At 39.3% G+C, this 60,948-nt stretch overlaps 2 protein-coding genes across 2 annotated transcripts; one reads left to right on the forward strand and one right to left on the reverse strand.

Moving 5' to 3' along the window:
- Positions 1 to 11,772: 11,772 nt before the first annotated feature.
- On the forward strand, positions 11,773 to 51,373 carry TARBP1 (TAR (HIV-1) RNA binding protein 1). The gene is made up of 32 exons (XM_059835084.1): positions 11,773 to 12,613; positions 12,850 to 12,947; positions 13,827 to 13,896; positions 14,774 to 14,922; positions 16,045 to 16,097; positions 17,926 to 18,023; positions 19,283 to 19,418; positions 20,511 to 20,607; positions 21,471 to 21,560; positions 23,246 to 23,384; positions 23,461 to 23,463; positions 25,108 to 25,204; positions 25,498 to 25,673; positions 28,867 to 28,964; positions 31,016 to 31,177; positions 32,766 to 32,982; positions 33,481 to 33,493; positions 33,644 to 33,899; positions 33,984 to 34,172; positions 37,393 to 37,601; positions 37,740 to 37,811; positions 38,899 to 39,019; positions 40,419 to 40,529; positions 41,074 to 41,223; positions 43,134 to 43,220; positions 44,067 to 44,263; positions 45,303 to 45,384; positions 46,729 to 46,900; positions 47,114 to 47,305; positions 48,277 to 48,401; positions 49,565 to 49,701; positions 50,989 to 51,373. The coding sequence occupies exons 1-32, from the start codon at positions 11,773 to 11,775 to the stop codon at positions 51,152 to 51,154; spliced, it is 4,803 nt and encodes a 1,600-aa protein (XP_059691067.1). The 3' UTR covers positions 51,155 to 51,373.
- Positions 51,374 to 51,871: 498 nt separating this feature from the next.
- On the reverse strand, positions 51,872 to 53,921 carry LOC104260743 (cytochrome c oxidase assembly factor 6 homolog). Its single transcript, XM_059835660.1, has 3 exons — positions 53,896 to 53,921; positions 53,529 to 53,685; positions 51,872 to 52,286 (listed from the first exon to the last, which is right to left on the reverse strand). Exons 2-3 carry the CDS (start codon positions 53,670 to 53,672, stop codon positions 52,191 to 52,193), a joined length of 240 nt encoding a protein of 79 aa, XP_059691643.1. The 5' UTR covers positions 53,673 to 53,685; positions 53,896 to 53,921; the 3' UTR covers positions 51,872 to 52,190.
- Positions 53,922 to 60,948: the final 7,027 nt, after the last annotated feature.

A 60,948-nucleotide genomic window follows, 5' to 3' on the forward strand; every position in this document is an offset into this window, starting at 1 on the left:
CTCTGCTTTCAGCTGCACCGTGAATTCGTCATCACACAGGGGCTCTAAGTTTGAAGCAAACAATTCATGCAGGCAACGCAAGCAGAACAAATTAAAAAAAAAATTAAATGCGCTGAGCTGGCAATATTTGCTAGCATCCCTGCAATGAACCTGTTAGGAGGCATATCAAGAAGTGTTTGAAGGGGAGGATGTCTTCCAGGCATACGATTGCCTTCATCTATTTCCATCTTTACAACTTGTGCCTCCAGGAGTGACTACAGCATAAAAGGAAAAAATAATTGGAGCAGTAGAGGGAAGGGAAAAGGAAGACATCTTTAATGACAGGGTCTACCACTAGTCCCATAAGCAGTATGGATGCTGAGAAGCCAGACATCTACCCCTTTCTGAAGGCTGAATTAACTTCAAAAAGCACTAAAAGAGTGTTCAGCTGAATGGCTACAAGTGAGGAAATATGCAGCCTGGCGAGAACAAACATATTCATGGTACATGGGATATCGACAAGAACTGTTGGATAAGGAAAGAAACTACCTCACCACATCCAGGAAAAGAGCAGATGCAAATGGCTGAGAGCACTACTGGGATCAGATGTGAGGTGGGAGAGTATCAGCACTGTCAGCAAGATGTATTAAAAGGACTCTGAGGGATCAGTGTAATGGCTGCTGATGTTCTGGGGATGGAGGCAGAGATCGTGTGGCAAAAGCTGTGATACATCATGATCCCATCTTCATCTGTCAGTTAGAAAGAGTCAGGGAATAGATCTAGAGCTGAATAAAACCATAATGGTGTTGGGATTGTTTGCAGTATCCTGCATGAGACATCTGTTGATCTCCCAAGGGCCGGGACTGACCTCAGCAATCTAGAGCAATACAACAGCTTCCTACTCTCAAATTCCCAGACTCCATCCAGAGTCTGTTGGGATTTGTAACCTGTCTGACAACTTTTCTTCCACAGTTTTCACATACATGCAAATCATTGATACAGCTCCTGAATAAAGATGCAAAATGGACAACTGGTATCGTCACAGGATGCAACTATCACACGTGTGAGAGAGCAGACAATTATCCCACCTTTAATAAAGAGGCAGATATATAACATATTGCTAATGAGAAGTGCTACCCCTTAGAAAAAGACATGTTCCACTTGCTAACCTATAGCTCGATTTTAGTATCTCCAGCAGAACAGAGAGAGACATCCAAACAGAAAAGCTAAATCTTTCAGTAATAACTACAAGCAGAAGGTGTTGTCAGTGTAACCGTGAATAGGAAACCACTTGAGCAGAGAGTGACCATAAACTATTGGCGAGCATTTTAGATTGCTGCTGGCAGCCCCACATCACCTTCAGCACATGCCTCTAAAGCATTCATGCTAAGTTTTAGGCATCCAAAATGAAGAAAAAGGCTGACATGGTTATAGCTGCCACTGTTCACAGCCCAAAAATACAGCAGCTGAATGTGAATCTGACAGAAACAATGTAAAGACACAGAAAGTCTCAGTCAGGCCAAGTTTACCACTTAAAGGATTTGGAAGAAATCCAACATGAAATCATATGGTGACCTCCATTTTTTCTATTGGAAAGGCCAGAAAGTATTTCACCATTTTCAAGAGTACTGGATCTACTGAGACAGGTTGAATGTACAGGAAATCACAATACCCAGATTGCGGGGAATGGGCACTTTCTTTGGGAATTGCCCAGCTCTTCTCCGGAGCTGCCGTCTGTGGAGACGAAGCCAGTAATACTCTGTCTTCACCAAATATGACAGAGGCTAGCCAACATCTGACAGTCTGTTGTGGCATGTATAGGGCAACCAGCAAAGAAGTGGAAACACACTGCTCTTCCCACTGTCCATGGGGAGAACAGGAATGCACCTCCCCACCCTGAATCTGGCTATTTGGGCTGCTACTCAGACTTCTGGTCAGTGGATGAGTTTAAAGCAATGAAGTGCTTTAGCAGGCAGAATATCCCATGCAGTGCGAACACAGATGTTTGTTTGCAATCCATCCTCAAATTTACTCGCTTCCATCATCACCACAGCATCGCCACCAAATGGCAAAGCCAAATTAGCACTTAAAATGCCTGAAATTTCATTAACGCCGAAGAACATGAAGAAAATACATAGCATCTCTGTTCTTGAATGGAGAAACAATCTCACAGAAAGCCCGGTTCAATCTGCTTCCATCTTCTGATGCCTTGAGCAGTGGCATCATTAAAGTGACTAGCAGCAGTGAAAGGAATCACAGACAAACAGAAGAAATATGTGAAAGCCAAAGCCTCCCATGAGTGATGAAATAAAGACCTCCCAGAACTACCAGCAGGAAAAGGTATTCCTGTCAGACTGTTTCCTCTGGACATATCACGTTTTGGGATGCAAACTATTTTCTTGAGCAGATAAGTTCTTGCTCATGTAACATAGCATTTGTAAACACGTATTTCCATGAAACCTCAAATACATTAATCTGCTGTGCACAGAAGACATAGAGATAGCAGTGAATTACGCACTCTGCAGAGCTGATTGACAGGGCACAGATCGAAGCAGAAGAAAAAGAGCAGTAACTGTGGGAATAGATGCAATACCCCAGAAAACACATTGCCGAAGAACTCAAGCAGAATGCAGTCATCTGTGATCACAAGTGTACAATACACTGACTCCAACAACAAGCCCACTTCCAGGTGTACACACGAGGCAGTACAGTATTCTGGCATGAAAGAACAGCCCCTTCAGACACAGAGTAATAGCCTTGCTCCCAAAATAAGCGAACAGAAAAAAGAAAAAAAATGCAGTACATTATCTATAAAATGAGACAGATGTTAAGCATGTACAATGGTACATTACAGGTTCACGCAGGTTGTGCTATTCATGTTTAATGTGGTGGTCTCAAATGTGACCAAAGCTACGAAACTGAAGTGCCCAACGGGGACTTGTCATGGCCTTGGATACTCAGACAGAGGATAACGTCACCTTAGCACGCGTTGGATGAGAAGCACGGGAGGCGCAGAGAAAGGGGTAAACCCTCAGCGCTGAAACGCTGAGCTGCAGGCAGGAGGCGGCCATCAGTGCGGGTGGGAGGCAGAGGCAAGGCGGGGAGCGCAGCGCCCAGCGCGCAGAGAGCGCAGCTGAGGCGGGTGAGGTTCCCTTGCCCGCTGCAAAGGGCAGGAGGAGCCACGTACCTGGTGGCCCTGGGAGACATCGGAAGTGCACCTTCTGAATACGTCCTTTCAGGGAACTGCGCTGAGGGCAGGAATAAGCAACCACTGTTCATCTCTGAAGGCTGTAAAAGACGGCGTGCCAACGGCAAGCTTTTCAAGCTTGAGCACTGGGCGTCCACTGGCGAAGTCTGCAAGAAGTACCAACCAAAATAAGCCCACTTAGAGTCACTCAGCAGGAGATGCATGCCCCGAACAGAAAAATGATAGGACGTCCACTAATCAAAAAAGGGCCTGAGCTCCCATCAGTTTTATTTTCAGCCTGCTGTAATAAAATAAGCCTAGTTGTTCGAAAACTATTTGGAGAATGTATTTTTACAGGCCTTCTGCTGAGGTCAAAGAGTGCTTGGGGTGCTTGTGGGACAGCAGATTTAGGTGCCAAAATGATGAGTAGGAAGAGGTGTGTCATACTGACACTTCAGACCTACCTCCTGTCATCCAGTGCTTCTGCAGAGCACTGCAAAGACGGGGTCCCCATTGCCAGCATTTCTGTACTGGTATTTCTGAAGCCTATTCTAATTACTGAAAGTGCCACCAAAAATGCAGTAACACTGATACTGTTCTTTATATATATTTTTTTCACCCTTTACAGAGGAAAATCGGGGTGCCTTTCATCTGGATCATCTCTCAGGTGTTTAATGTCTCTCTTGATATGGCACAAGCCAGGCATGGAAGTTAGAGAAAGAGAATATTTAAAGAATGAACCAGATAAAACAAGATGTCAGCCCCCAGTTGTACATTTCTTAGGATTACAGCAGACATGTCTCTGGATTCCAGGTCTTCGCTGGCACTCATGACAGGAAGCTGCTGCAGATCGGGAACTCTGCATGGTCTTGTCACTCAGAGAGCAAATATGGTCTGAAAAGCGTAATGTCTTTTTCTTCTTGTTACATCTTTGGGTAATGCAGACATGATCTTCAGCTACCAGCTGAACAATGCATCAAAATGCTTGCAAAAGAAAAACACTTCCCCCCCCCCAACAAAGAAAGACAAATAAAATACACTCCCTCCCCAACAAAAATTAGACACAAAATAAAAGCAGCCACCAGCATTTTTATTAATTAAGTAATTTTCTACTGTCGTTGATGTCAATTGGCTTTAAAACAAAGCCTCAGCTCCACAGTTAAAAAGAATACATTTGCCATGTTAGTCAAAATCAGTCTTACATGTTGTCACCTAAATTTTTGGACACAAAATGCATAGTCAAAACAATTCTGGTCCTATTTTTGTTTAAAACACTTACAGTGCATTAGGAATAATAAGACAGTAACTTCCTTTAAGGACTAATGTCCATAACTGCAACAAAATGATAAGCGTACTCCTTTGGCACTGTGGTCTCCTTCCACCATCTGCTGGGTTTCCTTTGTTATTGCAGGAATTAAAAGTCTGAGGTTCTTTTTTAAGAACATGATTACTTATTTTAATCTTCTCCCTTTCCCTCATCTCTCAGGTATATTTTGTCACTTATGAAGTCCTGAATGAAGAAGTATTGCTAATCCTTCCTGAAATGTCGTATCTTACCAAATTTATTGCCAGATATGAGGGTATTTTTTAAGAGAAAGGAAAGGTTTAATTTGTTTTTGTGAGTATAAAAAAAATTCATTTTTGGTTATTTTTCTTTCTAAAGTGAAAGAACATTTTACTGACAAAAGTAGGTTGTTTCCTGTCTCTAACTGACTCTTTCTTAACTCCGTATTACTCCATAGCGGCATGAACAGGATTTTGGCTTGGACTTCATATCATAAGCTATGACTAACCAAGTATCTCTTGCAACATTCTATTAACAGTGATCCACAAATTAGAAGCTACACAAATGTTTCTTGTCTTAAGAGTCCGGGATGAATCTGCCTCAATGCTGTTTAGGTAGGGAAAGTATTTATATAATATAAACTGAGTATATTTACATAGAATTGTCAAGAGATAAGAAATGCTGAATTCCCCTTCCACACACAAGGGCAAATATGCACACACCTCAATACTATTTTTAGACCTGTTTTTCTTAGTAGCAGCACTTTTTAGGATGCCTTACAGTCCGGAGTATGGAACTAGTTAGCATTTATGCATTTAGTGTCAAAAACTATGGATTAACATGGATGTTTGGGACCTTTTTGGTATGTGACAGGATCTCATCAGAAAGGTAAAGAAGGAACATGCATTTTGGCCTTGTAATGATGCTGAATCTAGAACAGGCTTTTACAATAGTTCGTCTGAGAACTTCCTTGCAGAGTTAACCAAAAGCTGGGAGTTTTCTCTCTGGCTTTTGTTTTCCAAATGTTTTTGTGAGGAAAAATCTGCACCATGATCTGTAAACATCATTTTTTTTTAAAGCACAGATGGTCACAGATCTCTAGGGTGGGCTTACAAATCTAACAGTTTCCCGTGAAAAAGATTGCAAGATCTCCAAAGAAACAGCTTTGCTCAGCATTCATATATACAGTAATTTCAATGGAAACCAGAAGGGGTCTAGGCTAAGGTCAAATGCTTCTGGAAAATGCCATCTCTTTTTTTTTGAAGAAAGCAATTTTTTTTACAATATAGTGTTATGTCTCTACAGTGGGAAGTTTCAAGAATTATGCAACACTGAATAAAAAAAGAGAAATAATTAGCTGCAGTGACAGGAGGTGGAGGTCAAAGAAAACATCTGAATGTCAAGATTCTCAGAGATGGAGAGTTATTTTGGATGCCTCCATTTTTGGGCAGCTACTAGAAGAGTAGAGCCGTACTTTCAGAAAATGATTCAGCTTCTGAATGCTGGGTTCCATTAAACTGTTTCTATTGTCCCAAACCTGATGACTAGTTATTGTCTTCAAGTTGTGTGATTATTGTAGTACATTTTCCTGAGTGTAAAAATGTGGTAATAAATACCTCAGCAGTGTGCTTTGAGGCTTCATACATTATTGTCTATAAAATGCTTTGAATGGACTTTAATGGAAGACCTCATAAATGTGTAAAAGACTACTATTATCATTTTTTACAAGATTGAGATTTAAGGGGTGAAGCAAAAAAGAAATGTTGTGACAATATGATAAATGCTTCTCTTTTTTTTACTATTCCTGTATGGACAGCAGGAAGAGAACCCAAGGTAGACCTGCAGGGCTAGGGTAAATTAATTAATTAATAATTGAAAAATATTTTTAAAAAATACCCTCCGTCTCTATAATTAAATTGTAAAAGTGAGGTATGTCTAAAAATGAGCTGATCTGGTGGTTTGTCCTTTGATCCCACTATCTTTAAAGTACACTACAAAAGCCAAAGAGATTGTAACCTCTTGGAAAACCTTTTACAGCATCAAACAGAAGCCCTCCTCTGACTTTGAAGATATCCTGCAATCAATTAAAAAGGCCCTAAATGAGGTTGGAATGAGTCAGGAGTTTTGCAGACTAACTGGCAGGCTTCCACGTAGACAGAATCACTGGGAATATAAGAAAACAGGGAAGATTAGCCATCCCCATTAAAGACAACAGCATTAGGAGCTGTTTTCAAAACACTAGAGCTTCTTCTTGCCTAATGCTTTCAAAGCTGCTGTTCTCAGCTAAACTGATGAGTTGCTCTGTGTCTTTATTTTTAGTATGGGAAATTCAAAATAAACTTGGAAGAAGTTCTTTGAAGTCAAATGCACGAGTCAAAATGTGAAAATTACGTCTTGACACAACTGACTCCTGCTTTTTTCCTTGTGAGGTTAGTCAAACCAGCGTAACCTAAAGCACTATGGAAGATGAAGGAGAACATTTTAAACCTGTTTTCCCTTGCTTTATGTTTATGTAAAAGACTGTGAGAGATGGAAGGCAGCAGTGGTCTGGGCCTTTTATGTCCTGACTTCCCACTGAGGAAATAACCTTGCTCTCAACCAGTGCCTGACCAATTCCTCCACTGATCTGGAAGCCAAAGATAACTTCTCTGTACCTAGCAGGCTATCTCCATGCTCCCAGAAGGGACAGCAGATTAGCTTCAGCTCATCCCTGAAAAGCTACTAACTAACCTATGCTGTATTTTCTGAAGCTGAGGAGCTACAAAGTTCTTCATACCCTGCATTCTGAAAAGACACTGAGTTGCAAACCTTCACATTTGCAAAGAAAAATGCCTAGGAGTTGGAAATAAAGTGAAAGCTTCCTCCCTGCCTCCTGTCCTCTCTTCCTTCCTTCTTTCCTCCCTCCCCAAAATAAAGTGGCATTTCGCTTTATTCCCACAGAAGTAAGTGAGAACCGGATTGGTCCTTGTGGTTTGCTTTGGTTATATTTGGGATTTTTTTTTATCTGCCTTCCTGTAGGATTACTCCCAGTAATAACACCAGCGCTTTAAAAAGACTAAAGGCTCCCAGGGTTGCAGCTGGTAAATCTTCATGCAGAAGCTACAGACTGTTTTCCCCACTACAGTAGATCATCTTATCTGGTTCATTATCAGTAGAATCCCCGGTACACTAAAATCCAGAGGCAGCAAAATACTCAGGCATGTGCTTAGAGATAAACTCGTGTTTACATGATTTGCTAGATGAAGACCTATAGACAAAAGCTGTTGTGGAGAAACTGTGATACCATATGGACATTCTCTCAATTGTCACATTTCTTCCAGATCTATATATGCTTTTCAGGTGAAAACTGGAGAAGCATGGATTTTTTAACAGCCTTTTTGCTTCCCTGTAGAGCCAATGGCAAAATCTATTTAAGTTTTACCACCCGGCTCTGAGTCCTAGCGAGGAGGAGAGGTCAAAAATGAATGGTGCAGCCTACAGCTGAATGGAAAGTCCTAATTTTTTTTTAAAAAGGAAGGCAAATGGGGTCAACAAATGGGAAAGCTGACTGTTACTGGGAAGCATTTTAATTCCAGTCTCTACAGCAAATGCTCTTCAGCTACATGAAGCAGATAAAAAATGACTGCAGATTTCAGTAGTGTCCTGTCAAGCAGGTTAGCAAAATAAAGACAGATGGCAAAGGATTATATCTAATTCTTTTTCCTAATTCATCTTTTCCTGAACATTCCACTGCACTCAGCCTAACTAGAGATTTACCAGCTTAACTTCCCCTCTATAGCTCGCAGTGACAAACTACATAGTACAGATTTGCAACTTCCCATCATTAGGAATGTTTAATTGGGTACAACTGCTTTTCATCAACTGCCTTTAAATGCTGCTTCTGAATGAAGGACGTTTACAGTATTAGAACAGTAGAACTCTAGCTTCATTTTTAAAGCAAACATCCTAAAAAGCCCAGGAGTATCAGAGTGTTTCTGGTGAATGTAGCTGTCCTGCTCAGCCAAAGAAGAATTTCAGGCTGGAATCTCTTACCTAGATGTGGGTAATCTCACAGCACAATACTAACAGTACTGTCCTAAAGATACCTTACTGTTTCTTTCCTGTGCTCTTTTTTCCTGTGCAGATAAAGAAAGGAACCCATGTAGCGCAGCCCTGATAATGCTGAAAGTGTGCAGTCCATGATTCAGTGCGAGAGGGCCTGTTCTGCAGTCACAGCTTCTCATTGCCTGCCTGATTCTGTTCGTCCTCCTTCCCCACTCAATTATTTAAAGCTATTTTTTGAAAATTCCCACCATTTTTGATGTCTCTGTTTTCAAATACCTGGCTTGAGACACACTGAGCCTGATCTTCCCAGGTGTTGATGATCAATAGTAGCTCCTTACAGAGTCAATGGGGAACTGACAGTATTCAGCACCTTCCTAAGCCTAGTTTATAGTATCTTCAGGGAAATGGGGAAGCGTGCATCCCACATACGATCTGTGCTGCTGCCTCTCTGCTTCTCCTAATTGCTTTTACACCTCCCTCTGTACTAACGCCTCTTGAAAATTCCAGATCTGGATTCTCTTTTAGATAGTCCTTTTGGTTTTCTGTGCATTTTGAGTTTCTAAATTTCTCCAGTAAAAAATCCGGGAAATGGCAGTTACCTTTTGTCCTATACCTTTCCTTTTACTTTCCTTTTCTCTCTTTTTCTCCACTGTCACTTGCTTTCTTTTCACCACAAAAAAAATTGGAAGGCACATGTCAGTGACAACAGCACCATCTTCTGTTCTGCAGAGATGATGAAGGCTGCACTCTCATGTTGCTATGAGTCCTTTGGAGATGGGTCTGGTTGAAAAATTTGGAGCTAGAGCTGGATCTGAACTAACTCTTCATGAGTCTCAATATCTGAACAAGTCTGAATGTATGTGGGGAAGTATGGGTGTATGAAAGGCTACAAAAACTTCAGCTCTCATAGCACTTATCTCTGTGAGCCACCTTTACGTTTGTCTTTTATTCTCCTCCTCATAAAAGCTCAGTTCCAAATGTTGGGCTACTTTTGCTTTCCTTCCCTGTGGCTTGACACACTGCCAGTTTCTGATTTCATTTGTTTATTTGTTTATTTATCGCAATTAGTGTTGTCCTTATTCTCTACTGATAGTACTGCACTGATTGTCACTGGGGGAAATATACAGCCCAAATAGATGACAAGATATGCACAGACAGAGGATCAGTTTCTCAGTCCACATAGAAGGCCATAGACCACAGAAGGTCATAGACCATGTGCTGCCTAAAATTTGTGTCAGTGTGACAACAAAGGGATGTTTGGGGTATAAAAGAGGAAAATGCGGTGGGAGTTAGCATGAGAAAAAGCAGGAAGCATGAAGTCTTATTTGAAAGTCTAATACATGGACAATTAAGACTGGCAGCATGGGTAGGTCAGTGTGGAAGTCAATGTCTTGGTATTAGATAAAAGGGTAGGGAAGGATAGGCTAATGGGTCTGGAAAGGGAAAGGGAAAAGAAGCAGCCTGTGTTTGATGTAGCACAGAGGAGGGAGCCAGCAGAGGGACATAAAGGGAGAGGTGGCAAGGTCAAAACAGCAGGCTAAGAAACAGATCTTCACAATGACAAGATATAATTAGGGCAAGATTGCTTTTGTTAAGCCAGGGAAGAGGATGTGGATGTGTTACGATGACAGCCCAGACAATAATTTTAGGTATGTGGGTGGATAGGAATGGGCCTGTTTTGGGGAAATTCTGCAGAGAGAATTTGCAAGACACAGGGTTTGTTCATATTTCACAATGGAGTTTGGTGATAGAAACGTGGAGCTAGCCACTCAACAGGTAGCTTGTGGGCAGTGATAGCTGACATACTATAATAACAGTAGACATAATGTTAGTCAGATTGGGATATAAGAATCAAACTGGGATGCAAGTGTTGAAATTAACACTGAAATGGAACTGGAGAGGACAAACTCCAGGCTCACTGTAAGTGGGTAGTAAGTTCGGAAATTAAAAGGAGGAGAGAGGGAAAGTGATAGCTGGAGGGATGAGCTGAATATCATTGTAAAATGGTAAAGATTAAGACATGCTTGCATTGTGATGTAAAAGAGCCAGAAGAAAGGTTTAGAAGCAATGTAGGGGGGGTATTTTATATGTAACTGAACACATGGAAAGTGGTAAAGCATACGGAAACTGTGTTAGCTACCATGTTTAAAATAATTCCTTTCCACCTTCTTTTTCTAGAATATATCACATACCTAGTCACACCACAGGTCCATTTCTAAGAAGAAGCTTCAGTCAATTTGCAATCGGTAGACTTTCAGAGATAACAAATTTCTAATAAAGTTTGGGGAAAATACATAGCCAGGAAAAGGAGAGACTGTACTCATGTGATTTGGAGAGAATGATCAAGTGGGAGCTCACACTGGAAACTCTCAGTAAGTCTTTCTTCTCCATTAGACGCCTAAGCAACTACGGCTTAGCCAAGGTAACTCCCATATCCATTGGAAACCATGTTGTATCCGTGCTGCTGCGCCGGAAATTTGCTGTCGATTGCTTTCACAGGAACAGAAGGTTCCAGGTCTGCCCTCTCCTATGACCATGTCTTCTAGGAGAGTGGTTTGCCACCATTTTTGATGTGCCAATCTCTAAATTTTTTTCAAGGGAACTGTAATCTTGTATAGTGAATTGACACTTACTGGAAATAAGGTTGTTTTTCTTAGTTACACGTTGGCTGCACTAGTACATTAAACTGCTTGGGAGTTGCTCTCTGGCCCCAGTGCCAGTGGCCTGGACTGAGCATTTTATGTATTACTGCTGCTTGATCTTGCGTTGCAACGTGCATGAAGCACGAAGCGAGTTCCCAAGACACACGATGAAGGAACTTCTCCCCCTCAAGCAGGGCGCTGGCACCCAGGATGTCTCTGTTAGGCTTTCCTGTGCTCAGCCCGCGAGAACACACAAGAGGATCAAGCTTTGCTTAGCAGCCAGGACAACTGGAAACATACAGACGATACACACAGCCGTGCATGTGCGGGCCCGTGGGGGTGCACGGCCCCACCCTACCCCAGAAACCGGAGCTTTCCAGGCGCTCTCTCCCCGGCCCCTGCACGGCAGCCATAACGCTCGCGCGACTTCTCCGACCGACCCACGGGATCTGCCCGGCCCCCCGGCCGTCCCACACCCCACCGGGTGGCGGCGCCGCGCCTGAGGCGTCGGCCTCGCCTCCCGCCGCCGCCGCTCAAGGGCCCAGGCGCCGCCGTTGGCCGCCCGCGGGCCGGCCGGGCCCCGCCCGCCCCCGCCTGCGCAGGCGCGGCGCTCCCCCTCCCTCGCCCCCCGCAGGATGGAGGTGGTGCTGGCCGACGCGCTGCTGGCCCGTGGCGGGGACCCCTGCGCGCTGCTGCGGGCCTTCTGCGCGCCGCTCTCCGCCGAGCGCGCGGAGGCGCTGCGCCTCCTGCTCCAGCGCCTGGCGGCGGGCGGCCTGCCGCCGCCGGGCGAGGCCGAGGCGCTGCGGCGGGCCGCCTGGGAGGTGGCGCTGGAGCGGTGCCGGCCGCTGCTGCGCGGCGGGGAGGGGGCGGCGGCGGCGGGGTGCGGGGAGCGGCTGCGGCTGGCGCGGGCGGCGCGGGGGGCGCTGCGGCACTGCGTGCAGCTGTGCGGGGCGCCGCTGGCGGCGCGCCTGGCGCGCGACGCCCTGGCGGAGCTGGCGGCGGGCGGCGCGGCGGGCGCGGAGGCGGCGGTGGAGGCGCTGGTGGCGGCGGCGCCGCGGCTGGAGGAGCCGGCGCTGGTGGCGCGCTGCGTGGCGGCGGCGCTGGCGCTGGTGCGGGAGGAGGGCGAGGGCGAGGCGGCGGCGGCGCTGGTGGCCGGGCGGCTGCTGCCGGCGCTGGGCGGCAACGGGGCGGCCCTGCGGCGCGTCTGGGAGGGGCTGCTGGGCGCCGGCGGGCCGCCGCGGGCCGGGCGGGCGCTGCTGGCGCTGAGCGCCCTGGCCGACGCGCTGCTGCCGCGGGGCCCGCCGGGGCCGGGGCTGGACGCGCGGCTGTGCCCCCGGTTCTGGCGGGTGGTGCAGGAGGGTCTGACCGAGCGGGACGGGCTGTGCCGGAAGCGGGCCCGCTACCTGCTGAAGCGGGCCCTGGACCTCAGCGGCGGGCAGCGCGCCGAGCTGCGCTGCCCCACGGACGGCGGAGACGGTAGGGCGGGGCGGGGAGCGCAGGGGCGGGGAGCGCAGGGGCGGGGAGCGCAGGGGCGGGGAGCGCAGGGGCGGGGAGCGCAGGGGCGGGGAGCGCAGGGGCGGGGAGCGCAGGGGCGGGGAGCGCAGGGGCGGGGAGCGCAGGGGCGGGGAGCGCAGGGGCGGGGAGCGCAGGGGCGGGGAGCGCGGCTCCACCCGCGCTGGGCGGCGGGGAGAGACCTCTCCTGTTTCTGTTAGAATCCAGCCTGTTCTGGTGGTCTGCGGGGAGGAGTGAGGAACTGCTGCAGTTTTGGGAAACTTACCTTTTGATAATGGAAACTTTGGAAGGAAACCAGGTAGGAGCGCCGTAAAACCTGCGCTTGTCACAATTTCTGTGTCGTGCGTCACTTGCGGCACGTGTACTGTAAATACTTCTGTTGGGTAAAGTATTTCCAGTTTTGGTGATTGAGGGTATCTAAGTAAGCATTAACAGGAATCTTTCTAATTCTAAATGTTTAAAATACAGCATGCGTAATTCGTTTGGAATACACTCAAAACTCTGTCTTTGGAATAATTCTGGTTAAAGCAGTGGATTGAACTAAGAAAGAAAAACCGGGATTGCAGCTTATTGCAAGGCCACGGGTAACCTGTTTCCTCGTGAAAATCAGGCTGTTGCAACTTAATAACCTCTTTTCAGTAGTGGGAGGACTACATCTGTGTAGCAAAGCACTTGTGGCCTTGAATGAGAATTACTGAGTTCGACTCAGCATCCAGTGTACTTGGCAGGAAGATTCCTGTTGACTTCAGACTTCCATAGTTGTGTGGTACTGCAGTGTTAACTATTAGTCATGAGTACCTCTTTGTAGTTATTTTCTTTGTGCATAATTGCCTTGTAACTGAGAGAAATAGTATTTACCAAAATGTTTCATTTTAGAAATTTGTGCTGTTTTATTATACTTTTGATGAATAGAATGGTTGGTTATTAGGAAGTATTGTTCTTAGGATGCAGTAGCATAGAAGTACCAGGTTTTCTTCAGTGCTAACCTATGATTGAGTGTTACATACCAAGTGCCGGGATCAGTTGCGGAGGCGTTGCAGGTTTATTAAAATGCAGTTGTATTGTCAATTATTGTATTAACACTGTTGATAGTAAATTCTTACCCATGACTAAGTGCCAGTTCTTTAGGTTTGAGATAGAAACTGTTTACTTACTTTACATCTGATTTGCATTTCAGATCCATGTCATAAAGCCAGTATTACCAAAACTAAACAGTTTGTATGAGCATGCTATATCAGGGGAAAAAGGTAAGATGTAACTTTTCTGAAACATTTCATAAATATTAGGCAGTTAAGTCACACTTTTTTCTTTACTGTTTTAGTAGCAGCTTTTTGTTATGTTTTGTTTCTCAGCTGTTTTCTGGGTGGTTATTCCAGTTTTTATGGCTCTGCTGTGTGCATAGGTTGCTTGGCAAACATGCACAGGTAGTGCTGCTCTGCTCCGAGATGCAACAAGAAGAAATCCTGGCATGTGCTTATTGCTTACTATGTTATCATGAAATATTTTCTCTGTCAGCAAACCCAACTGAAATGGTCCTTTTTCACTATGTTTTGCTGTACTTAAGCTAATGTGAAAATAAAACAAAGCCAGAGATTCTTGGGGTGAGTCATATAGGCCAAGTTACCAGCACAACTCCCTCATTGGAAGTGGGGGGAGAAGAAATAAACTGAGTGCCGAAGACAGCATGGTGAAGGATGTAATGTCATCTTTTGTAGGGCAAAACAGAACACGTCTAATTAGGTAGTGCAAGATGTTAGAAGTTAAAGTTCAGAGGTTTGCGAAGTGGGAAGACTGTTCATGTGAAAGTGTTGCAGGTGAATATAATGTTGAGATGAGGAGAGTTGCAGGACAAAGGACGTGGGTTTTGCATTTGTTAGTCATTTTAATTTGTAACTACTAAAATTCAGAGGGTAGGTTTTGAAACCCATGCTAATAAATATTTCTTTTTTTCGTATTGTAGATTCAGCAGGGTACTTCTATAAATCTAATAGCTATAATCATCTTTTTGAAATGTCATGTGAATTGACTACGATGTTGTCCAGAATGTCAGTATGTTGGGTGTTAGTATGTAAATGTGTCACTGTCATTTCTGTGTCAGTTTAGAAGAATTTGCTTTTGTAACAGGCTGTTGGTTGTTTCACCCATCATGGCACATGTGCATCTATAAACGAATGTTTGAGAGCGAGAATAAAACATTGACAAAGGAAGGTATTCTTCATTTTCTGGAGCTTTATGAAACAAAGCATCTTCCAAATTCACTTGGTTTTTCAGAGGTAAGGGTGTTACTATTACTTGCCAGAACATACAGATACTCTGATTTGTAATGTATCTTAACGCTAATTGTCTCAGTAGTGTTGGACTTAAACACATTCTATAAAAGTACCCTCTTCTTTACCTGTGCAAGTGATAGCAATATTTGTAAGTGGCATCAAATACATAATTGAAAAATGGCCAGGCTAGAGGGGATGTGTTTTTGAGTGCATTCATTCCCATATTTCAAACTAATGCTCTCTAATTAGTGTTAGCTCCCAATTTATTGAAATTTGTTACCAGAAGTGGCGTTCTCAGGGGAATGATTGATGCTTCAGATTTTTCAGAGCCCCTGAACCTCTACAAAATTATTAATCAATACTAATTGATTGAACAGAGTCTTGGATAAACCTGGTCAACAGACTTCAAGTCTGTGCGTAGTGTCTCCTACTCAAGGATGGACTTTGAAGATCCATTGCTAGATAACCCTGTGAGGAGGCGAATGTCTCTGTAGTATAATCAGTGTATTACTGTAGCCTATTAAAAGCCACACTTCAAAATACTCCATATGTGGGAAGAAATATTCTAAGTTTAAAGTTCTTAATTTTTTAAATTTATTGGTATCGTATGTAGATTGACACCCCAACCAGCCTATGCCTTAGTAAGGAATGATCTATTTTATACTATTATTTCTTCCTTCTCTCCTTTATAGGAGCGTTGTCCTCAGAGGTTAACATTTCTGATTTATACAAATTAAGTCAGCCTCTTGATGACTAACTTGAAATCCAGTCAACCTTAAAACACACCCCAAACCTTCCTCCTTGTGTTGGCCCCTAGTCTTTCTTTTATTTCATGTTTAAATATCTTTTCTCCAGCCATCTCCTGAAAGGATTTCATATTTGCCTGCACCTTTCACAATGCTCTGTGAAATGTACCTAGTGAAAAAATGGCTTTCCTTGTTTATTCTCCTGCTTCCCCTTCTCTTTAGTTTCTGCCTCTTTTTGCTCCTACTAGTTACTACTAGCATGAGTGTGTTCTAATTTCTGACTCTGTCCTTTTAAAGTCTGGTGAAATAATGCTAGTTAGCCTTTATGTAACAGCGCCTTGCAAGTGTACATTTAGTCATTCTTGTTTCCTTTTATCAGTTCATTATTGGACCGTTAATGGATGCCCTCTCAGAAAGTTCTCTCTATAGCAGGTAAGCCACTGATTTTTTTTTTTTTTTTAATGTATCGATTATGGGAAATGTATTCTAATAATACTGGTTAGAGTATGTGGGTAAAATCTTGGATAAAGGAAAACAAAAAAACGGTGTTGCTAAACTCTGACACGTAAAGAGTTTTTCAGGAAAGGTGGGTGGCTGTGAGTAAGATGAAGTGGGTTCAATTTTACCCTAGTAATAGCAACATAGGGATGCCTCAAGGTCCTATTTAACGCCTGGTGTTGAAATATTAATTTGGAAATGAAATGAGATATGATAAATTCATAAGTCGGTGAAGTATTTTTTTTATCTTCTCATTTTCTTACCACAAAGAAAGAAGGGGCTGCTTGAATTGTTGCCACGTCATAACTGATAGAAGTGGTTTTTTGGCAGTACCTGATTATCTTTTGGGAAATTAATACTTTTTCACAGGAGACTATTTGAGGTCGACAGATGACAGTGGCTTCCCTTGATGTAAATATATAAAGAATAGATAAAAGTTTGAGGAGTTGCCAGTTGCTGTACATTCAGTGTACTGATGGCATTCAGTCCTTTGTGATAGTTGCATGGAGAGTATGAATGCGCTTTACGTGCTCAGCATTACTCCAGATGAAATGGCTTGGATGCTTCAGCTAGCAATCTCAAACTCTGTTCAGAACAATGCTCGAGTAGCCTTGACTGGCTGACCTTGTTAGGCAGCTAGAAAAGTTGACACTAGCTATTTATGCACTTTTAGGGAGGGGAATGTGACTATCACTCACCAAACTGGTGGTAAGTTTGGATTTGGTGGCTCTGGATAGCTGGATAAAGCATAGTCAAAAATAGGTTGTTTCATCTAAACATGACGGGACAAATGTGAGCTCTTTGGGCTCCTGCAGCTGTTACGTGTTTCTCATCTCAGCTGGCTGCAGTATGATTTGCATGGGCATGTGCTGATAGGAAGTCAGAAGTTGAAGCAGGTGCTGAGTGTTTTGGTGTGGATGTTAGAGCTCTGTTGGGTTGATGCTTCATAATCATCTCTCTTAGCTTCTGTATTTCTGGTGAAACATGTTGGCATATGTAGAGGAGGGTGCACGTTTTGAGTATACCAAGAATATACAAAGTTGTTGCAGTTAATGTCAAGCTATATGAGAGAAAACTAAAATCTTGTGACTGTCTGATACTAATCCTTCATAGCCAGGATCCTGAGACTTCTGGTAGGATGCAGGTTGTCTCTGTGGGTCTCATGGAGTGTTTCTTGGTGTCTTTAGTTAAAACCTTCTGTGCTGGTCAGCAGTTTTGTTTATACTGACTTTATAACCTGTTCCAGGGAGAAATCCTTGCTCCCTAGCACACTTGTGTAGGTACTTTGTCTCTGCTGTTCTTCAGATCAGACTGGTCGCATCCCCACTGCCTGCCACTGATACTGTCCTGTGGGCCTTGGCAACCCGCTCCCAGAGGCCTGTGGCATTCTGTGGGTGCGGGTACGGGGCTGAACTGGCAATGCTGTTTCCTACTGTGGGCTCAATGTAAGATGCTCTCAGTCCTGAGTATCTTGACTTGAGGCTGCACTTGAATGCCAGAGTGTGCTGCCGCCATGTCCTTGTAGGTGGCCAGGGAGAGTCATGCTGCTGTGACCGTCCCCATCTTCTGTGTGTTTTCTGGGTGCTGTTGGAATACTGGGCTAAGTGGAGGACGCAAGCTTATGCACTCCATCTCTGTGACCTGTTGGAGCAGTCTCTGCAGTGATTTAACCACTGAACTGCACTTTGTTTTTGTTTAGGGGCAATCCCACTTGTAGCTGTTAATATGCCAGTTGTGTATTTCATGTTTTAAAACCCAACAGGACACCAGGTCAGTTAATAGGAGCCTGTCCTCCTTTGGGAACGAGGCTACAGAAGTTTTTGGCTACTTATCTCATGCTTCTGCCAGAGGAAGAAAAAGGTATGTTTCACTTTCACAGTTATCTTCTTTTAAATAAAGAAACCAAATAAAAACTACGGACCCATTTTCCAAATCTCATGTAAAAATATTTACCACTATTTTTCTACATTACTTCAGAGAAAAAAGGAGTGGTTCTCCTTGTGGCAGTGGAGTTTCCAGACAAGAGAGAGGTCTTCAGAGGCTTTGAGGGATGCTGCAGTATTAAGCTACAAAATTGTTTTAGGGGCAAACTGAAGCAGACTGACTTTTTTTATTAAAAAAAACAAACTCCTAAGCTCAGAAGGTGAACAGTATTTGCAGATTCTTTTTTCTTTATTTGTCAGCGTAGATAATAACTGTGCTGTGCAAAATCTTTAGAACTATTCTTTTGTTTGTTTTTGGGGGGGGCTTTGGGGGGTCTTGGTGTAGGTTTTTTTGTTTGGGTTTGTTTTGGTTTTTTTAACCTATCTGCCAGACTTTTTTTAGTCACAACCTGTGTAGTTAGGCATTCAAAAGAGCCAGTCCAAGTGCTGAGGCAGAAGCTGAAAAAGGATACTTTTCTTGTGGGGTTGGATGGGGGAAGATTTCTGAGATTGTTCCAAATTTTGATGTTAGCGTAGGCTGAAAAGAAGGAGCAACCTTCGACAGACCAGAATTTAATATCTGGTCTAATTGGATTAAATAAGGGTAGAACCATCTCTGTTCAGTACCCTGTATCTACAGGTACATATTCTGGTAGGAAACACCTTATATGTTTGTAATGCCATAGATGCCTTGTTTCTCTGCCCTGTCCCAAGGCATATATTTTGTCACAAAATGGAGGGTCTGTGATTAGCAGCCCTGAGACTGGGTGACCTGCTTCTACAAATTGTAGCTGTGGTGTCTTGTTGAGGCTTGCTTTGGCCAGGCCAGCATCCATTAAAGTGGTTGAATGCCATCTACTTTGGTCTGCCATCACACGGGCTGAGTAGCAGCTTAAAAAAGGCATTGTCTAGTCCTCGAAATGATCAGAGTTAAAATTCCATTACTGAATATGGTGATTAGTGCAGATCACCAAAGCCAAAATTAGGCTTATTTCTGGTTATCGCCTTGTCATATTACCTTACTGACAGAATTCTTTGGAATGTACTTTTTTCATTGAAATTATTAGGAAATTATTCTGTTGTCTTTCATTTAATTTTCAGAAATTATCATAACGCTGTCCTGCTGGGGTCTGTGTCATTTAAATCTGTCGAAGAACAAGAAATGACTCTGGATTGTTTGTTTTGTTTACTTTTAAGGTAGTTTCCTGTTAAAATTTATTCAGAAGATGACAAGTAGGCATTGGTGTGCTGTTCCCATTTTGTTTCTTTCTATGGCTCTGGCATGTATCCCTGCGTGTAAAGTACTGGGGATTGAAGGGCTTCATGCTTTAAGGTAAAATGTACACTGCATTGTGTTTTTACAGACATCTTGTTCAGCACATTTCTTTATATCTGGAGAGCCAGAATTTAATTGATGTTTGTTACTTCTGGGAGGATGTGATGGTTGTGCATGGGCATGGAAGGTTCTCTCTCCCTTATGTCTAATTCAGAGAGGAAAGCAATTTAAGGACCCATGTATTTATATATCTGTGCAACTTAAGGATGAGTTTTTTGCATTTCAGTCCTTTGTCGTCGCTTCTTTTTTGGCATCATTTTTTCCCTGGTCTTCCATACTTCCTAACTGATAAATATCATATTTCCTAACTGATACATATGAAACTTCTTCCTTTACTTCTAATTACATTAAAACCTTGCTTAATGGCAGTTGAGGCTAGATCAGGGGGCAGCCCACAAAACTGAAAACTGAAAGACTTGTAAATAAAAGGCTAGGCACAAGTTCTTGGCATATGTATTGTCCTTAATCACACTGATGTTTCCTAAGTATCTGCTTTCACTTCCTAGAGCCACTAAAAATCAGTAATTATCCCAGTTTAATCAGATTTGAGCTTTGAAGTAAAATCTTACTGGTGGCTGAAGGAATATTGGATAAAAGTAATGTACAAAAAAAAAGGGGCAAAAAAAGAAAGTCAGACACACATCTGCTGATAAAAGGGCATTGAAGGTTTCTTTCAGTCTTGTGCTATAGTGAGAATTTGATGGCAACCATTTTATTTCTATATTTGTTACAGATAGAAATGCAAATATTAAATTATCAGTTTGAACTGATGTGATCATGGGGATTGTTCCTTTAGTTTTGGTTTTGTTTTGCTCCCCCCTCCCCCCCCCCCATGCTTTTTAGCTTGTCAGGTATATGCTTATCCAAGTTTTAATATCAGTTTTTGAAAGTACATATAGCAGTAGTCTTGGTTCTGGATTGTATGCTGTCTGATCAGGCAGTGATTGTGTTATACTTAGATCACATTTAACAAACATATTCTACTAATACATTGAAAATGGTTAATAATTAGCAAATACAAGAAAATGTTTAAAATTCCTAAGTGTGTGTTTTCTGCGCAGAAAAGTGTGGGTTTTTTCCTCTTTGCAGAGATGTCCTCCAGTGTACTATGATTACACATCAGATTTTGTTGCGTGGAGCTGCTCAGTGCTATCTTCTTCAGACAGCTATGCATTTGACAGATGTCGTGAGTTTGGTTTTGTTTTTTTATTTTCTGGTGTAATAGAAATACACTAACACTTTTACAGGGTAAACAATATTCAAAAAATCGCTAAATACAATGTGGAACAACTGATTTTGCTGGATTTGCAATTTTTTTAGCAACTAAAAAAAATTGTGCTGTGTAAGTATGGGTATGCTTCTGTTAACTTGTGGTTTTCATAAGATGTATTTTTTTTCATAACCTCTTACTAGTTGATGTTTTCATGTAGGGTTTTCATGCAGTAGATACGGAATAGTATCCTATTACGATATCCACTGTATAAACTCAGGTTTTAACAGATAGGTATTTCAGAAAAGTCCATTTAGTTTCTAAGAAAATAAAAGTATTCATGATACCAGAATGCTAAAACTACCATTAATGTTGAAATAGCAAGACCTTAATTATTCAGTAGTCAAAGTATTAATATTTTGGTTGTCTTATCTAGAAAGCAGGCACGTTGTAAGTAGACTGTCATCCATGTTGTGTGTTATGGCTATAAACTTGTCTGAGCAGAATTTCCTTTTGGAAATACAGAAATAGTACTTATCAGTGACTCTTACTCATTTATGCACATTCATTTAAAAGGTGTCATCAGTGAATAGCACTATTCTTCTAGACATTCATTAACTTTCAGATAGATTTTAATACTAGGGAAAATTAAATTATGGTCCTTGGTAAAGATAAGTTGGTTCCAAAGAGGCAAAAATGAGTCTGTGCCATGGAAAGGAAAAATCAGTTTCTTTTTTTTGAAACTTTGCCAGATGACAGCAAACTTCTTGAGTGGTTATATAGATGTTATCTGTTGTATATTATGTTGGTAACTATTGTATCTTGATTAATTTCTTCAGGAGAAAGTGTCCCTCCCAGAAGTTGCAAGCTTTCTTCTGTCCCTTAGACCAGAGGAGTCCCTAAGGAGAGATACTGTGTTATGGATAGAGGTGAGAACTGAAGCTGGTTTTGTGTTCATCAGAAATTTTTTAATACCTATACAGACACATGATTTATTATTGCTAATTTAATACTTAACTAGTTAGCTACTTTTGTATTGCTGCATTCTGGAATCTCTGGATGTGGAGTCCTGATGGATTTATGTTTCACTTGAAAGCTGTGATTTCAGTGCTATAGAGGCGTTAATGTTAACCCTAAACAAATTGTTCAGCAGACTCAAAATGGAAGAATTCTAAGGTGGTTGAAGGTAAGGTGGGTGGGAAGAAAAATATGACTCTTTCTTCATGCAGAAATTCTCAATTGTGCAGAAAAAGCTCTTTCTTGAGGCAGAGGGTTTTTTGAACTGCTTCAGAGCCTGTATGCCCAGTTCATTGTGTTTCCTAGAGTTCATCTTAGTATTGCAGCTGTTGGGTGTAACCATATTGAAATGCAAATCAGAATCAGGTCTTACTCAGACTTTTGGTCCCTGAATACTGGTCCTTTAAGAGACTTCTGTGTGTTTGTCACAGTCCTAGTCTTCTGCATCCTTTGCCAAGGTTGTAGGAACTAAAATCACCGTTGGTAAGCCTGTACTAGTATCTGTAATCTCTCCCATCAGGGATCCATGCTCATTCCTCTGCATGGTTGCTAACTTCATGGAGAGAGTCTGAAGCAGGGCATCTTATGGAATCAGCAGAGCCACAACTTGAGCTTCCCTCTCTACTTTTAATAAGGATACCAGGTGGATGTAACATCCTCAGCTGAAGCTGCTCTTGCTTGTTGGATTCTACAGACAGTTACTTCTGTATATGATACATACTCTCTTATTGGCTACTTCCTTCTCATTTCTCCTCAACTCTGTTGTAAAATTTCATTTGATGGAAAAAACCACTACTTCGTAAGTTTGTTCTGTCTTTAGAGGGATAATCTGCTAGTATGGTGCATGTTTCTCCTTTTTGTCCTGAAATTACTGTTCAAGATAATGTGGATCCTGAGACTCTCTGAATGGGCCAGTATATGGGCCAAAAAAATTGTGTAAGAGCTGCCTCTGATTTGCATGTTGTTTGGTTGAGCCCAGCGCTGGCAGGAAATAACAGGGTAATCTCAAAGGGAGAAGTGTGCCTACCATGTAGAATGAGATTGTAAATTTTAAATTTCCAGCGGATATATGTTTTATGTCTTTGCAAGATGCAAAATGCTACGAAAAAGCCTTAAAGAAGAAATCGTTTTATATATAGGATACACTGGAGCCAACTGATAACATAACCATAACTTTGGTTAGTTGTACAGCAGTATACTGATAAATGACTTTTTGCATAGTGTCCTCTTGCTCTGTATGCTGTTGATTTTTGGCATAAAAGTTAAAAAAAAAAATGCAGCTCTTAACTAGATAACACTTGGCTGTAGGAAGCCCCTTTTGACATAAGGGGAATTTTACCAGTCTTGCTTATTTTTAAGAGCTGGGTTTTTTCTTATATTGGTACAAGTAATCTCTTTTTGGGTGCTCTGAATTACTCTCTGGAAGAACCTTTTGCTATATTAATTAGAGGGGAATAGTCTGCTAAGCCTCAAGGCAGCTGCAGTTGATACTTCTCACAGTGTGGATTTAACAGTGCTTTAGTGAACTGTTATATTGGTAATGTCTGTACAGAACTGGCAGTTATGGTTAAATAGTAACATACTGGTTTTAATTTAGCTTTGCAGTTGGTTACGAGTGAATGACAGATGCTTCAGAAAGTCGATAACCTCTGATTTTGAACATCAAGAGACATCATCATTATGTCAATATGTACGCAGTCTTGTGGAAGAGTATCTTAAGACGCCAGCGTCTGAAAGTAAGTCAAATGTTTATTAATATAGAAAGATTTTTGAAGATAATTTCAACAAAAAATTACAAAGATTTTAGAAGAGCTGGTTGGTTTTTTATATTTTACCTATTCAAATTCTGCCTAATTAGTGGTATAGATGATTCTGAAGTTTGAACTTTATTTTCTAATTCCAGTTTTCTTTCATAAAATGCAGTCCTTCAGTATTAATTGAAGTTAAGCCTTAATATTCGATTTTAATGCTGCACTGATGCTTGTCCATTGGATTTCTTTTGTAACTTTTTTTAGTGGTACCTGAAAATACAGGAGTATGAGGGCAGAGGAGAAAGCACAGGGGCATGTAAATAGATACAGGTTCTGTGGCCTTTATTAGCAGAGGTTTGTAAAATGATGGAGTATATTTATGGAGAGAGATGCTGTATAGTTACGCAGTTCGGCAGCTCATTACACACCTTCCTGCGCAGTGATGTTCTTTTGATCTTGGACCGCTTGCAGCGGATGAGCTGCCACATGTTATAACCAAAGAAGGTTCTTTATCTACATACTGATACGGCATACAAATTCTGAAGGGACTTCTTTGTTCACTGCTACATTTTAAATGACTATAACTTCAGTGCAGAATTTTCTTTCAGATATATTGAAAGGAATGGCAAATTGACTTCTTGAATACTTTAGATTTGTGTAGAACTCATTTATTTGCTACTTAAGTACTGCAATCATAGCAAATTTTATGTAGTTTTATAATGTCAAAAGTCAAACACTTCTAAAATATTATACCTATAGGAGATATAAAAGCTAGGTCAGAATTTGCTAATGTTAAATAGCTTCAGAAGCTTCCTGCAGCCCGGGAAACTTCACTTGATTGTCTTATGGTTAGAAAAGTTTCAAGCAAATTTTGTCCATTGATATTCCAAAGTAAATGCTTTGCTAAAAATTTTGGCAGATCTTCTCTCCTTCCTGAAATGTTTGTTTAGTCCCTAGTCTATATTATCTGTAATTCCATGGCAAACATCTGTGTTTCACTTACAAAAAGTTATGTTTGTAATTTCCTGGTTTGATTTGAATCTTAGCTTATAAGCAGCTCTGTGGAGGAAAAAAAAAATCAACCATGTCCAGCTGCTTTGACCTCCAAAGTGTGGTTTGCTTTCTAAATTCCTAAAGCCAAAAGCATACCAGTCAAAAAACCCTACAACCAGCTTATGTAGTACTATTTAAGAAACAATTGTATAAGTATGATGATGTGGTCCTGCATAGAAGATTGGTGAAAAGAGAAACTTCAGTTAGTTTTTTGTTTTCTTTTGACAGAATAGTTTTAGTTCTTCATACAACTTTTAGCTGGTCAAAATCACAGCTGATGTTTCTGACTAAGCATAGTGGAATTATGTTCTTGGTTAACTTCATTTGAATATGCTAATGTATTTTTAAAAGCAATAGAAAAGCCTATTGGGAGCTGTTACATAATATATGCTACTACCTAATACAACACATTGCCTAAAATTGACTTCAGCCAATGAGATTAGCCTGTTTGAGGTGTAGAGGAACAGCAATTGTGTTTGAGTTTAGTTTGTATCTAGATAAAAGAATGCAAAAAATTAGTAGTAATATTCTTGTTAGCATTAATTGGTTTTTATACTACAAATTTATTTTAATAAGTCATAAAGATGGAAGGTTTAAAAATTAATATGAAGGTACTTTTTAAATACCATGGAAAACTTAAAATATCTTTAATCAGGAGAAAATTGCTTTATGCCTGACTGGTTTGAAGCTAAGCTTGTTGCAACAGTGGTTCTGTTGGCTGCAGACGTGGAGCAGATGAGGAATAAATACAGGTAAGTATGAAATATCTTATTTTACATTTCTCTCTTTTTCAACCCCCCTACTTCTGAAGGACCCGGTAGAAGCCTGATCAAGTCAGGAAGTTGTCCATTTTTCTCTGTAGACTTTTGGTCAGTCTGATCATTCCTTAGACCTTGTCCAACTCTTCCTGCAAATATACTGGGTAACATTTCTAAAGATACTTAAGTGACTTGGAAACGTGTCCTATTTATTTCCATAAGTGACTTCAGCACTTAAGGCAGTTACTCAGAAGAAGACTTTGTTTTTAATTTTTGTTTTTGTGTAGTGGAAAAAGCAACATAGAATGGATTGAACTAGAGGCTTTCTTGAACCCTCTTCTGGATGTCTTGATGAAACTTGGCAGTAATGCTTACATACCAACACTGAAAACAGATAAAAGCCTACAGCTTCTCTTGAAGTTATTGCAGACCCGTTCCTTAAAATGTTCCAATACACAAGATGGTTAGTGATATCTTCAGTATACTGTGTCTTATATTAATTGTAGTCTAACTAAAACTAAGGTACTTAATGTTTTAAGGCTATATTGTGAAATTATTACTAGCCTAGAAGTGGTAAATGTAAAAGTTGACAATCTGGCTTATCTGTTACGAAATTGAGCTGCGGGTCCAATCCTGCAGGGCTTTTCTGAAGGTGTCCCAAGGACTGGGAATTGAGAATGTGGAAGCCCCCTGAGAAAGCAGTTGTTACCCATTAGTAGTAGATAAGCAGTTGGTCACACTCTCCAAATTTTAACTGTATTGCAAGTATTTATAGGCGTATTCTTTTGCCAACGTATGGATTCCGTAAATTATTTAGGCACTTGAAAAAGAAGTTAGTACAGAAACTTGAGCCTAACCTGCTTAGTTGCCCCAGGTTCAGCCAGAGCCTTCCCTGAGAGCATAAAGTGATCCTGCTAGACATACTGTTTTCTGAGTTGACTGGTAGATACTTTTGTCTCAACTAATGCTGTTTAGACTGCAAAAGACAGGATGCCTCTGATTATTTCACAGTATTAGCTATGATTTCAGTAGGCATGCTTAACTGACTTGCATCAATTTGACCTTAGTTAAAAAGCAAGGCACTTAAGAGGTGTGCCCACTTAAGCACAAGCCTGATGATCTGACTGTCTGGAGTTTTGGCCTCCCACAGATTGAGCATTTTGACTTCTAGGCCTTTCAGGAGAGTCTGAACAAAAGCTACGGAGTCCTCACTACTTTTGTTACAACTTGGTCAATTTGTAACCAGAATAGATCTATAATTTTTCCTGAGAGCAAGTGAAAAATTGCATTATTTTCATGAATTACGATGCTCAAGTGGAACAAGAGGGACCTTGGCATTTGGTTTCTGCTTCCCCAGATTGTTTTGGGATTTTTTTCAGTATTTTTATAACACGAAATACAAGAGTAGTTTTGGAGCAGGAGCCACAGATCTAGGGTCAGGTTCTGCATCCAGGTTTCATAAAGATGTCTAAATGCAGCCCTGAAGTAAATGCTTAACCTAATTTTAAAAAGTGTTTCATACAATTACCCCCTCTTGAATTTTAGCTGTTTGACTGAAATACTGAGCACTAATTATGCAGACTGTCGAAGTTCATATTGTGTGGTGGTCTCTGACTGCTGGAGTGGATTCCTTCACGTGAAACTAAACTGAAAGATGTGCCCCAACTGCCAGTGTGGATTCAGTCTACAGCATCAGGCTAGGGAAAGCCTGCAGCAGAACCCTCCAAAACACATGCGAGCGCATGTTAAGTTTTTAGTATCAATCATTTAACTCTGTAAATAATTGCCTTACATGCCACTGTGCTTGCTAATGTAGATGTATAATCAATTGCTCCTGCCTTGAGAATTTTGATACCTGGCTTAACATGTTACATTCTGCTAACAGAGTTCTTGAGGCATGGCAAGGCTGAGCATCGCAGTGTCTCCGTTCTTTTGAACACCCCCATAGGTACTCCAGTACAGCTCATCATCAGTAGAGTCTTTAAAGAGGCTTTTGGAGTTGAACTTGTAGTATTATGTCTTTTTGTATTAAGTTAAACAAGGATTACTTTTCTCATACAATTTTCTACCATGTTTTTGTGCTTCTTCCTCCTGCACAGGAGAGCCAAGTAATAAATCTTGTTTCCGCAGCTGGAATTGACTGTGCTGAGGGGCGGGAAGAGTAATGCTGTAAAATACAGGCGTTTTCTTTCAGTGTTGATTAAACAGGAGGTGAAAAGTCCTGTCTGTCAAACTGAAAATGATAAAACGGGAGGGAAGAAGAAAGGAATTAAAGCTTGTAAAAACAAAAATAGTAATAATTGGGAAGTGTTTTATTTAAGAATACTTTAATGGGGATAGACATGTCTGCAATGCATGCTGAAAGCAGCAGCATTTTTCTACAGGTTTTGCTGTCTGTACTGTTGTTAGACTTCACTACTTTAAACAGTAAGTTTTTGCTTACTTTTTTATAGTATTACAGAGCCACTGTAATGCTAGTAGTGAATTGGATTGTACTGTCTTACATGTTTATCTGAAGAATTTCTGAATTTTAGTTGCAGAGGATGTTTTAGTGATTTGAGACTTATGATGAAATGTGATAAAATGACATAGTTAAACTGTTTGTTCTAAACAAATTAAGCATTAGAAATGCAGTCCAGTGAGCCATTTTAATAGAGAATATTGAAAGTAAGTACAATATAGATCTGGAACTTCTGGAAATATGTCCCTTTTATATTTCTACCTTTTGAAGGTCTTTCATTTCATGTAGTGAAATTATTATGAAATGGAACTCGGGTCAACTCCAGAAATAAAACAGCAGATAAAACCTCTGGGTTATTCTCCTAAATACTGAAACTAAAGACTGATATTTTTAGAACAAGAGGGTCACGCAGAGTATTTTAACTCCCGTTTTCATACTGGCACGTTATTTCTTTGGCTTTCAGCTAGCCCTTACCCTTGAAGCACAGATTGAAGTGTGCTTGTGGTTAAATATGTTTTACCAGGGTGACGTACTTCCCTTGTGTAATAATCTTGTGTCTTCTCATTTGTGAAATGCTATGCACATGTGGTATACTTTGTGGCCTAGCCTATTCTTAGAGAAAGTACTGCATTTTGTGTTACAATCTTGTGTTTTCGTTTACAATGTTAAGCCAGGAAGCTACTTGACTGAAATCTTGTAAGATTACTCTATATCCAAAGCTTGAATTATTTCTAAACAGCAAAAAGAACCCCAACCAAAAACCAGTTTTCACTTCTGTACATGCTAGAAATGGACAACTGCATTTTTCTCACATACAATAATTGCTGGATATGGAAACTTTTGTTCTTTATTAAAAAGTAAGTTCATTAATAAGCTGTTTGTGCAGAGGGTTGAGAATAGGATGAAAGTGTGCATTAAAAGTTGGAAAACTATGCTTTGGTCTTCTGGTTTTGTGTGGTTTTTGATTCACCAATTCATGATAGATTTCAGGAAAGAATATAATCTGGTTTGATTCTTCCAGCTTACACGGCTAAAGAGTACAGAGCTATTTTAAGGTATTCTTAGGTATTTTGAATACTTATTACTGTATAACTTTGACTCTATAACTAAAATAAATTTGCATGATATAATAAATTTATTAAGGAAAGTGTATTTCTGTATGTTAATACATGTTTGGGTTTTTTTCTTCACATAGATGGGGTATTGTTTTTTATCTGGAAGTCTCTAATGACACCTGTGGAGAGTATTCTTGAATTTGTTCTCCGACGGCTTACTACAAATGAGTTAAGCACTGTAAGTAATTATTATGAGACATACTTTTGGTGTGGTTTTGCTTGTTAATTTGATTTACTAGTGTTCCTAGTTTTCATATCAAATCTTTAAACACCTTTGCATAGAAACACTTCCTTTAACTTTTTTGAATGGGCACAGTAAGAATACAGCAAAAAAAAAAGTGTCTTGACAAGTAGTGTTTAGTGTCTGTAGTCCATATTCCTTGTTTCTTCTCAAATCTGAAGAAGTCATATGGTAAGAAATCATGAGTATCGTATCATACTGTATCGTACCTACTAGTATGATTGTGGACATAAGATGTTTGGAGACTTTTAGTACTCAGCCTGGTTAATAACCTTACTGACTATCTTCCATTGTTTGCTCTTTGCTGTGGCCAGTGTTTAAGTTTATACCCCAAAGAAACCTGTGAGTTTTGAAGCAAAATGACTCGATGGTAGAGGAGTTTGACTTCTTTAACAATACCCTGTTGAATGTATCAAAGAACTGCACTGCTTTTTAGAGAGAGGAGGTACATGTGTTCTTCTCTAAAGAGTGTTCAAGTCATATGTAAATAAAAAGTCACAAGACATGTAAAGCAAAACATCTAGAGATGTTTCCAGCTGGAGAAAGAGGAATTAGAATGTAATGTTGATGAGGAGAATTGTGTTATTTTTTGGAAGAAAACAGATTTGAGAAAGAGAGATTGGTGGAAGTTAAAAAGGAGGCTGATTCTCAAAACCCAAAAGCTCAACGAAATGCGAAGTAGGAGCTTTAAAAGCAAGGTAAAAATAGATTAGGAGTTTCAAGAGAAGGATATGGAGTAAAAGAAAATGAAAAGTTGTAAGGTACTTACAATTCTTTTTATTGTGACCTTTAATTGTGTTGCCTTTAATTTTATATTATAAAAGGCAGAAAACCGAAATAGAGATTTAAAGGGAAGACAGCAGTCTAAAGATTGTTAATTTAGTAGACTGTATTTGGATAGACTATTGGGAAGAAGGGAGAAGACCAGAAAGATTGGAAAGGAAGAGGCAACTGTGATGAGGAGATAGACAAAATGTAAAGGGGTATTTTTAGAATTATTTAGCGAAGAGTGAGTTTAGAAAAGAAAACCAGTTTAGGCTTCATGGAGAAAGTTATATGGACAAGTGTGCAGAAATGATAATGAACAGCAGTCAAATTTGCTACTTGTGTTTGGGAGAGTGAAAAAAGACTGTAAGTTGGAGGGGAAGGGCAAGCGTGCGTTTCTGCAAGGGTGGAAACTTGGAGAGGAGCATGGGGCTCTGGGGTACTTCCTCAGAAACAGTATGGAAAGTACAAATTGAAGGGGAAATGCAAAGAAGGAAAATAAATCCCCAAAATGTGAGTGTGATGGAAGATCAATGTGAAAAGTGGTCCTGTGTTAAAGTGAAAGTTAGGCTTGAATCAGGAAAACAGCTTCTAAAGGTATGTGAAAATTCAAAGGTGTATTTTCCCTCAAAACTAAAGAAGGAAAAGTTCTTTCTTCATGTGCTTCCTTGAGTACATGGCTTTATAAAGGAGTGTTTTTTATGATACGTGGAGAAAGGTTGCAAATACAAGAGAATAAAAAGCCATAAGCCAAGCAAGATACAGCCATGAGATAAAATGTAGTTGGGGAAGAAGTGCAAGGTGCACTGTTGAGTCTGTACAGGGTGCAGTGCTGTGCTGTGATCTGATAACTGAGTTGGCTTTGAACACCACTTCTGATACTCAGGCTAGATCACCTGTTTTTACATGGCATTCCTTTGGGCCCAGGAAGGCAAGTGAAGTAAACTTACCAACTAAAAGTAGCGAAGATTTCTTTCAGAATTTCACACTGTCTCTTCTAAGGCATACTCCAGAGCCCTAAAACTAAAAGAATCTGTAAGATGAAAAGATTTTTAAAATAAACAGCACCCCACCACCCCCCCCAAAGTAAAGAAAAGGTTGTTCAACTGCAATGACTGTTGTTGTTTTCCTTCTGCTATCACTGTTTCTATTAGTTTTCTTTCTTTTCAGTTTAAGTTTCCTCCTCTTAATGCTTCAGTTTACCTTTGTTTCTTCATTTTTAGGTTGGTGATCTGGATCGTTGTGATCTATACTTAGCTTTAATTTCAGAGATAGTGAATTTGTGCTTGAAAGTCAGCTGGAAGAAAGTACCATCTATCAAGAATTTCATTTTGTCCCTAACAAATGCCTCTATTCGTAATCTTCAGGAGAGAAATTGTGAAGAGGTAATTTAACTTGGTTTACAACAGTAAATTATTAATTTAAAATAAACTAGTAAATATTAATTAAAATAAATATTCTATTTGTAATGCTTATATATAGTCTAATATATAAATAATTATATAAACATCTTATAAAGACAGTGTACAAATATTGTATTTATAATATGCTTTATTATACATATAAATAAAAAAGCTTGTATATATATTCCCTAACATATGTCTTTAGTTGGCAGTGTAATGTTAATGTAAAATATTTGTAGCTAAGATGTTTAGAACTTCTGTTTTCTTATATTACATTTTTAGAAGTCTATATAGCTGAAGTTAAACTTCAGTTCTAATAATGGACTATGTGTACTCCAAAGCTTTTTTCTCAGATATGAACCAATCTTACCGAGGAAGTTACTGTTAAATGAAAATGCCTTTTTTTATTAATGATATGTTGTATTTCCAAGCTGGAACATACAGAGAAAAAGAATTTCCAGGACCGAGCATGGCTTTGGCTTTTTCATATAGTTATGTTCATTGTCCCATAGTTGTATATATAAGGCTAGTATATCCAAAATAGATATATTGTCAAAGGGTAAAGAAACAACAATTCCTATAAAAGGAGGAGATTTAAATTAAGATGTGTTGGGCAGTATAATCTTTTGTATTTTCTGGGTTGAATTATTGATCAAGAACAGTTAATAACACGTTAAAGTTAGTAAGTATTTGATTTGCTAGGTTTACTTTTCTAAGGAAACAAAGAGCAAGACTTAATTTTTTTTTTCTTTTGGTTATATGAATTAGTACTTATTCCAGTAGTTTCAAAGAAAACATTTTATGGTTCAAACTTAGAGTTCACTGGGGGTCTCTACCAACTTCTTTTGAATTCAGTCAAATTACATTGTCATGATGATTTCTTCAGTTGCACATACAGTGCATGTTCTGTTTCAGGAGAAAAAAAAAATCGCTGAGTAATTACAGATGAGAAAAATCTCTTCTGTGCTCTAGACAGCTGAAAGTAACGTGAAGATATTTAAATAACACTGAGCTTTTAATACTGTTAGGGAACTATAGGCTTTATGGCTTTTTTACTGAGACTTTTTATTTCATGCCTCTTTGAATATATGTGTTTATCGCACAAAATAATCATAGTAGGTGTTGTGACCTTTTAGTCTTTTGGAGCACTTAACATGTGGTATTCTGAATTTCAGCTGTCTTGTTGCATTGGGTTTTTGACTACGTGGAGCCACATCTTTTCTTCTAATTGCTATCCAGCAATATATATAAACTGCTACGTGGCAAGATAGAAGTATTCCATCGTAGTCGAGCTAGGTGCCTGCACTTAATGAATAAGTAACTGTAATTTGCAAGATTATACTTTTTTCAATTCTTGCAACTTGTGATTGATTGCACTGACCCAGCCAAGGAAAGTTGTGTTATGCGTAGGTTAAGAAAATAAGGAAGTAGAAGAATGCAGAGTTGCTACCTTAAGATGTCTGATGTGATACAAATGGGAGGATTATCAAATGTATCAGTAGATTGTTTGTATCATATTAGAAGAAATTGGTGCATGTTTGTTCATGTATGGGGTTTTTTTTTTAATTAGGAGCCGAAGCTTAAAGAACAAATTAAAAAAGTAGTTAGCATGGCTTCACTTACAGCAGTTTGTGAGATAATGGATCGGCAACCTGAAGTGCACCTTGAATCTCTGCCTTCTGTGGATGCTCTGAAGAGATTTATTTCCTTTTCTCAATTTAATGAAGTATTAAAGAAGCCATCTTATGTTGAAGAAAAAAGTAGGTACGTCTGTGCTTACAGCTTCAGTAATTCTCCAGAATAAATTTGGTTAGAAATTGATTAAGATGGTAGCTTTTTTTGTTCTTTCCTTTGATAACTTTTTACCAAGATAAAAATGACGAATTCTGAACACTAACTATTCACTCAGTTGCTCTTTTGTCTTTACGTTCAGGTTTTCGACCGTTAAAGCCACCATAATTGATCAGACCAAAGGTTCTTTTGCTCAGTCCTCTGTGCTATGAAGCCAGAACTAGCTTTGAACATTGTTTATCCTTATGCCAGCTTAAGTATATATACACTGCACAAAGCCATAGCATGTACTCAAGAGAGTTTACATGGAAATTATTTACTGTTGGGGAACCAAAGCCCAGGATAAGCCTGAGGGCCAAAACCCAAATACTTGGGTGACAAAAAAAGATGGCGAAAGTTAAGTTTCCACTGAATATTTTCCCAGATGTTCATGACTAGTGAGACTGCCTGAGCCCAGAACTGATTTTTCTGTGTTTAAAGAACTTTATTTGTAGATTTCTCTTCCATGTACTTGTCCAGTTTCCCCTTGAACCTCCGTAAATTCTGGCATTGCGAAGAAGTGTAGTGAGTTTGTACAGTTAAGAAGTTCCTGGTGGAGTAGGAATGTGCAGGATAAATTAATACAATATATATTTAAGAATAATATTCTTCTTACAGCTTACGTGAAGAAACAACATCTCAAGGATGGGGGAAAATTGTTGCACGCTATGTTCGTGACCAGTGGATTTGCCTTCGTTTCATTTTAAATTCACTTCCAACACTGGCTCAAGAGTATGAAGAAACTTCAGAAATGTCATTATCTACAGTTGAAAGGTCAAGAAAAATTCTACAGTCTGCATTAGAAGCCCTAACTATTCTTCCTTCAGACCAAGTTCTACCTGTGTTTGACTGCATGAAAGCCCTTGTTCCCAAGGTAAAAGATAAAACTGCATGATATTAATAGTTTTGGGGGTGTTTTTTGTCAAATGTAACACTTCTTTCTTCTCCTTGTTTTCAGCTTCTGGACTCATCGGAGTCTCTCTGCATAGAAGCATTTGATTTGGCTTGGAAAATTATGTCCTCTTTGAGCAACACACAGCTAATATTTTGGTCCAATCTAAAAGCTTTTGTTCAGTTCATCTTTGATACGGAGGTTCTAGCTGTTGCTGCAAGTGCAAAGGGTCAAGCATATGCCAGAATAAAAGAGGTCAGTTTAAGAATTCTTTTTTGGAAAGTGAACATAAATTTTATCTGGATCTAAAAATGTATTTTACTTTTTATCTTCCCTTCGGCTATTGTGAATGTTTTATTTCCAAAAAGGTTCTAATTTGAGAGTGTTAAGACAAATGATCTGAGAATTAGATTGAGGATAAACAAATATATTGTTTGTTCTTGTAACACAGAAAATGAAAAGTACTATTTCTGTGATTTTTCAGACTGTTAAGTGTCTTCCGCATTCAGCAAAACAGGTTTTTTGGTCTTTATTTTATTTTTACATTGTGCACTTCTTGAATATTTTGTTCAGGATTGGCCACCTGAACTGTAACAAACTATTAATATTCTGGAAAAATTACGCCTTTTTCTAATAGTTTAGTCTTTATGAAAATACTTCCCTAAATGAAAAGTTAGAATTTTTCAGAACTTTAATAGATGTTATTGAATAAAGCCAACTTTAACTGCTTCTTCAAAGGCTTTTTTTTTCTTGAGGGTCTAGGTGTAGAAGTCATAAAAATCAGTTGCCTTAGAGTTCAATTTAATACTGCGTAGTAGAGCTGCCTCCATAGTTAAGCAAAAATATTTTACTCTTTGTTTTGCAAGATGTAGGCAGCTTCCTGTACTCCAAAAGTTCTTGCATATGTCATGGTGTTCTTTTTTCACTTTGAGTCACTAAAACGGTATTCAGTACTGGGATGTTGGTTCGTCTTGGCTTTATACACTGGAAAGTTGTTCACTATTTCCTTTCTAAATAATTTTTCTTGGATATTTTGCTTTTTTCCCCTCTGAGCATCAATTTAAATGTTTGCGCAGAACAGTCCACAAGGACTGCAAGACCAGAGCAGTAACACATTATAAATGAGTTACCAGCATGTACATACGCTTAGACTATGCTTAGACTTAATGTCTCATGCGCTGCTTTGCATTTAGCACAGAAATCACACTAAGAGCGGTTGCAGTTTTGCTTTGAAGTCGCCGTAAGAGGTTCTGTCCTGCTGTCACACTCCTAACTGTAAATAATAGCAAACGTCTCCGCTCTGTTTTCAGCCCAGACACTCCAAAATGATTTTTAAAAAAAAAAACAGAAAAATGGACACTTCCTAGCAATTTAAAATTGCTGTGGTATCTCCATATTAGCCTTAAGTAGCTTAGAATATTTTCTTTGTTCTTTTTGAAAACTTGCTTCAAATGAATGTTACTGTCATCTATTTTAAACACTTCGCATTTCTAGTTTTCATCTGGACCCAAGCCAAAACAAGATACGTATGCAAAGATGGTAAAATATCTCTTCAGTTCCAGGAATCTGTTAGCTTTTTCTTTTAATGAGTGTCTGTAATGGATAATTGTATGCTCAGTGTTGTAATAACTGATGCGCTGTAGTTAGTTTTTTATTTTTCTTTTTTCTCAAAAATTGTTTAAATTCTTAGAATTGCTGTCTTAACTTCAGTGGTGGTGTTTCAAGCATTATGTAAGGTGTATTTTGCCAATGTTGAGAGTCTTGAGTCTGTGTGACAGCTATTCCATTGTCTGCAGTGGGACATACCATGACAGTAGGCATCAAGGAGATAACGAAGGTCTCCTGTACTCAACAAAGGGCATCTGGTTGAGCCACCCTCTGCCCCTTCATAAGAAAATGAAGATAAAGTTCCCAAGCAAGTGTCTACTTATGTATATTCTTATCCCACTCCTTGGCAGTCTCTGTTGCCATTGACACCTTGTGCAATGGCTATATAGTTTTAGCTGAAGAGAAAGGAAAAAAAAAATGGGGAACTGCCTGATACTGGTTTGTCACAGAAGCATAATTTTAATTTTGTCTACCACAGTGCACTCTGTCTTTTTAATAGTAGCTCAAAGGAGTGGGGAAAAAAGGGTATTTTTGAGCCAAAAAAGGTAATATTGCTATGGTATAATCCAGAAGAGCTTCCGCAGTGGTGCCCAGAGCACTGTGTTCTTAGGCTTCATTTCTTTTGCTGCTTTTTTCCTTTTTCTTTGGCTTATTCAAATGTTAATTGTGCTAGAACTTCAATGTCTTCTGTGTGCGCTGGACATTTAATATGTTAATGAAACGATTGAAAAACATTCCAGGATTTTGAGAAATGCGCAGTAAATGTCATGCTGCTTCTCAGGTGAAACACAATAGTTCAATTTTGGAATTACTAGGAAAGATACAATGCCTGTCTTGCACTAAAGGAGAAGTTCAAATTCTTTGTAAAAAGACCGAATGTGTCGAAGGTGGGTTTTTTCTTTCCCAAAAAGCGTTTCTTCAGAGTGCATTCCATTTAATTTAGGCTCTTCATGAGCTTCTTGGTGCTTTAATCCTTAGCAATTCATAACAACTTTCTCTATAAAAGCAGAGTTGCTGTCAAAGAATTGTCATGTTATCAAAAGTATCGTTTTGGAGCAGGGAAGAGAAGCAGCTTTATCTTGTAAGAGCTGTCACACCTTCTGGAAAACTATTCTCATGGACAGCTCTAATTGATGTTGTCTAAAAAGGAATTTATAGAAAAACCCACCTGTTCATTCTGAATCTCCCTGTCCTCTCCCAAATGCCTGCAATTTCTTAGAAAAAAAATTTAACTGACGTTTACTCTTGCGCTTAGCCTAATGAAGGGAGTAAGAAAGGAAAATTTTGGGGCCATTTTCTTGTTTTGTTTTATTTGTCTCTTTTTTTGGAGAAGTTCTAGATAGCTGTTTCATATATCTTAAATATGCCCTCCTCAAAAACAAACAAAAAAAGTAAATGATACAAAGACATTTTTCCACTTGAACTCAAATTTGAACTTTAACTTCAATATGAATGTAATCCTCATTAAAGAAGAGAATTATAACTCTATGTACTCCTACCTGTGAAAGAAATCTTGTTTAATTTTTTTTTCTAAAGTGGTAAGGATTGATTAAAAACACCAGGTTTGTACTCACTGAAGTAATCCCAGGTGTATTTGTTCCGGTTATCAGCTGATTCATGTAAAGCATCTGGTGTTCCATCTCTTTAAGGAAAGATCAGTCCTATCTTTTGTTAACATAAACATGTAGTGGGCCAGTTGTTGCCCATTCACCTGCCCTTATGATCAGGGAATTGTAAATAGATTCAAGACAGCATTAACCTGAGCAGGTCTAGGATGCTAAAATAGATATCACTGCAATATTATTCTAATAATCCTAGCACTTCTGAAAAGTGATTAGATTTTGAATCTTTTATTTCTTCTTTTCAGATAATTTTCAAGCTCATAGATATGTCCATTACAAAGACTGGAGTCTTCAATGTAGTCCTTAGTCATTGTTGTCGATCTTGGATATTTCCCACTGTTGATGAGAGAAGTGCTGCAAAGCACATTGTCAATGCTTTCTCAAATGCTGGAAGTTACTGTGAACTCATCACTGAGGCTTGCGTCTTTGGAACTGTATTTAGGAGAGATCAAAGGTATTAAAAAAAAATCTTTGTGATTATATTTGTTATAATTCTATGCACTTTGTTTTCTTTTAAACTTTGAGGTAATCATTGAAATAATTTTTGTATGCTATTATGCTGATTTTGTTGTTTTGTCTTTCATCTGTGAAGACTTATTCAGGATGTGCACGCCTTCATAGAAAATCTTGGAGAACAGTGTGCAGCAAATGTTGTTACAGAAAGGTAATGATTTTGAGGATACATCTCACAATATTTGGTCTGAATTGTGTCTTCATTACAATTGATGCTACAATAGGAAAGATGCTGGTTTTGAAGTCAGCTTTTCATGAGTATATTCATAACCCTCTTTGGTAGAGGGGTTATACATCACATTACATTCATAGTTCAAATACAAAACGTAGGAAAATGTTAAGTATTTTCAGGAAAATATATCCCATTTGTTAACCTGAATGGAGCTGAAATAACTACTTCCTCATTGTTTCACCTCATAAAAGTAATACTTTTTAGGATGCAGACATTTTACCGAGTGCTGGTATGTACCTCATCATTGTAGATAAGACAGTTAAGAAACTCGGGCTTTAATGCAGCCAGATTGGGAGCTTGGCTTTTTCACATTGGTTGTAGGCCTTTTTAGCTTGCGTACTGGCAGTAGGTTCAGCCTCCAGTTTTTGAAACAGGGACACTGGCTGCTGGATTATTGAACTTTCTTTGTAGCTTCACTCCCACCTTCACTCAGTGGAAGAGAGTCAGAGAAACAGTCTAACGTAGTGCTTTGGGAAGTGTTAGTAGTTGCTAAAACGGGAGTTTCTAAAAATCTACTACCACTTCCAGTTCAGTACTCCTGTATTTTCTCCCAAGAGCTTGTTGGTTTCCAAATGTCTGGTTGTGCCAGTCTGCAGTTGTGTGACGCTTTGCTACCTGTAATGTCATTAATTCTACTTGTGGCATTAATTATTCCAGATGTCTCTGAGTAACTAGTATTTGATCAAAGCTGTAAGCATAAATTAGTTGTTTTAAGATTACAGTTTACAAAGACTTTTTATGATACAGTTATTTCTGTAGAAAATTATTTTAAACACTTAGATGCTATTAAAGACCTGTAGATAAAACAGGGGCAGGTTATCGGGAATTCGCTAGTTTTCTTCATCAGCAAGGATGAACAGACCTTAAAATTTTGGTTCTAGGTATTTGCATATTGTCTTACTACAGACAACTTGTTCAAGATGATGTTTGGTGCTTTTTTATAATTTAGGAATTATCTTTATGTCTGAACAAGTAGAGTTTGATTATTTTTTCTAATATTTTGCAGTACAAATCGAGATGATCACTATGTTCGGGTTTGTGCTATTAAGTTTCTGTGCTTGTTGGATGGATCAAATATCTTGCATAAGATGTTTATGGAAGACATTTTCATCAAACTCCTTGATAAAGTAAACTTCATTTCTCTTGGTATATAAATGTAATGTTAGTACAGTTACTAAAACGCAAAGTATTTACAGTTGGTAGGATGTATTCACAATTGTTTGTATAGCCTGTCTAGATTTGCCCCGTAATATACTTTTTGGTTTTTTTTTATGAGACAGGAGTTAATTCAGCCAAACCAAAATAGTAAAAATTGTCTTTCGGGTTTATTTCTCTCTTTTTAGTGGATTTTCTAAATTCACCGAACATTATCCAAATTGTAACCATTGTCCATTAAGAATCTTCCTTTAGGCTGCATTTTGAACCACCACATTTCACTTTAACAACTGCAGACTACCTTTTGAATTGAGAGAGCTGTTGTCTCCTTAGAAGACCTTTATAAATAGGATTAATGGAGAAGGTTGGGTCTGATTTTCATTTATACCATAGCTGCTTATGCATTGGCACTAGCGTAAAAACAGTGGTAAATTACTACAGCTGCTATTAGAACATCACCCGTGTATTCTGGTATTACAGAATTCTGCTTTTCTCTGAAGAACAAGAAATGTGTGGTCCTTCATTCCTGTCAATTAACTACTGGAGAAAAATGGTTAATACTTGTGTTGTAAGATTGATCAAGTGGGAAAAGTGAGCTTTAAAAGTGACTTACTTCCTTAAATATGAAGTGTAAACATCTAAAAATAAAGTGTATTTGCATTTTAATCTAGGACTTGGATAACCAAATAATTTTCTTTGTAAAAAGTTAAGGAAAGAGTTTTGGGTGTCATGTTTTAAAGGCCAAAGTGGAGTACATAGGGAAAGAATCTAAGCTATACGAGAACGTGAATTTCAAATCTTTTTAAAGCTCTATTTATCTCATCTGTTTTCTTTCATGTAAAATATCTTATTGCAGAGTATCAGTTTCTGTCTCAAACCTGGAGCTGTAGTTACAAGCTGATCTAATTGATAGCACGACTAAACCCATTTTTAAAGGTAGACACTAAAGTAGGAACGTTTTCATTTATATACTCATCTCTTGACTTAAGATCTTTAGTTCTTATATAACTAAATGACAGCTTGAGTCTTCATGCTCCATTTTATGTAGTACTATTTTAATTGTTCATATACAGTAGCTGCTGTAAATTCTTCAACTTTCTGCTGTTTGAAGGGTCTTAATATCTAACATTTTTGTGCTCTTAAGTAAAAATACTAAGTGGGATTATATATTTTTCAACTTTCCAAACTCCTCATGGACAAGTTTCAAAATTTAATTCTAAATAAATGAAATTAATGTTTTTCCTAACTTTGTATTTAATGCTGATACTAGCTGTGCAGTAGATGCTGCTTCTTTCTCAGTACAGTGAAGTATATTTCCATGTATTCAATTTTAAGGAAGACTAGGTAATAAACCTTTTAATTTGCTTTTAGGATGAACTGGTATCCAGATCTAGAACACGCTATTATGCAAACTCTTTACAGCATAGAATTAAAAACCGGATATGGCAGACACTCTTAGTTCTTCTTCCAAAGCTTGACCAGGTATTGCCCTTCACTATGAATTCTTATAAAGAAATAAATACCTACTTTCAAGAATACTTTTGTGTCATGCAAACTGCGTATGTTAAATTACAGCGGGGTATAAAAGGCATGTAATCTCTGGGGCTGATGTAGAAGTTTGTAGTTTCATTCTTTCGGTCTGAAGTCCCAGATTTATGATGCATTTCTAGAGGTCACTGAAAACTGGTTCTTGGATTTGTGAATTATAGGAGACTAGATTGTTCCTGCTAAAGCTAGCTAAAACTACTGACTGTCTGATTTAAAGCTTCTCATTCGATAAAAATGTTGCTTCTTTATGAACACTCAGAAAATTGAGAAATTTTAGTTTCATCTAATGCTTCTTCATAATAAAATATTTGAAAACTGCAATACAGAAATTAAATGGGTCTAAAATGTTTTCATTTGAGTACTAAAAATATTTCTAATATTATGATAAAGCTGAGAATGTTCTTTTATTTAGTTTTTTTTCCTGCCTGGAAATGAGTCTAACAATATACTAAACGATTATCTGATTTTGTTTTCTCAGAATTTTTTGTGTGGAACTCTTGACAAAGTTTTCCAGGCTGGATTTGGTAACAATCAGGCATCTGTGAAATACTTCATAGAATGGATTGTTATCTTGAGTCTACATAAATACCCTCAATTCCTTAATAAATTCTGGGATTGCTTTTGCTATGTAAGTAAGAACTTGGCATTCACTTGAAGAGTAATTTGAACAAAGAGGGTACAGTTTGTCTTCCCGTATGTTGTTTTCTATGTATTCCAATTTTCCTTTAGAAGCAGTGGGTTATTGAGCAGATTAGATTAACTTGGAAGTGAGTCTGGACTATAGTCTGAGGCATTTAGAAATTTGTGATATAAAGTGGCTGAAGATGAGTGAATTCTTCCAGTTGAAAGACTTCCTTTTATAATGTACTACCTTGGTCAGAGTAGAGCTGGCATAGTGAGTCAGAGTACTCTTTGCAGTCGCCAATATAAGAGCCATCAGGAACACGTGGATGCCCTAGATTCTGAGTTTGGGAAGATAACCGCAAAGTCACTCGTGGTTTCCTCACCCAGCTTTTGTCTTCTGTTTGTCGTCTTGTTTGTCAGTGGGAACATGACTTGCATAACACATATACAATTTGTAGCTTTTAACTTGGACTTCTGTCACAGTGGAGTTCTGTAATGTGGTTCCAAAACTGTAGGCAGGGTTTGAATTGTGGTACCCAAAAGTCGTGAAAGGGTTGACTGAGAACTGACTTACTAGCATTTCATTTTTATGTCTTGGGTGGTTCTTTAAGTAATTACCTGTAAGAGTTGACCTGTATCAGTTGTCTGTACTGATCCCCTTGAATTTGTTAGCATTGTACATTTGGGCTGAGTAGAAAGTGTATGTACTTGGATCTACTCCAGTGTGCAGGAAGACATGACTTCCAGTGGTGCTTCTGCTGAAGCTCACCGCTCATAATAGTTAGATGTAGATGTCGTCTTGCTTATCAAATAGACTAGTTGCTACTGTAGTTTTTTAAGAGCCAAACAGTAGGACAAGAATTAAAATTAAATAAAAAAATGGGAAAACTGTGTGTGTATACATACATTTTTCGCCCAAAACCAGGCAGGTTTTTAATACTACTCTGAGACAACTTCGCTTCCTAATCATGTGTGCTGTGTTTTGGGGGGTTTTTTGTTTGTTTGTTTTTCCTGTGTAGGGGAAAAAAACTTCTCTTTCAGTTTACAATTTATACTTCAAGTGCATAAAGATGGCTTGTCATGCCTATCTGAACTGATTAAAAGTGCTGTAAAGGATGTAACCTCTTCCTATTTCAAGGTTCCTTCCAAAAGCTCAGGCAGTTGAAATTGCTAATCATCTTAGTAGATGATAAACTCTTGGATCAAAGCGATCTCATGTTGATAACAAATGTACTGAATCACAGTGGGCCCATTCGAACAAACAGAGCAAGCAGCAAACATGTAGATTTATGAAAAAGGAATGCAGATTATATTTTCAGAGGCTATTCTGGAAAACAGTGACTCTGAAAAGGATTGTCAGGCAGGATCTTACTCAAAAATAAGCTGAATTTGAGCACCAGTGCAATGCTGTGGCAAAATGGATGAATAGGAACTGCATCTGTAAAGAGAAGTGGTGAATGGAACTGTGGAAACTCATTTCTTCCATACAGAACGTGGGTGAGGCTGATGCTAGACTATTCATTCTGTGCTCAGTACCCACGTTTGTGATGACATGGAAAAGTGCGAGCACTGAAAAAAATCCTCAAGGTTTTTATTGGGTTTAGGGTTGGGGGGGGTGGTGGTGGTTGTGGATGGGACGGGGAACAGAATACAGTGAATTTGGGTTGAATTTTAGCTCATTTACACTGCTGTATACTTTGTTCTGATTGATGTGTTAGTAAAAAGCAAATAACATGTTAGGAAAAATGAAATCTTAATATGAACTTTGTATTTTAGTAAATTTTGCTGTGGAAACGCATAGATTTTTTTTTAAATAGTGTTGATACTGCATCTGCAGAATATGCTGTGAAAGCTTACATCATATAAAAACGTTTTATATATGCATATGTCTTATTACATTCTCTTTTGCTTTAGGATGAAGAAAAGCTTAAAACGAGCATCTGCACATTTTTATCAGTGTTATCGCACTTTGACATCATTCTTCAAAATACCTCAGAGAAGGTAAATTTGACTAAAAGTGTTCATTCTTTATTCAGTTGCACTGTATATGCATTTCTGAAATAAAAACCATTTTTGCTGTCTGTTTTCAAAACCTTTTTAATACCTATTTCCTACTAAGGTATACTTTGACATGGAAAACACTAACTCTTCCTGTCACCTCTGTAACGTATTTGACTTAGGAACTCTAGTTCATAAGTCTAGTTTTAAAACTCTAGTTTTAACTAAATGTGGATGCACCTGGGTTTGTTTTTCTTGCTGCTCTTGTTTAATCTGCATGAAATTGGCCAGAGATAACCTCGAAGAAGGTGATCTTTCTATAGAAGAACAACACTCAAATATGGAGTTCTTTGGCAATAACTAGTCCATATTACATTTAGAATTCTTTATTTGGAATTCAGGTTTTTTTATTGAACTTTAAAATAGAGGATGAAATACAGTCAGATGTTATATTAGATTAACTGCTTCACATCTGTAGCAATCCAGGCATTTCTGTTATTTTTTTAGTGTTTGCATACATTTGCAAGATCAGCTTTCTAAGTGGTAGAAAATCAGAAGTAAATAGAGGTTTCTGTGTGTGCAGAAGAATAATTTTTAAAGCAAATTAATATGTTTTCAAAACACAAGTGAGGCTGTAGGTCTGTGCCCTAGCGAGAAGGAAGGAAGGAAATCGGGACCATGTTCTGAAGCCAGTGTTTGCACATACATGTACTGTTACACCTTTGGACTTTCTGAAAGACTTTTGAGGAAGCCACTGTTTCTTGGGCTACTCTTAACTTTTCTACTTCTGAATGGTATGTTGAGACTTAACATAAAAAAGTTTCTTTCATTTATATTTGTTTTTTTTAGAAGCCAGCTTTGAAGAAAGCCCTTATCGTTGTTCTACAGTGGTGTTTCAACCATAATTTCAGCGTTCGACTTTATGCGTTAGTTGCCCTTAAAAAAATTTGGAGTATGTGCAGAATGTTGCATGTGGAAGAATTTGAAGCTCTGACACCAGTTATTGAATCTAGCCTTCAACAAGTGGAAAACATGCATGGCACAGGGTTAGTAACATTTTTCTGATTTACAGCTTAATATTGTGCTTCTGAGCCATCTGCAGCAAGTCTAATTTTCTAAAATAGCACTTGATAATTTATATGGGTTTTTATGGGGGAGGTTTATTCTGTTTAAAAAGAAACCAAGACTTGGAAGTTGAAATCTAATTATCAGCAAAGAAAACGAAGTGATAATTTAGTGTAGCATTACAGTCTGAAAGCACAGCAAGAAAAACTCCAGGCATGTTTGAACAGTGCTCATAGTTTAGGGATGGGGTAAAAGAAGACAGTCAGGAGTGCTTGATTTTCTTACCCGATGGGTTTTGAAGCAATACAAATCATTCTTCCAAACTTACTGGTACTAGTAGACTCTCAAATATAAAATCTGAAGTGTTTTCAGTGTTAATATTTTGAAAAAAAACCTTCTGTGGGAGAAAAATTGATAATGGAAATTAATTTGGGGTGATGAGTAAATGAGGTTTACAGAAATGCTTTTCTGCCTACTGATTTGGAAATCATAAACTTGGGACTGCTGCTGACAGACTTTTTTATTTTATTTTTTTTTTCTCCAAGAACATTAGTATTCATTTCCCTGATCAGGGTCACTGTTAAATCACCCAAGTTGGCATGTCAAGACATGGGATAGAAAAAAGCAGCAGAGGAGGAGTCTGCTTTTTTGTTTGTTTGGGGTTTTTTTCAGCTAAACATTTTCACTAAACAATAAGTTAGTATTCAGTTTCCTTCAGAGGCCTGGGTGTGATACCCTTTCTTGTGAAACTGTGAAACTTGCTTCTTTTGATAATAGAATTTGGAGACATGTTATGGGCTTTTCTTGAAACATAAATGTAACTTATTTCCTGAATGCTGCTGTGTTTTATGGTTGGTTTTTTTTTTTAATGGGTCCTTACTTAATTGTTAAAGTATTTTCTTTCCCATACAGCATATAGTAAATACAGTCAGGTTGCCTTATTCCAATTTGACAATTTAAAAATAAAATCCAGTACGTTGCCTCTTTTGGTGCATCTTGCATTACTTTCTGCAATTGCAGGAATGCTAGAAGGAACTGGCAGCGAATCCAAGATCATTTCTTCTTTGCAACATTTCATCCACTTGAGGATTATAGTCTAGAGGCAAGTCCAAGACTAGTGCTCATCATTGTATTTGCATAGTTTTACAACTGTATTTTTAACTTCCTTTGTATATTCTAATGTAGGATGAATAATGATCAGCTATTATTCATTTCAAACTCTGATATTACTTCACCTAAATTGTGATGTATTTTAGACTAAGACTGCAGCTTAACTCTCTAACACTGTGTTAAAAACCTAGGTTAATTAAGAAGAGATACATGTGATGAATGTGCCCGTCTGTGTGGGAGTTAATCAGGTTTTATATTTGTGGCTGGAAAAGTTACTTCTAGTAACTGAAGAGCATCTACTTAATCACATGTAGTATGTTAGGATTTTTGAGACATCTCCTGTTCTTAGAAGTGACTTGAGGTTGCTTAACTAAATTGTTGTTTAATGTGAACAGAATACAGCTATATAACTCCTAGAACATCTTTTTCAGCTATCCCTTTTGCCTTAGCTTAAATAACTGAGAGCTGAATAAACACTGAGGGAAGGCAGGCAAAAATAAGGGTGCAGATAAAAATAAGAGATAGAGAAACTAAGCTGAAAATAGAAGATAAACATGAATGTGAAAAGGGGTACATGTGTTCTGGCACAAACAGTGGCATCTTTCAGAGAAGGAATTTTCTTTTTTTTTTAACTGATGTTCTGTGAAATATTTTTGCAAACACTTAAATATGCTAGATATGGCTTAGCAAAATTCAGAAGTTAAAAACCTGAACGGGGGGGGGGGGGGGCAAGGCTAATACTTAAGTATTTAAATGTATTCAGGGTGCGTCTTCACCTTCATCTTGAGGGTGCATTGGGATAAACAAAATGTCTGGGTTTTAAACTCTTCCATCTTATTCAGCCTTTCCCTTGGGGTGTGTATTTGTTCCTCCTTGATAGATTGTGGTTAGCTGTATTGGTACTGCTGGATTTTTACCACTAGATTTTAATGCTTTTGACATCATATCAATCCGCATTCTTTAGTAGAAGTTCATAAGGGCATCTGAAAACTCTTTCGTGTTACATGTAAAACATTTTCATAAGACCTCTGTCCTGAGAAGCCTAGCAGTAATTCTTGGTATTCTAGAATTTCGGAACAGTAATCAATGCAGATCCTTAAAGGTCTAATCAGAGAGAGAAAGAGACCAGATTTATGAAAGTTTGGGATAGCACTATATGTGAAGTGACGAGCATTGAGAGATATATTAGTAAGTTTTATCAAGTGCCAAGAAAAGTATTAAAATCATAGAATACTAGATAAAAGATGCGTGTGTGAGAAAATAACCAGAGGTTAATTTATTACCTGTTTGGCTTGCTTTAGTGGTGCTCTGCTAATAACACTGTGTTACACTGCAGACAATATTTTACACTCTTCCCCGACTTTCGGAACTTGCTGAAGATGAATGGATCTCACTCGTTAAATTTGACAGATTCACTGACATTCCTTTGCCACCAGAATTTCAGTGGTATCATTCTCGAACAGAACTTCTTGATCTGAAACCAAGTGACTGGTCTCAGCAAGACATGGGTAAAATATAGCTAATCTATATTAAATATAATTATTTGTATGTAGTAGCTGTATATATCTGTATTCAATCTGATCTCTGTGTTATTCTGCTGAAGTAGCCTTGTATCTATGTGAGCAGAGTATGTGCCGTAGAACAATAGTAGATGGCTAATCATGTTTACTGAAGCAGTAGTTCCACTACCACTTGCATATCCATATGACTTGTTTTTATAGGTTCAAATTCAGTTGAAACGGAGAGCCAGACAGAATGGACTGACGTTCAGAAAAAGATTATACCCTGGAAGAACAGTACTCCTAGTTTAGACCTGGAAATGGTATTTCAGGATCGTGCCGCTAAGCTCGGTAAATCAAACAGCAGACTGATTGTTGTGGCTTCGCTTATTGATAAACCTACCAATTTAGGAGGTAAGGTTGAGTGCGCATTTTTAAACTTTCATTTTAGATCTTAGAGCCCACTTGGATGGAGTTTCATCTTTTGTTGATAATTAGAAAATTATTTAAGTACTACTCAGAGAAATAAATAGTTATCCTGCAAAAAGCTGGTAACCAAAAGAAATACTACCCGCTTCAGAAGAAGGGGTCTTCTATAGTTATATTTTAAGGGGGGAAAAAAAAAGTACTTACACATAGCATGCATTAATTAAATAGAACTTTGCTGTAAATCATGCTTAGTTTCTTACTGGTTTTTATATTCTTTGTTACAGTTGAGGTTTTTAACTGTGTATGCAGTTAAAGGAAATAATTCGCTTTTACTTTTTTCTATAACAATTAAACCAAATCTTGTAGACCTACTAGTTTCTTATGACTGTTGGACAAGAAAGTGCCTGTTCCTGATTAAGTACACCTTCACAATTTCGTGCAAGCTGTGATATAATAAATCCTGCAAATACTTTATTGCATTGTGCTTGCTGTTGTCAGCAGTTTAAATATCTGCAGTAAGACTGTTAATGAAAAATAAGCCCACAAGCTGGTGCTGTCTGCATTGTAATGCTGTAAAGTGTCATTCTCTCAAGCCTTTTGTTTAACAGGTACTGGATTTAGAGCTTAAGTGTGTGTCTATGTGTCCATCCATCCCTGCCTAGGCTTTTACACTGACCCGTTACTTTGTGTAATTAGTATTGTAGAAGCACATTGTCAGACATAGTGCTTTTGTAATTTTTTATCTTCTGCTAAGTTAAAAAACATTTTTTTTTTCTGGTAAATTATATGGAACAAGGTGTGACTTGGAATAGACATAAGAAGCACCTGAAACTGATTAAAAATAGAGGATTAAAGTAACCATTTCTCTTTCGGATTCTTTGTCCTTTTTCACTTGCTAAAATATTCTCGCTTGGTGTTTATTTTCTACACAATCACTTTAATTCTTCTGTTTGTAGGTTTATGTCGTACAAGTGAAATATTTGGGGCATCTGCACTAGTTGTTGGCAGTCTTCATTATATACAGGATAAGCAGTTTCAGCATCTCAGTGTTTCTGCAGAGCAGTGGCTCCCCCTTGTTGAGGTGAACGGAAACTTTTTAATAGCTAAAAAGTGTACTGTACAGCTTCAGTTCATCAGATGCATAGTTCAGAGTCTTACTTTTTTTCGCTTGCAAAATGAACTTTTTATTTAACAGAAGCTCCTGCTGTTATCTCTGAGACTTAATCTTGAGTATTTTGGAATAAACTTTGGGTCAGCCTCATAAAAGTATTTTTCAAATTCTTTTTTAATTTCTTATTGCTGTGATAAACTGATTATGTGAGCTGTCATTGTTACCTCTTACTCTGGTTTATAGTGGTGTGTTGGAATTTAATGTTTCTTTATAAAAGTTGAACAACACTTCATTTATCTTGCTTGGTCCATTGCTTTTGGTAACTTCATAGGGATAATCTTTGAGTTTGCCTGAAGCTAACTTGCGCCAAGCTTTTAGAACCTATTATCTAGCTTATAAAAATGAGGGTTTCAATTGTTTGGTAGAAAATATGTTTGTGATACTTTATAATAATGTGTTTTTCAAGATCAGCTTCATTTAAGTCATCTGAAAAACGCTGTGGAAAAAAAAATGAAAGATTTGCACTGAATTTATTTTCAGCCTATTAAGATTTTTCTTCAGAACAAGATAACTGTAGTGTGTTTTGCCTAAAACAGAATGCTGATGGACACATGTTGTCATGCCTAATCTCTGTACAGAAGTGTACTGATGATAGTTTCTGTTACATGAAGAAATTGGCATTTAATACAAATAAGCAGTTCAGAGAGTAGGATGAAGACACCTAGGAAATTCTTCACTGCTAGCCATCACAAGTTGTAATGCAGGCATGTAAGGCAACTCAGCTTCAATACCGGCTGTTGTGTTGTTTTGGGTTAAATAACAACTATGCACCTTATCCCTGTGCAAGAGTGATTCTTTTATATTCAGATGTCAGACTTGTAGCTGTCAGAAGCATAGAAAAGGCTTTATTCATTGTATTCGTGGAGTACATTTTTGTGGCATTACTTAACCGTTTGTGCCATTGCTGAAGAGCTTTTAAAATGGTAATAAGCTATGTATATGGACAGTCTTTGGGGATACAAGTAATTAATCTTAAAAACTGCCCAGGTAAATTGATTTTTACAGTAACTTCAGAAGTTTACAGATGGCACTATTTAAATATTTGTATATTTCTCTCTACTTTCGATGGACAGGTGAAACCATCTCAGCTTGTTGATTATTTACAGCAGAAAAAAACAGAAGGCTACACTATTATTGGTGTGGAGCAGACAGCTAAAAGTTTTGATCTTACAGAATATTCCTTCCCAGAGAAGTCACTATTGTTGCTGGGGTAAGAACATGCATGTTTTTTGTAAATCTACCTTTTGCAGTCCCTCCCTTCTACTAGCCAGAGTTTGGTCATATGGAAAGCAAGTGACACTGGTAAGGTGGATTTAGAATGGGAAGTGATTATGGAAACAGCAGAGCTTGGCTTTGTGTGCTAAGGACGGGGAGGTATTTGATACCTACTCCTGAATGATCCTTCTCCTCATACTTAATGTATCCATACACTACAACTCCTTTTTTTTTATGGGTAGAGGTAGCAACAGCATGGATTATAGTTTTCCAGGTGTGATAGAGAGGTATCGTCTGTTCACTTTAGTAATATGGGGCCCTGTATGTGTAGGCTGCGGTGAGCTCAGCAAGAAAGAGGGCTGCCTGTTTGCCCTGCTTAACTGAGTGAGGAGGACTGGAGCAGAGTGGGAGCATGCATAGCTGGGAGATCCTTTAAAAATTAAGGATGAGGCACAAGATGAAGTAGCAAGTTTTTGCAGTACAAGCAAGGGTGGGAGGACTTCAGAGAAAAGCAATGATCAGTTCCTATAAGCAGGCAAGCATCAGATGTGACAAAGGGGAGGCTACTGCACGAAATCTAGAGGAAAAGTGCCTGTAAGTCAGAAAGCTACTGGAATTGCAGGGCCAGTGAGACCAGGAGGAAGGGCCTGTCTGTCTATCCTTTTAGGACAAAGTGGGCAGAAATACCTGTTTTTCAAACTTTTTTTATATGTAGCTTGTCTTCAGAATGTGGTTCTCATAATCACTTTGTTCTCTTCTAACTAAAAACATAGTTTCAATTACTGATAACCTTTGGTATCTTCTGGTGCGCTCATTCAGAAGAGATGAAACGTCCAATTCAAGGCTTCCATCAGTCTGACGTTCCCTCATACCAAGACCTTGCTGAATGTGAAGTGGGCAGCTGAGCTTGCCTGCTGTGCCAGCAGCTTTGTGCCCTGGTCACTTCATTTACAGCTGTTTATTTTGCTGTATATGGATAGTTTCAAAGTAAAGGTGGGGGGGAGTCCTTACGTTGGGTGTTCAGCTATTGCTGGACCAGTGAACTGAAGATGAAGTGTTCTACCAGTTTTCCTACATCAAAGCTTAGTCAGGTCTCCCGTGTTTTCTTTGTATCTGTAATGTATTACTGCTTTTAAAATCATTTCTTGTCCTCATCAGTTATATTGAGGACAGATGCATCTTTTGTTAAATGGTGTTTGGATGCTGTTGTGACTTTTGCATCTTTTGCTTTCTGGAACACCTGTCTTTTCCCGGATACAAGTTACTGTTTCTTCTTTACTAGAAATGAACATGAAGGAATCCCAGCAGACCTGATTCACCACCTGGATGTCTGTGTGGAAATTCCTCAGCAGGGCATTATTCGATCACTCAACGTTCATGTCAGTGGAGCTCTGCTGATTTGGGAGTATACAAGGCAACAAGTGATCAAGCAAAAACAACAAAAATAACTGCCAAGAGTTTCGTGCCTTATAGTACAGCTGGGTGACTTCCTATGGTGCTACAACATGAAATTCTGAATAGATGAGATACAAACTCAGGGTGAATGAGGATTCTTAACTTTTGCATGTTTTGTTCTCTGTAGTGTTCAGACTGACTTTCAAATGCCTTAATACTTTACCTCCTTAAATAAAACTGTTGCATTGGAAATAAATACTATTTATATTGCATGTGGTGTGTGTGATTTTTCAACTATTAGAACATAAGCATCGTACCAATCCCAAACTCAAAACATAGGATTTTTTACTGCAGTTACTTTGATTTTGATGACCATGCTTGAAATGGAAGTGGTGCCTTCCTATAATTATAATCAAAACTTCTATCAATAAGGTAATTAAACCTACTAAACTTATACAAAAGGCCATAACATGAGAATCATGATAAATAACTGCCATATTTCTAACAGCAATACTGCTCGAAAACTGACTGTTATGGCTAATGTAGAAATTCCTATGTAATTTACATATCATATGCACAGGATCCATTAGGTCTTCTACTGCCTGCTGCTTTATAAACTGTTGTCTGACTTAAACTGTATTTTAAAATACTTTGAAATACTTGGTAAATGACAAATACAAATTACATTATACTACCACCACCTCCTTTTGACAAGGAGGAGAACTTGGAATGGATTTTTTTTATTTTAAGGAAAAGCTGGTTTGCTTATTGAAAGGAAATTTTATTGTTCTCTTTAGAATATGTACATTACACTATTAAATAATCATTTATTCCTATGAAACAATTTGACTAATTATACATTCAAAACCTTAGATTTGTGAACAGCCCATATTTCTTTGACTGATATTCATGAAAAAGCTGTCCATGACCATCTTTTTGCAGATGCACGAGACCGTGCAAACAAGAAAGGCAGCCTGCATTTCAGGGAGATGGTCACGTTACCAGTTCTTGAGCTCAAGCAGCTTCTGTTGCTTTCTCCTTCTTCATTCCATAGTTATTCTCACTAGATTTTTTTTGAAAGTACAGTACCTAAGACTTCCCAGCAGCTTCTGGAGGATGATATCCTTCTGTTTCAAGCTTTCTTTTATATTGTAAGAAGTCTCTTCGTTTGTCAAAATACTTAACCTGTTTAAAAAGAGAAAATACGTTCATCAGAAGAAACTAGCAGAGAAAGGTGCTTTGTGCACCATGAGACTTAAGGAATAAACAGTCTTTCATCACTGAACTTAAGGAGGATTTTAACGCTAATTAGGAGTTTCTTGCTATGTTGAAGTAGAAGATTGAAGGGTGGAGCATGTTTGGTTTTTGTTTTGTGGTGTTTTTTTACCATTTTGAAAGTGAACTTCAGTTTCCTGTCAACCACCCCATTACTTCAATGGACATCTAATAAAAGCAGTCTATTGCTTTGCTATTTTTACTGCCATGAACAAGGATTATTTGTAGTACAAAGATAAGTCCAGCAGCTTCTCTATGGTATCACAGACTATGTAACATCTGAATTCATTGCCTAGAGCCACTGATGTGCCTGGTGCAAAGCACTGGCAGATGAAACCACCATCACTAGAGATGACACATGGCAGAACTGCAGTGTCCAAAGTGTAAGTCAGTAGGGCAACTGTGAATGTACCAGCTTTTTTTAATGATTTAAGTCTACTAGCTCCAACAGGAACTGTTCAGCCCCACAGACACTACTGTTACTAAAAGGCAATGCTTATTTAAAAAGTTCAGACTTGTAGCTTGATCTTGGGAAACTAAAAAGCACAACATGAATGAGTTACATGTAAGCAGATGGTTTACTGTGAAATTGTACTCATGAAGAAGCGTATTTTTACATGCAAGAAGGTATCAGATGGCAGTCTTAAGATGCCATGCAACTGCAAGCCTTGCGTGTCACCTCCTTTCCGTATTAGCCTTTTTTCTTTAGTAACAGTAATTTCTGTGCAGGTCTAAAGCTTCCGAGTATCTTTCAGAACTTTTTTTGTAATTATCTTAAAACAATAAGCCTGAGTAGTTGTGTATTTGTGTGAAAGTTTGAGATAGTATTTTCTTTTCCTTTTCTACTATTTACTTTATACTACTGTCCATAGCTCCTGGGCCGGTCAGTGGTCCGCCCAGGAATTTAATTTCCCAGCAAGACTGAAAGTGTGCAAACCAAGTTCCATTTGACAAGGGTGCAGGGTTATCAGTAAGAAAGCGTAAGACGGCGCACGTTCTGCAATCCAAGAAGCGGGAGTTGCCATCATTAACAAGGTAAGTGTAATTACTTGCCGATGCGGTTACTAACGTGCAAAGAAACGCTCTGTTCGTTTAGTGCGAGCTTTGGGAGGCCGAGGGCAGGAGGACGCGCAGGGAGCGGCGGCTGCTCACCCACTGCTGCGGACACCGGGACTCGAAGGACTGCCGCAGCTTCTCGCACTTGGCGGCATCGCCCGCGTGCCTATCCAAGCACTGCCAGAACTCGTCCCGCGCCCCCCAGCAGGCCTTCCTCTCCTCCATCGTTGGCGCCGACATCTTCACTACCGACCTGGACACAAACGGTGCTCGTCCAAGCGCGCCTCGCCGCCGGCGCTGCCCCGGGCCGGCTGCGAGCCCGCACCGCGCCTCGCCGCTTCCGCGGCGGGGCCCGACGCCGCCCTGCCCGCGGTCCCAAGGCACCGGGGGAAGGGGTGCCTGAGCGGCACCGCCCGCGGCCGCCGGAGGGAAGGCCCTGGGCCCCGCACCGCACCGCACTCACCCGCCCGGCCCAGTCTCACGCGGGGAAGGTCACGGTCCCGGAAGCGGTACCGCGCTGGAGAGGAGCGGCGCGGCCCTTTTCCTAGTACGCAGGCGCAGGCCCGACGGCCCCGGGTGAGATTGGCAGGCGCGCCGCTTGTCCCGCCCCCGCGCGCGGGGCCGTGGTCGCCATGGGGACGGAGCTTCTGGTGCTCCCGCGGGCCGGGCCGGGCCCGACCAGGCCAGGTCGGGGCGGGGCGGGCCGCGGGGCCGGTCCCGGCCAGCCAGGGCTCCCCAAATTCTCCCGTCCGCAGCGGTTCCCCCCGCAAGCCCTTCCGGGGCGCTTTTCCCCGCTGTGGCCTCTCAGTCGGAGGAGGGAGAGCCGTGGGTTTGCGACAGGTGTATTTGAAGCCCCAGAGGGACTTGGTTTCACTGGCTTGTACACAGGTGTGTGCACCTTATAAAAACCACTCTGGAAATGTTGCTCCTGACGGGCCCTGGCGCTAAGTCAAGCTGATAATAAAAGCAAGGAAGAAGAACTGGTTTACCCCACTGGAAGAAAAATTTACCCGTAGTAAGGGTGATAAAATAATACCAGAAGTCGGGGGGCCGGCTGGGTGGGCACCTGGGGAGCTCAGCCCAGCAGCAACAGCAGGCAGGAAGCCTGCGGTGCTGGTAAAAAACATCCAGGAACAAACTCTTGTTTCATTATTTCATCTGGGATTTGCGGGCGTTTCCTCGTGGCAGGCAGTCCCTGTAGTCTTCCTTTTGCGCATCCGCCGCCTGGAAATGTGGAGCAGTTTTGCAGTTTGGAAAGCGAGTGTGCGTGTTGCCATAGTAACGTGTTGCGGTTTTGGGAAGGGTGACATTTTGGCAGCTGGGAAGAGCCTGACTCTGCGAGGTGCTGAGCCCCTGGCAGCTCCCGGGCCAGCGGCTTTACCAGGAGCTTGCCGATACTCGGTGCTCCTGGTGCGTGAGGGCACTCGGCAGCTGGGTCAGGGAGTGAGCGTAGCTGTCGACCTACCCTGAGCTGGTTTTCTTCCTCAGTATGTGGTAATGATTCTGGCTGATGATGGTAGGCATGCTTTCCTCGTTCTCCTTGCAGGTGACTCGCTTGTCTCGATACAAGGAAAGGTATTTTAAGAGAAGACCAAGCATTTGCACTTCTTCAGCAGAGCCCCCTGGAAGCCAGCCAGAGCTGGAGGGGTTCTTGTTTGTTGAAATACCTAACCAACCCCTTGGAAGCGATACTTTTTTGGAGCAAAGTGAATGCGACTGCTGCTGTACACTGTACGGTATATAACACAGTTCGTGTTCTTGTCCCTGCCTATTTGGTTAACCACCTTCTGTTTGCTAGACTATGGTAGGTAAGGGACAGAAATGCAGTAATTTAATTTCTAATAGAACAGGGGCTTTAAGGTGAGTGGAGGTCACCACAAAAGTAGAATTTCAATTATGTTTTTCTGTTGAAAAGAATTAATCTAGAAGTAAATTTATATTACAGCTTGCTTATGACCCTTTTGCACTCAAGCTTTTGCAAAGCAAGCTTTTACAAGCATAGTGTTGAATAGAAAATGAATGTTAAGTCTCAAGACCAAAACATGTGATAATAGGAAATGTCAGTTGTGTTTTAGATTTCAAAATTTATGGTGCATGTAATGTTGCTGCATTCATGAAACAAAGGGGATAATGTGATTATATATAATTAATCACAAAGCCCAAATAGCACATCTGGGGTATTTGTGATAAATAGTTTATTCTTTAATGACCTGTAGCCCAAGAAATACTCACTGGAGACAACTGTAAATAACTCTGTGTAATGGATATTATGGAAATTTAGTGATCTGGTTTTAGAAAGTGCATGAATAGAAAAAAAGACAGACTTATCTAATACATTTTTAATGGCAATATTTCCATTTGGTTAAACTGCTATCATAAGGAGGTGGATTTTTTTGTTGTTAGCCAATTCTAAGTATCTTTAGTCTTTTACTTTTGGGAAATGTGCCCAGTAAGTAATAAATGGGATATTTATAATAGTCAGGCAGAGACAAATGTTCTAGAAAGATGGGAGGCTGAAAAAATTCCACATTTGTTAGGTGCGCTGGTTGCCACAGTTGAAGCCGTTGAATTACATTTCCATTTAGCGGTTAGTGAGATAGATGTTAAAGAAATAGATGCCTGTCTCCCACTAGAACTCTTGCCAGCAATGCATTGAAGTGAATCTTGTGGGGTTTATACAGTGGTTCAGCTCTCAGGCTCTTTTGTGCCTGTTCTTGCTAATTGGGATACAGCATTGTGTGTGCTTTGCCTTCTAGTTAACATCTAACAGATCTCTCCTCACCTACAGCCTTACTTACCCCATATTTAATTGAAATTTGCCCAGCAGATTCTGGATTGGCAACCATAATGATGTCTCCTTTCACTTTGGAAGCAATTAGCATCTTACAGGGGTCCCTAGGACTAATAACGCAAGCACTCCTTGATGTACTATAGCTGTGTTCAGCTTTGTGCTTATACCAGGAGCTCAATTAATTTGTTTTTCTTGCATTGAAAGATTTCAATAGATGATCCCTATCTGTAAAAGACTTTCAGGGAACTGAATTTAAAAACGAGTTCTTTAAGCAATATAGCCCTGTGTCCAACTATTTATTTTTCTGGAAATAATAACAAAATCTTACCTGAGGTAGCCTGGGACATTTTCTTCCGTTGTTGAACACCAAGCAGGTTTTTTAGTAAAAATTTTAAAAATATGTAGTGCAAGAGAACCATATATCAAGATTTTCTCTTTCTTGCTTCTCGGATGTCATAGAATCGTATAGTCGTTTAGGTTGGAAAAGACCTTCAAGATCATCAAGTTCACCTGTTAACCTAGTACTGCCAAGTCCACCACTAAACCATGTCCCTAAGTGCCTCATCCTCCCCTGGCAGAACTTGAGGCTGTTTCCTCTCATCCTATCACTTGTTACTGGGAGAAGAGACTGACACCCACCTCTCTACAACCTCCTTTCAGGTAATTGTAGAGAGCAATGAGGTCTCCCCTCAGCCTCCTCTTCCCCAGGCTAAACAACGCCAGTTCCCTAGCCGCTCCTCGTAAGACTCGTGCTCTAGACTCTTCACCCCATTCATTAAGGGTGTAACTTTGACTCCTTTGGTCTTAACAGTGTTCCTTGCTATGCCTGGTGAAAGAAAATAATTATATTTAAAAAAGCAAAAAAATCACAATGATTAATTGTGCCTGGTTTTATTATTAAAAAAGGAATAAATTAAGCAAAGAAAACCCATGAACTGCAAAGAGTAATCACCTCTTTCTGCTCCTCTTCTTTGAAAATGTTTTAACAGAGGTTACTCAAATGGTTGAACATCAAGCATCTCTCTGAGTGGATCTCTTGAGATCCTGTGTGACCAAAGTTCAGATTCTACTTTCATCCTTTTACTCGCTAATGACCCTCATGTGTTACTCTTGGCAGTAGTGTCAACTTTGAAGATGAAGTCTGCAAAGGCGAGTGTGGAACCACTCTTTGTTCTTGTGGAGGGGAAGCATTTATATGCCTTTATTGTTTAAAGTCTTCCTTTTGTTGCTTTCTGAGGTTATTTTTGTGGTTTATTAGGGTTCAGTGAGACTTAAGTTCTCTTTCAAATAGGTCCTTCTTTAACAGAACAGGTAATTTTTATCTTTAAAATAGCTTTTAAAAAGTCTTTTAAAAACTAAATATTCCTCTTGAAGAATCAGGCTTCAGCAAAGACCGCTGATTTTTTGAGCAATAATTTTCTGAGCTTTGTAAGAGAATTGCTTAAGAACTGGCAGACAGCTAATGAATTCCTTAGTTAATAATTAACAAGAAGTTCATTATTAAGTAGTCACTGATAATACTAAATGATCTATCTATGTTTATAAATAGAACTTATTTCTCTTTACTTAATCTTGCATTTAATACCAAACATTTGCAAATAAAGATCTCAAAGAGGCATATTAGATTCTAAACATTTAAGAAATGTATTCTGTACTTTCTATGGCCTTATGGAAAGCACTCCTTTTCATTATTTCATAAAGATTTCATGTTGAGTTTTATCAATTTCCTTTTAACAATAACACGCTTAAACTTCTTTGGATGAATTAGCAAAAATTTAGGGTTTTGAATGAATGGAGAAGGAGGAGTGTATGAGGAGAATGAAAACTGTAGCTTTTGTTTGGTGGCCTTAGCAAATAAATTTTCTGAATCCCTAAGAAAGTGTGCATTATCACGTTACTTTTCAACTAAATGTGTGTTGGGACTCTTACCTTGATTTCCTCATAATGCTGTCTTTGCTGGCTGTTGTGATGAGGATCCCTGCACTAGGGAGTGCCAATGTGACATGAACATAGAGAATTAAACAAATGGCTTGGGACACTGAGGGAGAGACTGACATAGAAGCTACCACAGCTTTCTGCGGTAGCTCTGCATGTATTGGAGGGCTGGGTGTGTGGGTTCATCAGGTAGCGCTGGAAGGGATTTGACTAGAATGGACAAAGCAGTCTGTGCAGGCTGTTATGGAGACAGAAGAAGAAAGGGCAGAGAGAACAGTGATTTTCACCTTCTCCAGACCTCTGCTGAGAAAAGGCTTGCTTGTCTTTGTGACCTCTGAGGGACATCAGTGGAGTACTCTGTGGAATGCAGTCTGAAAATCACTAGGCTACCAAGAGGAGTGGTGAGTATGATGAAGAAAGAACCCAACAACTGAAGGTTTAGGATTCTTTTATGGCGATGAAGTAATTTACATTAATTATAGGCACTTGTTTTTAATGCCAATATTCCATTTTTGTTCAGTTGTTAGGAAGGAAGAAAACAGAAAAAGGAGTATTTTGGGAAAAGCAGGCTATGGTGAGGTGGGCAGACTGACTAATGCTTGCTCTTCTGTTGGCTCCTGATTAGCAGTTCTCCAGTCCCACCAAGGATGAGACAAGCTTGCTTTGCAGCAATGTTGATGTTCAGCTTTTTGCAAGAAAGCTAGATGGGAAGCTGGGAATCTGCCTGTTCTACAAGCAGACTCCAATTTTCAGAGCTATGTAAATGGAAGAAGAAAACTCGTATTTTGAGTTTCATTTGAATGCCTTCAAATTTCTATGGCATGTTATGTACTAAAAGCAAAGAAGTGGTTCCTAGTTCTCTCTGAGACTGAAACACATCCTAAAATTCTTTACCAAAAGTCCAGCTGCATACTTGCATTCAGGTGTTGTATTTAATAATCCATCAGCTGCACTGATTACCTTATGGTCACTATAAACATTGTCTGTGAAACATAGGTGTACTGTTCCAGGTGGGATTGCTTACACGTGCACAAAGGCAACATAGTTCTCAAACATGGTGAGTATTTGTTCCCAAGATCAATATCAATTTTCTTAGCAGCGAACTAGCAAGTGACATGCCTTTGACCAAATCCAAAATCACACAATGAAAGAGAGATGTTTTTGTTTACAAGTCAGGAAGGCATTTAAATTGTATAATTGGCCAAAAATCACAAGGAAAGTGTTATGCAACTTACTCTGCTTACTAGACTGTAGTCATTAAAGACTTGGCAGCTTCAGAAGACAGAGGGGCAGTGAGACCTATTGCTGGGAGACAGCAAAGCCATGTTCACTGGCCCATAATGTATGCTCATAGCCAGCAGGGCAGGAAATCCAAGCTGAAGTTCACATTTTATAAGTCCTTACAAATCCTGCTGCTTGGACCTCACTGGAATCCAGCTTTTAGGATGCTTTTAGGATTCTTTTAAGAAATCTTATAAGAATCTTTTAAGTGTCTGTGTCAGGGATGGGTATGTACAGAAGCTAGAGTTTGGTGTAAATAATCTGCAGAAGTTAGCTAGCCAAGGCTGCCCTCCCCTAATGCAGAAGTCTCAGTAGTCTTGTTCTTTCATGTTAAAAGGAGTCTGAAGGATGGATGACTTTCCACAGACTCGTCTTGGCCCTTTTTTTGAGAGAATAGGAAGCAATGCGCTTAGATTTCTGAAGAGTTTCTAATGATGCTTCTTACCAAAGAAATGAAGCTACTATGGATCAAACCAGAAGATTTTCTTGTGGACTAATAAGTGGTTAGTGAGGCAGGAAACAATAAATTATTGCTGTTCAAAAGGAGAGAGATTACCAAAGGAGCTGTGCTGAGGCCAGTCTACTTGTATGTATTCATAAATGATTGGTCAGAAAAAAACATTTACTGATCATACTTTTTTACCGATTCAGGAGAGTGAAGACTAAAACTGAGAGATGATCTCTCACTGTCATGTGGCCAGGCAGCAAAATAGCTGGTGGCATTCAGCATTAAAATACATGAGGTAGTGGACATGGTGAAAAGTCTAAAATACATGGTGAGGAGCTCTAAATTTACTGTTGTCACGCATCAGAAAGATTCTCAATTTAGGGTGGATAACTCTGTTAAACCACATCTACTTTAGTTCTCTTCATTTGGGTGAAAGATGCTCTGCAGGTTGATTGCTGTTGTTCCCAATCAATGCACTGATAGCTGTCTTGGGATGTTAGGTGGACTGAATCTAGAACTGGAGGGAAACCTGGAGATGAAGAGCTGGAAAACTCTTTTGAGTTCTCTTCTGAAGAGAATCATCTAGTTCAGCAGTAGGATTAAAGAAATGTCTCTAGGTCATTGCAGAGAAATTACATGTAACAGGTTCTTAAATACACTACTAACGTGAGTTCCACAACCTCCCTTGTTTAAGCCTTTTCCAGAATTGTAACTCTCCTTGTAAGTTCCACTCTTCATTACTGAGAAGTAAGATGGTTGCATCCTAGTGTATCTGTAATGTGCAAGGAGAAATACCGATTGCCGCCTTCTTGAGAATGATCTTGTGTATATATAAAGATCCCTCTAACAGAGTTTCAGGTAGAAGAGAGAAATATGATGCTTATTATTTTCAGAAACATTAGTTTGAGCTACTGATCCTGTCCTTAGGAATGTGATTTCCACTTAAAAGATTTTTAGGCTGCAGGTGGGCATCTCTTTGTTTGACTTCCTTTTTGCTTTCACAAGATCTTTCAGATCCTTTTTTTCTTATTTCCCTTTTTAATGTTCAGGACTTTTAGATA

This window comes from Gavia stellata, chromosome 2 (assembly GCF_030936135.1).
Source record: "Gavia stellata isolate bGavSte3 chromosome 2, bGavSte3.hap2, whole genome shotgun sequence".
NCBI classification, from domain to species: Eukaryota; Metazoa; Chordata; class Aves; order Gaviiformes; family Gaviidae; genus Gavia; species Gavia stellata.

Bases quoted from the DNA above. Each gene is read 5' to 3' on its own strand.
- TARBP1 (XM_059835084.1), top strand. From the start codon at position 11,773: ATGGAGGTGGTGCTGGCCGACGCGCTGCTGGCCCGTGGCGGGGACCCC. The intron at 25,205-25,497 runs GTAAGTATGAAA...GTTTTTGTGTAG, and splicing joins CAGATGAGGAATAAATACAG to TGGAAAAAGCAACATAGAAT. The intron at 28,965-31,015 runs GTAAGTAATTAT...CTTCATTTTTAG, and splicing joins CTACAAATGAGTTAAGCACT to GTTGGTGATCTGGATCGTTG.
- LOC104260743 (XM_059835660.1), bottom strand. From the start codon at position 53,672: ATGTCGGCGCCAACGATGGAGGAGAGGAAGGCCTGCTGGGGGGCGCGG. The intron at 52,287-53,528 runs GTGAGCAGCCGC...CTTTTTAAACAG, and splicing joins CCCGGTGTCCGCAGCAGTGG to GTTAAGTATTTTGACAAACG.